At 45.2% G+C, this 72,089-nt stretch overlaps 1 pseudogene; it reads right to left on the reverse strand.

The window, feature by feature from the left end:
- Positions 1-12,339: 12,339 nt before the first annotated feature.
- LOC123999854 lies at positions 12,340-55,379 on the reverse strand (annotated as a pseudogene).
- Between the last annotated feature and the right edge of the window lie 16,710 nt (positions 55,380-72,089).

Here is a 72,089-nt window from a genome sequence, read left to right on the forward strand (position 1 = left end):
GGAGCAATTTCCAAACATCTGAAGGTACCACGTTCATCTGTACAAACAATATTTCGCAAGTATAACACCATGGGACCACGCAGTTGTCGTACCGCTCAGCAAGGAGACGCATTCTGTCTCCTAGATATGAACGTACTTCGGTGCGAAAAGTGCAAATCAATTACAGAACAACAGCAAAGGACCTTGTGAAGATGCTGGTAGAAACAGGTACCAATATATATATATATACACAGTTAAACGAGTTCTATATCGACATAACCTGAAAGGCAGCACAGCAAGGAAGAAGCCACTGCTCCAACACAGCCATAAAAAAGCCAGACTACGGTTTGCAACTGCACATGGGGACAAAGACTGTACTGTACTGAAGCACGGGGGTGGCAGCATCATGTTGTGGGGGTGCTTTGCTGCAGGAGGGACTGGTGCACTTCACAAAATAGATGGCATCACGAGGGAAGAAAATGATGTGGATATATTGAAGCAACATCTCAAGACATCAGTTGTGGCAAAGTTGTGGCAAAATGGCTTAAGGACAACAAAGTCAAGGTATTGGAGTGGCCATCACAAAGCTCTGACCTCAATTCTATAGATATTTTGTGGGCAGAACTGAAAAAGCATGTGCGAGCAAGGAGGCCTACAAACCTGACACAGTTACACCAGCTCTGTCAGGAGGAATGGGCCAAAATTCACCCAACTTATTGTGGGAAGCTTGTGGAAGGCTACCCGAAATCTTTGACCCAAGTTAAATTATTTAAAGGCAATGCTACCAAATACTATTTGAGTGTATGTAAACTTCTTATCCACTGGGAATGTGATGAAATAAATCAAAGCAGAAATAAATAAATAATTCTCTCTAATATTATTCTGACATTTCACATTCTTAAAATAAAGTGTTGATCCTAACTGACCTAAAACAGGAACTGTTTACTAGGATTAGATGTCAGGATTTGCGAGAAAAAAACTGAGTGTAAATGTATTTGGCTAAGGTGTATGTAATCTTCCGACTTCAACTGTACGTATGAGATGAGTAGTGAAAAATGTATCAATATTATTAAAGTGACAAGTTTTCCATTATTAAAGTGGGCAGTGATTTCAAGTCTATGTGTATAGGACAGCAGCCTCTAAGGTGCTAGTGATGGCTATTTAACAGTCTGATGGCCTTGAGATAGGAGCTGTTTTTCAGTCTCTCAGTCCCAGCTTTGATGCACCTGTACTGACCTCTCCTTCTGGATGATAGCGGGGTGAACAGTCAGTGGCCTGGTTGTTGTCCTTGATGATATGTTTGGCCTTCTTGTGGCATTGGATGCTGTAGGTGTCCTGGAGGGCAGGAGGGCCCCCGGTGATGCATTGGGCAGACCGCACCACCTTTTGGAGAGCCCTGCGGTTATGGGCGGTGCAGTTACCATGCGGTGATACAGCCGACAGGATGCTCTCAATTGTGCAGCTGGGTTTTAGGGTTTTAGGTGCCAAGCCAAAATTCTTCAGCCTCTTGAGGTTGAAGAGGCGCTGTTCCGCCTTCTTCAAAACACTGTCTGTGTGGGTGGGCCATTTTAGATCTTCTGTGATGTGGAAGTTGAAGCTTTCCACCTTCTCCACTGCAGTCCCTGTAGGCTGTCTCGTCATTGTTGGTAATCAGACCTACTACTGTTGTGTCGTCTGCAATCTTGATGATTAAGTTGGAGGCGTGCATGGCCACTCAGTCATGGGTGAACAGGGAGTACAGGAGGGGGCTGAGCACACACCCTTGTGGGGCCCCTGTGTTGAGGATCAGCGAAGTGGAGGTGTTGTTTCCTACCTTCACCACCTGGGGGCTGCCCGTCAGGAAAACCAGGACCCAGTTGCACAGGGCGGGGTTCAGACCCAGGGTCCTGAGCTTAATGATGAGTTTTGAGGGTACTATGGTGTTGAATGCTGAGCTATAGTCAATGAACAGAATATAGAATGATAGATGATTTTGAATGATATTTGATTTAGAATGATAGGTGATTCAGAATTATATTTTAAATCAAATCAAAATCAAATCAAATTTTATTTGTCACATACACATGGTTAGCAGATGTTAATGTGAGTGTAGCGACTAGTTCCGACAATGCAGTAATAACCAACAAGTAATCTAACTAACAATTCCAAAACTACTGTCTTATACACAGTGTAAGGGGATAAAGAATATGTACATAAAGATATATGAATGAGTGATGGTACAGAGCAGCATAGGCAAGATACAGTAGATGGCATCGAGTACAGTATATACATATGAGATGAGTATGTAAACAAAGTGGCATAGTTAAAGTGGCTAGTGATACATGTATTACATAAGGATGCAGTAGATGATATAGAGTACAGTATATACGTATGCATATGAGATGATTAATGTAGGGTATGTAACATTATATAAGGTAGCATTGTTTAAAGTGGCTAGTGATATATTTTACATCATTTCCCATCAATTCCCATTATTAAAGTGGCTGGAGTTGAGTCAGTGTCAGTGTCAGTGTGTTGGCAGCAGCCACTCAAGTGGTGGCTGTTTAACAGTCTGATGGCCTTGAGATAGAAGCTGTTTTTCAGTCTCTTGGTCCCAGCTTTGATGCACCTGTACTGACCTCCGCCTTCTGGATGATAGCGGGGTGAACAGGCAGTGGCTCGGGTGGTTATTGTCCTTGATGATCTTTTTGGCCTTCCTGTAACATAGGGTGGTGTAGGTGTCCTGGAGGGCAGGTAGTTTGCACCCGGTGATGCGTTGTGCAGACCTCACTACCCTCTGGAGAGCCTTACGGTTGTGGGCGGAGCAGTTGCCGTACCAGGCGGTGATACAGCCCGCCAGGATGCTCTCGATTGTGCATCTGTAGAAGTTTGTGAGTGCTTTTGGTGACAAGCCGAATTTCTTCAGCCTCCTGAGGTTGAAGAGGCACTGCTGCGCCTTCTTCACGATGCTGTCTGTGTGAGTGGACCAATTCAGTTTGTCTGTGATGTGTATGCCGAGGAACTTAAAACTTGCTACCCTCTCCACTACTGTTCCATCGATGTGGATAGGGGGGTGTTCCCTCTGCTGTTTTCTGAAGTCCACAATCATCTCCTTAGTTTTGTTGATGTTGAGTGTGAGGTTATTTTCCTGACACCACACTCCGAGGGCCCTCACCTCCTCCCTGTAGGCCGTCTCGTCGTTGTTGGTAATCAAGCCTACCACTGTTGTGTCGTCCGCAAACTTGATGATTGAGTTGGAGGCGTGCGTGAACAGGGAGTACAGGATAGGGCTCAGAAGGCACCCTTGTGGGGCCCCAGTGTTGAGGATCAGCGGGGTGGAGATGTTATTTGAATCAGATTCTATCACCATGACTTTGAGATACACAGCAGCACTTTTGTTGCTTCCTCTGAAACGGACAACTTTATTTCTAGCATTTCAAAATATACTTTAAAGGGCTTTATGCTTTCAAAGCTGTTAACCAGGGTTTCTGGGGGGGCATGTTCTCTGTGTATCGAAGCTGTTAACCAGGGTTTCTGGGGGGACAGAGCGCCGACAGAGATGGCCGCCTCGCGTCGCGTTCCTAGGAAACTATGCAGTTTTTATTTTTGTACGTGTTATTTCTTACATTAGTACCCCAGTTCATCTTAGGTTTCATTACATACAGTCGAGAGGAACTACTGAATATAAGATCAGCGTCAACTCACCATCAGTACGACCAAGAATATGTTTTTCGCGACGCGGATCCTGTGTTCTGCCTTTCAAACAGGACATCGGAATGGATCGCATGCAGCGACCGCCAAAAAACGACTCCGAAAAAGAGGGAAACGAGGCGGTCTTCTGGTCAGACTCCGGAGACGGGCACACCGTGCACCACTCCCTAGCATTCTTCTTGCCAATGTCCAGTCTCTTGACAACAAGGTTGATGAAATCCGAGCAAGGGTAGCATTCCAGAGGGACATCAGAGACTGTAACATTCTGTGCTTCACGGAAACATGGCTCACTGGATAGACACTATCCGAAGCGGTGCAGCCAACGGGTCAATCACAGCCGTATATACCCCCCCCCAAGCAGACACATCGATGGCTCTGAACGAACTTTATTTAACTCTTTGCAAACTGGAAACCATTTATCCGGAGGCTGCATTCATTGTTGCTGGGGATTTTAACAAGGCTAATCTGAAAACAAGACTCCCTAAATTTTATCAGCATATCGATTGCGCAACCAGGGGTGGAAAAACCTTGGATCATTGTTACTCTAACTTCCACGACGCATATAAGGCCCTGCCCCGCCCCCCTTTCGGAAAAGCTGACCACGACTCCATTTTGTTGATCCCTGCCTACAGACAGAAACTAAAACAAGAGGCTCCCACGCTGATCCGACCAAGCTGACTCCACACTCCAAGACTGCTTCCACCACGTGGACTGGGATATGTTTCGTATTGCGTCAGATAACAATATTGACGAATACGCTGATTCGGTGTGCGAGTTCATTAGAACGTGCGTTGGGGCAGCAGGGTAGCCTAGTGGTTAGAGCGTTGGACTAGCAACCAAAAGGTTGCAAGTTCATATCCCCGAGCTGAGAAGGTATCTGTCGTCCTGCCCCTGAACAGGCAGTTAACCCACTGTTCCTAGGCCGTCATTGAAAATAAGAATTGGTTCTTAACTGACTTGCCTGGTTAAATAAAGGTAAAATAAAATAAAAAAGATGTCGTTCCCATAGTAACAATTAAAACATTCCCTAACCAGAAACCGTGGATTGATGGCAGCATTCGCGTGAAACTGAAAGTGCGAACCACTGCTTTTAATCAGGGCAAGGTGTCTGGTAACATGACCGAATACAAACAGTGCAGCTATTCCCTCTGCAAGGCTATCAAACAAGCTAAGCGTCAGTACAGAGACAAAGTAGAATCTCAATTCAATGGCTCAGACACAAGAGGCATGTGGCAGGGTCTACAGTCAATCACAGACTACAAGAAGAAATCCAGCCCAGTCACGGACCAGGATGTCTTGCTCCCAGGCAGATTAAATCACTTTTTTGCCCGCTTCGAGGACAATACAGTGTCCCTGACACGGCATGCAACGAAAACATGCGGTCTCTCCTTCACTGCAGCCGAGGTGAGTAAGACATTTAAACGTGTTAACCCTCGCTAGGCTGCAGGCCCAGACGGCATCCCCAGCCGCACCCTCAGAGCATGCGCAGACCAGCTGGCCGGTGTGTTTACGGACATATTCAATCAATCCCTATACCAGTCTGCTGTTCCCACATGCTTCAAGAGAGCCACCATTGTTCCTGTTCCCAAGAAAGCTAAGGTAACTGAGCTAAATGACTACCGCCCCGTAGCACTCACTTCCGTCATCATGAAGTGCTTTGAGAGACTAGTCAAGGACCATATCACCTCCACCCTACCTGACACCCTAGACCCACTCCAATTTGCTTACCTCCCAAATAGGTCCACAAACGATGCAATCTCAACCACACTGCACACTGCCCTAACCCATCTGGACAAGAGGAATACCTATGTGAGAATGCTGTTCATCGACTACAGCTCGGCATTCAACACCATAGTACCCTCCAAGCTCGTCATCAAGCTCGAGACCCTGGGTCTCGACCCCGCCCTGTGCAACTGGGTACTGGACTTCCTGACGGGCCGCCCCAGGTGGTGAGGGTAGGCAACAACATCTCCTCCCCGCTGATCCTCAACACTGGGGCCCCACAAGGGTGCGTTCTGTGCCCTCTCCTGTACTCCCTGTTCACCCACGACTGCGTGGCCACGCACGCCTCCAACTCAATCATCAAGTTTGCGGACGACACAACAGTGGTAGGCTTGATTACCAACAACGACGAGACGGCCTACAGGGAGGAGGTGAGGGCCCTCGGAGTATGGTGTCAGGAAAATAACCTCACACTCAACGTCAACAAAACTAAGGAGATGATTTTGGACTTCAGGAAACAGCAGAGGGAATACCCCCCTATCCACATCGATGGAACAGTAGTGGAGAGGGTAGCAAGTTTTAAGTTCCTCGGCATACACATCACAGACAAACTGAATTGGTCCACTCACACAGATAGCATTGTGAAGAAGACGCAGCAGCACCTCTTCAACCTCAGGAGGCTGAAGAAATTCGGCTTGTCACCAAAAGCACTCACAAACTTCTACAGATGCACAATCGAGAGCATCCTGGCGGGCTGTATCACCGCCTGGTACGGCAACTGCTCCGCCCTCAACCGTAAGGCTCTCCAGAGGGTAGTGAGGACTGCACAACGCATCACCGGGGGCAAACTACCTGCCCTCCAGGACACCTACACCACCCGTTGTTACAGGAAGGCCATAAAGATCATCAAGGACATCAACCACCCGAACCACTGCCTGTTCACCCCGCTATCATCCAGAAGGCGAGGTCAGTACAGGTGCATCAAAGCTGGGACCGAGAGACTGAAAAACAGCTTCTATCTCAAGGCCATCAGACTGTTAAACAGCCACCACTAACATTGAGTGGCTGCTGCCAACACAGTGACACTGACTTCAACTCCAGCCACTTTAATAATGGGAATTGATGGGAAATGATGTAAATATATCACTAGCCACTTTAAACAATGCTACCTTATATAATGTTACTTACCCTACATTATTCATCTCATATGCATACGTATATACTGTACTCTATATCATCGACTGCATCCTTATGTAATACATGTATCACTAGCCACTTTAACTATGCCACTTTGTTTACATACTCATCTCATATGTATATACTGTACTCGATACCATCTACTGTATCTTGCCTATGCTGCTCTGTACCATCACTCATTCATATATCCTTATGTACATATTCTTTATCCCCTTACACTGTGTATAAGACAGTAGTTTTAGAATTGTTAGTTAGATTACTTGTTGGTTATTACTGCATTGTTGGAACTAGAAGCACAAGCATTTCGCTACACTCGCATTAACATCTGCTAACCATGTGTATGTGACAAATACATTTTGATTTGATTTGACATGTTCTCTGTGTATCGAAGCAGTTAACCAGGGTTTCTGGGGGGACATGTTCTCGGTGTATCGAAACTGTTAACCATTGTTTCTGGGGGGGACATGTTCTTTGTACCACACATGGATTTATATGTGAATCCATGTGTACGTCCTGTGTTATTCTCATCCGTGACCCCCTCCCGCCAATACCCAGCCAAGCATGTTGTGACACAGTGGACGACCGTTGTCTTGTTCACTAAGCTGCTGCTGGACAGTACGGTAGAGACAGGGTGTGTGTGTGTGTGTGTGTGTGTGTGTGTGTGTGTGTGTGTGTGTGTGTGTGTGTGTGTGTGTGTGTGTGTGTGTGTGTGTGTGTGTGCGTGCGTGCGTGCGTGCGTGCGTGCGTGCGTGCGTGCGTGCGTGCGTGCGTGCGTGCGTGCGTGCGTGCGTGCGTGTGTGTGTGTGTGTTAAGGCTGTGGTATGTTGGGGTGTAATCTCCAGGTCCCCTCCTGTCCCAGAGGATCTATTCCCCTGTCCCTTATCATTAGGCACACATCCCATCACATCAGCCCAACACAGCGTAGCATTAGAGCAGAGCAGCGTGTCAGAGTGCAGAGCACACAATCACACAGCCCTGGCCCTAGCCCAATGTTTCAGCCCTCAACAGGCCCGCCTACGTTTAAACCCTCCACAGGCCCTGCCTACGTTGAAGCCCTCCACAGACCCTGCCTATGTTGAAGCCCTCCACAGGCCCTGCCTATGTTGAAGCCCTCCACAGGCCCTGCCTACGTTGAAGCCCTCCACAGGCCCTGCCTATGTTGAAGCCCTCCACAGGCCCTGCCTATGTTGAAGCCCTCCACAGGCCCTGTCTACGTTGAAGCCCTCCACAGGCCCTGCCTACGTTGAAGCCCTCCACAGGCCCTGCCTACGTTGAAGCCCTCCACAGGCCCTGCCTACATTGAAGCCCTCCACAGGCCCTGCCTATGTTGAAGCCCTCCATAGGCCCTGCCTACATTGAAGCCTTCCACAGGCCCTGCCTACGTTGAAGCCCTCCACAGGCCCTGCCTACGTTGAAGCCCTCCACAGGCCCTGCCTACGTTGAAGCCCTCCACAGGCCCTGCCTACACTGCAGCCCTCCACAGGCCCTGCCTACGTTGAAGCCCTCCACAGGCCCTGCCTATGTTGAAGCCCTCCACAGGCCCTGCCTATGTTGAAGCCCTCCACAGGCCCTGCCTACGTTGAAGCCCTCCACAGGCCCTGCCTACGTTGAAGCCCTCCACAGGCCCTGCCTACGTTGAAGCCCTCCACAGGCCCTGCCTACACTGCAGCCCTCCACAGGCCCTGCCTACGTTGAAGCCCTCCACAGGCCCTGCCTACACTGCAGCCCTCCACAGGCCCTGCCTACACTGCAGCCCTCCACAGGCCCTGCCTACACTGCAGCCCTCCACAGGCCCTGCCTACACTGCAGTCCTCCACAGGCCCTGCCTACGTTGAAGCCCTCCATAGCCCCTGCCTACGTTGAAGCCCTCCACAGGCCCTGCCTATGTTGAAGCCCTCCACAGGCCCTGCCTACGTTGAAGCCCTCCACAGACCCTGCCTACGTTGAAGCCCTCCATAGGCCCTGCCTATACTAGAAGGGAGGAAGAGAAGTGAGCGAGGGGATGAAAGACTCAGCATGAAGTACTGACAGGAAGAGAGACAGGAAGAGAAGAGAGAGGTGCGAAAGAGATGGTGTGAAATAACGATTTGGAATGGAGCAGGCTAAGGAGGGTCTTGGCTAGGCTGGGTCCATGGGTTAGACGCTAGGCCCGTAGACTTTTACTGCGGTTGAGCTAGTGTCCAGGCTTGGGCCTGGGTTAGACAAGCCTCCAGACAAGCTCGTTTGTGGAACAGAGCCGGGGCTTCCTGCGAGGGAAGGAAGCAAAGGAACAGACTCACTGGACCCAAATGGTTTTGACATTGAGACGTGAATGAACGGGTGTAAGTGTTTTGTGACCTCATCAGAGTCTATCTTAGACCTCTTTTTTAAATGCGGTTTTCATTAAAGAAAGAGACTACTGGTGGGTCGGAGCTTTCGGCCAGTAACCAAAATGTTGCTGGATCGAATCCCGAATCCGACAAGGTAAAAATCTGTCATTCTGCCCCTGTTTCCTGGGCGCCGATGACGTGGATGTTGATTAAGGCAGCATCCCCCTCACCACTTTGATTCAGAGGGGTTGGGTTAAATGTGGAAGACACATTTCATTTGAATACATTCATTCATTTCTACAACTAACTAGGTATCCCCTCCCTTTCCCTATTTCCCTACTAAAATCCATTAGCTGATGTGTCCATGTAACTGCTGAATTGTTGGGAGCACTTCCTGTCTTTATTTTTCTACATTAAAGAAAAATACATTCTAAAATATTTAGCATGGACTAGTTATTTTGAAGAAAGGAGTCAGGTTTAGTTTAGTATCATTAAGAACAGTCTCAGGTTCTCTGAGCCCACAGTTCTTAAGGATGGATTAAGAACTGTCTTTAAACACTCTGGGCCAATTGCAACCATGGATGAGCCACCAGTTTTTTTCCAGCTGATCTCTCGTTAAACATTCAATACGCGCTGAAACCACCTGCACTGCTGATCTCAATTGCAACCAACATTGGCCAGCAATTTACCACAATCTAACTCAGATGTTGAGGTTATCTTTATTCTTGATGGCAGCCAACATTTTTCAAGACTATCTCGTCCCTCTGGTTGGTATTATCCTTGGAACAACCCCTTACAATAAAATATTGCAGTCAGAGTGCAGTATAACTGCAGTTAGAGTGGTGTATAACTGCAATATCGTGTGCTGCAAATACTGTATTCTTATCAGCAGACTCAACAGCCTTGGTTTCTCAAGTGACTGCCTCACCTGGTTCACTAACTACTTCTTAGACAGAGTTCAGTGTGTCAGAGGGCCTGTTGTCCGGACATCCGGCAGTCTCTATGGGGGTGTCACAGGGATCAATTCTCAGACCGACTCTTTTCTCTGTATATACTGTATATCCAAGATCACTGACATCTGGCCCTTCTTTGGACACTGTGTTAACAAACCGACAAATGAGCTTCAACGCCCAAACAACACTCCTTCCGTGGCCTCCAACTGTTCTTAAATGCTAGTAAAACTAAATGCATGCTCTTAAACCGATTGCTGCCCGCACCCGCCCGCCCGACTAGCATCATTACTCTGGACGGTTCTGACTTAGAATATGTGGACAACTATAAATATCTAGGTGTCTGACTAGACTGTAAACTCTCCTTCCAGACTCACATTAAACATCTCCAATCCAAAGTTAAATCTAGAATTGGCATCCTATTTTGCAACAATGCCTGCTCTCATGCTGCCAAACATACCCTTGTAAAACTGACTATCCTACCGATCCTTGACTTCAGCGATGTCATTTACAAATTAGTCTCCAACACTCAGCAAATTGAATGCAGTCTATCACAGTGTAATTTGTTCTGTTACCAAAGCCCCATATACTACCCACCACTGCGACCTGTATGCTCTCGTTGGCTGGTCATATTCGTTGCCGAACCCACTGGCTCCAGGTCATCTATAAGTCTTTGCAAGGTATAGCTCCGCCTTATCTCAGCTCACTGGTCACCATGGCAATACCCACCCATAGTACATGCTCCTGCAGGTATATTTCACTGGTCATCCCCAAAGCCAACACCTCCTTTCCTTCCAGTTCTCTGCTGCCAATGACTGGAACGAAATGCCAAAGTCACTGAAGTTTGGAGACTTATATCTCCCTCTGCTGCTTACCGATCACTGCAGCTGTACACAGCCCATCTGTAAATAGCCCATCCAACCAACTATCTACCTCGTCCCCATATTTGTTTTTGTTTTTCTGTTATTTTGCACACCAGTATTTCTACTTGCAGATCCTCACCTGCACATATTTCACTCCAGTGTAAACTGCTAAATTGTAATTACTTTGCCACTATAGGCCTATTTATTGCCTTACCTCCTTATTTCATCTGCACACACTGTATATAGATTTTTCTATTGTGTTATTGACTGTATGTTTGTTTCTTCCATGTGTAACTCTGAGTTGTTGTTTTTGTTGCACTGCTTTGCTTTATCTTGGTCAGGTCGCAGTTGTAAATGAGAACTTGTTCTCAACTGGCCTACCTGGTTAAATAGAGGTGAAATTAAAACAATTAAGTCCAAAATAACTGTTTTTTGCTGCAGTGGTTTTGCTGTGTAACTGCAGTTACAGTACAATATAAATGCAGTTTATTCTGTAATTACTGCGCCAAAATATCACAGTCAACTGCAGTTACTGCACTTTTACTGCAATTTCAAAACTGCAATCTTTTTTTGTAAGGGAACTTAGTCCTATTTTATGAGCAGACTAAGGGCGACGTTATCTATTTGGAAAAAAAAAGTATTTCCTCGTTTACTGTGGCAATTTACCCAACACGTTGTATGAATGGAAAACCAATGTTTTAATGGTGTTGCTCACTTGTATTTTTTTATATAACATTTTCCAATGTGGTCATTTCTTATCAAGATTGAGGCAAAAATATCCCTGGACAGTCCATATTTGAAATGTTTAACTAAATCAAGTAAAACGAGTTTTAAAGTGTATGTATACTTCCGACTTCAACTGTATGTGCTGATGTAAAAAGGACTTTACAAAATACTATTTATTTTATTTAACCTTTATTTAACTAGGCAAATCAGTTAAGAATACATTCTAATTTACAATGATGGCCTACCAAAAGGCAAAAGGCCTCCTGCGGGGACGGGGGCCTGGGATTAAAAATAATAATAATAATAAATACAATATAATATAGGACAAAATACACATCACAACAAGAGAGACAACATAGCAAGGCAGCAACACATGACAACACATTTGATTGATTGATCAGCCTTACGGTTTTCAATGCTCCTGATGGGTTGATATTTGGGGGGCGAGAGTAGAGAACCTAGACCAGCTGTCTGGTATCGTAGTCACTTGACACGGTAACAACAGCAGATCAATTAATCTGATGGTTTATCCTTGTAGGTTTTTCCTAGCAATCAAGCTTCGGGGGTGAATGTAATCTTCTGTTAGTAGCATTGTAAGACATCCATCGCTAACCTGCAGGAGGTTAAGTGCTCTCTCTCTCTCTCTCTCAGGTCAATGCTGACTTTTTAAAGATTGAGAAGTTTACTCTGGGGGGAATCGGAGTGGTATCCGAGGCTAAGGCATACCTCAAGTTGCACTTTGACCCCTCAAACAACTGTGTGAAGGACATTTACCCTGCCGACCACCTTATCCTAGAGAGATATACACGGTTATGAAAACGTCACGCCAGGGTAAGCCTACACAAAACACAGCCCTTATTTGAATTATTTCTAAAATCCCCCATGGGAAAAATCTATGGTGGAAAAACGATTGGAACCATTTCCCTGTTTGACCGCTAGGTTTAATGGGTATTATGACTCTTACTGTGGCACTCTATATGTGAGCATGTTATATGATCCCATTGGTTTCATTTAGCTGTTGTGTTCATATTAGTGTTGTATACTGCGCTATGTTAATTGTAGAACTGAATACCCAGTATTTTCTTCTTGCTGAATTGGAGTCAATGATAATTAATTAACGAAATATAATTACTTGCCTGTATAAAACAAAAGGTCGAACTGCTTGCCTGTGAATTCTTCAATACACTTTATTGATTCATTTCAAATGCAATGCAGGAATTCTTTCTTTGGGACAGACAATATTGATATTTGTTAAGCATGGGACTAGAACTAGGCTTAATCTGTCTCTGGGAAACTGGTCCTATATGTCCAAATCAATTGAGTGGCAGGTTTAGAAGACTTTAACATGTATCATTGATATGCAGTTCTTGATGTCAATGATTAACATACAGCTTAAAATGATAAACCACGACGACCAGTAAAATCAAGCTTCATATTTATCCACCAGTATCTTCACCCAACAATGTGACAATGTTTTCACATTCATTGGACAAAACATATCTGGTGAGAGATGTTGGAGTATGTTGTCGTAATTCACTGTGTAATAATACTGCAATGTGATGATGACAGAGCTGATATCATGCTAGTCCTTGTGTTGTTGATGTGGTGGAGGTGAAGTAGATCACCAGAGAGAGCATCAGACCTCCTCCCCCCTGTCAGGCTGCACCACGGTGGGCTCACTGCTCTGGGAGGGCAGCTTGCCCCCCTCACACGGGTAGCGGGGCCTCTGGAGCTGTGATGTCACAACAGGAAGCTCCTGCCTTTCCCAGTCGCCCTGGCACAAAAAAAACACAGAAGCAGTCAGACAAGGTGTGTGTGTGTGTGTGTGTGTGTGTGTGTGTGTGTGTGTGTGTGTGTGTGTGTGTGTGTGTGTGTGTGTGTGTGTGTGTGTGTGTGTGTGTGTGTGTGTGTGTGTGTGTGTGTGTGTGTGTGTGTGTGTGTGTGTGTGTGTGTGTGTGTGTGTGTGTGTGTGATTATCACTGTACTGTGAAGACCTTAAATGTGCTGTGAACTTTTGACTCGTTTTTTGTGATGGTTAAGCGCACATTTGAACTGTTAAACTGTGTGTTTGATCATGTGTGATGGAATGTGTTTCTGTGCAGTGTTTCTCTATGAGAATATGCTCTATACGGTAGAGTTAGTCTCCAGTCACCAGGTCTCTATACGGTAGAGTTAGTCTCCAGTCACCAGGTCTCTATACGGTAGAGTTAGTCTCCAGTCACCAGGTCTCTATACGGTAGAGTTAGTCTCCAGTCACCAGGTCTCTATACGGTAGAGTTAGTCTCCAGTCACCAGGTCTCTATACGGTAGAGTTAGTCTCTAACCATACTCTACTGTACTGTCCTGAATTATGCATAACTATACTCTACTGTACTATACATAACTATACTCTACTGTAAAATACATAACTATACTCTACTGTACTGTCCTGAAATATACATAGCTATACTCTACTGTACTATACATAACTATACTCTACTGTACTATACATAACAATTACTCTACTGTACTATACATAACTATACTCTACTGTACTATGCATAACTATACTCTACTGTACTATACATAACAATTACTCTACTGTACTATACATAACTATACATACCTATACTCTACTGTACTATACATAACTATACATAACTATACTCTACTGTACTATACATAACTATACTCTACTGTACTGTCCTGTACTATATATATCTATACTATACTATCCTATACATAACTGTACTCTACTGTCCTGTGCTATTCTATAACTGTACTATACTATCCTGTACATAACTGTAATCTACTGTCCTGTGCTATAATATAACTGTACTATACTATCCTGTACATAACTGTAATCTACTGTCCTGTGCTATACTATAACTGTACTATACTATCCTGTACTCCAACTGTACTCTACAGTCCTGTACTATAACTGTACTCTACTGTCCTGTACCATAACTCCCCTCTATTGTCATTTACTATATTTTAAATATACTCTACTATACTCTACTGCTGTCACGCCTTGGTCATTGTATCTTGTGTTTTTGTTATATGTTTGGGTAGGCCAGGGTGTGACATGGGTTTATATGTTGTTATTTCGTATTGGGTTTGTATTAATTGGGAGTGTGTATTATTAGGGGTGTGTCTAGTTAGGCTTGGCTGCCTGAGGCGATTCCTAATTGGAGTCAGCTGGTTCTAGTTGTCTCGGATTGGGAACCGTATTTAGGTAGCCTGAGTGCGCGTTGTATTTCGTGGGTGATTGTACCTGTCTTAGTGTTAGTCACCAGATAGGCTGTATTAGTTTCATTCGTTTGTTGTTTTCTTCTTCCGTTATTTCATGTACCGTATTAGCTTCATTAAAAGTCATGAGTAACCTACACGCTGCATTTCGGTCTGACTTTCTACAAACAACAGACGAAGATCATTACAACTGCACTGTCATGTACGATACTATAACTATACCGTACTGTCTTGTAATATACTACACCTGCACATTCTACTGTCCTGTACTATACTATAACTGTACTCTACTGTACTCTACTGCCCTGTACTATACAATCAAATCTGAAGCCATATAATTGTATGAAATTGATTAGAATCATAAAACTATAATCAATTACGTGTGTAGTGTTAGTCAGTAAAATTATAATAAATCATGTGTGTAGTTTTAGTCATGATGTGTGTAGTTTAACTCAGAATTAGGGTAAAACAATATAACTGTAACAATGTCTATTATAGTATCTAAAAAACAGACTGTCTGAGCAAGTTTCGGTGCCGACCTTGGCTGGGGCCACTGAGAGTACTTCCCAGGCTCTCCCTATCTCTTTGGGAGGACAGGGAGTGATTCTCACGGACTCCCCTAATCTTTATCGGCTGGGTAGCAGGACAGTGTGTGCGTAGGATGCCTAATGTTTTTTTGTGAAAGTATGTGAGTAAGAAGCCAGTATAAAATGAATGGTTTTGTACAACTAACCAGCTCTCTCGTGAATAAACCTTATTGACTATTTTAGCTGGGCCTCCGTCTGTTTCATTTCCACCAGTATTTTACAAATCCTGGTTAGTAGACTGAGTAGTTAATTGAATTGGTTTATGAATATCGAGAACATAATTCTCATAACAGGAATACAGCTCATTCAATGCTGTCTTAGTGCCAGCCTCTGACTGTGATGGTATGTAAACAGCTACGAAAAATACAGATGAAAACTCTCTAGGTGGATAGTGTGGTCTACAGCTTATCATGAGATACTCTACCTCAGGCGAGCAATAGCTTGTGACTTCCTTAGATATCGTGCACCAGCTGTTATTTACAACAATACATAGTCCACCGCCCCTTGTCTTACCAGAAGCTGCTGTTCTATCCTGCCAGTACATCGTATAACCAGCCAGCTGTATGTTGATAGTGTCGTCGTTCAGCCACGACTCCGTGAAGCTGAAGATATTTCAGTTTTTAATGTTTAATGTTGGTAATTTAATCTTCCGTGTAGGTCATCTATTTTATTCTCCAAAGATTGCACGTTTGCTATCAGAATGGAAGGAAGTGGGGGTTTATTCGATCACCTACAAATTCTCATAAGGCCTTTTTCTCCGCCTCCTCTTTACGCAAATCACAGGGATCTGGGCATGTTCCTGAGAAAGCAGTTTATCATTCGCATCGGGCTCCTCAGACTCATGAAAAGAAAAAAGGATTCTGACAGTCCGTGGTGAGTAATCACAGTCCTGATGTCCAGAAGTTATTTTTGGGTCATAAAAGCTGGTTGCGGCAACATTATGTACAAAATAAGTACAAAAATAAGTTACAAACAACGCAAATAAACAAATAAAAAATGCAATCGGTTGGAGACCCTTAAAACGACTGCCTTCTTTCTCCGGAACCATATTTAGAATATTTACTATAACTGTACTCTACTGTCCTGTCCTATACTATAACTGTACTCTACTGTCCTGTACTATACTCACAGGGAAGAGCTTGGCAGAGGACTGGTTACAGGCCATGGAGATGGGAGCGGTGTTGTAGAGAGAGTTGAGCACCTCTCCACTGAAGGAGTCCCAGGACAAAGAGGAGAACTGGTCCGTCACACTGGTCTGACCACAGCTACACACATCACCACCCTGGAACCTGAGAGGAGGAGAGGGGAGGGGGAGGGGAGGGATGAAGGTGAGGTAGGGGGGGAAAAAGAGGGAAAGAGGGGGAGGATGAGAGGACAGTGAAGGAGGGTGAAGTAGGGAGAGAGGGGGAATAAGAGGGGGAGGAGGAGAGGACAGTGAAGGAGGGTGAGATAGGGGGAGGGAGGAGGGTGCACGGGGAGGATCAGAGGACAGTGAGGGAGAGAGGGAGGATTGGTAGGGGGAGGAGGGAGCAGGGGGAGGATGAGAGGACAGTGAAGGAGGGAGGGAGGGAGGGAGGGACGGAGGGAGGGAGGGAGGGAGGGAGGGAGGGAGGGAGGGAGGGAGGGAGGGAGGGAGGGAGGGAGGGAGGGAGGGAGGGAGGGAGGGAGGGAGGGAGGGAGGGAGGGAGGGAGGGAGGGAGGGAGGGCAGTGAAGGAGGATTGGTAGGGGAAGGAGGGAGCAGGGGGAGGATGAGAGGACAGTGAAGGAGGATTGGTAGGGGAAGGAGGGAGGGAGCAGGGGGAGGATGAGAGGACAGTGAAGAGGGATTGGTAGGGGGAAGGAGGGAGCAGGGGGAGGATGAGAGGACAGTGAAGGAGGATTGGTAGGGGGAAGGAGGGAGCAGGGGGAGGATGAGAGGACAGTGAAGGAGGGTGAGGGAGGATGAGACATTGAATGGCCAAGCATGGTCATGGTCATGCTCATGTTAGTACTCCCTCATAGACAGAGCTTGTTGTAAAAACAAATACGGAGTATACGGAGAACCAGGTTTATGTGAATAAATATGGAGTGGGATGTAGATCATCTATGAAAGAACTGAAATCTATCAAATACCATTACCTGCATCCTTTCTAATCCCCTTTTATATTACGCCTTCAGAAAGTATTCAGACCCATTCACTTTTTCCACATTTTGTTACGTTACAGCCTTTTTCTAAAATGGATTAAATACAAAATACTCAGCAATCTACACACAATACCCCATAATGACAAAGCAAAAACAGGTTTTTAGATTTTCTGCAAATCTATTAAAAATTAAAAACAGAAATGTACATAAGTATTCAGACCCTTTGCTATGAGACTCAAAATTGAGCTCAAGTGCATCCTCTTTCCATTGATCATCCTTGAGATGTTTCCACAACTTGATTGGAGTCCACCTGTGGTAATTCAATTGATTGGAGATGATTTGGAAAGGCTCACACCTGTCCATATAAGGTCCCACAGTTGACAGTGCATGTCAGAACAAAAACCAAGCCATGAGGTCAAGTGAATTGTCCGTAGAGCTCCAAGACAGGATTGTGGGAAGGGTACCAAAACATTTCTGCAGCATAGAAGGTCCCCAAGCACACAGTGGCCTTCATCATTCTTAAATGGAAGAAGTTTGGAACCACCAAGACTCTTCCTAAAGCTGGCCGCCTGGCCAAACTGAGAAATCAGGGGAGAAGCGACATTGGTCGGGGAGGTGACCAAGAACCTGATGGTCACTCTGTCAGAGCTCTAGAGTTCCTCTGTGGGATGGGAGAACATTCCAGAAGAAAAGCCATCTCTGCAGCACTTGACCAATCAGGCCTTTATGGTAATGTGGCCAGACGGAAGCCACTCCTCCGTAAACGGCACATGACAGCCCGCTTGGAGTTTTCCAAAAGGCACCTAAAGACTATCAGACCATGAGAAACAAGATTCTCTGGTCTGATGAAACCAAGATTTAACTCTTTGGTATGAATGCCAAGCATCACATCTGAAGGAAACCTGGAACCATCCCTACGGTGAAGCATGGTGGTGGCAGCATCATGCTATGATGCTATGGGGATGTTTTTCAGGGGCAGGGACACTAGTCAGGATCGAGGGAAAGATGAACGGAGCAAATTACAGAGAGATCCTTGATGAAAACCTGCTTCAGAGCTCGGTTCACGTTCCAACAGGACAACGACCCTAAGCACACAGCCAAGACAATGCAGGAGTGTCTTCGGGACAAGTCTATGAATGTCCTTGAGTTGCCCAGCCAGAGCTTGGACTTGAAACCGAGAGAACATCTCTGAAAAGACCTGAAAATAGTAGTGCAGCAACACTCCCCATCCAACCTGACAGAGCTTGAGAGGATCATTAGAGAAGATTTGGAGAAAATCCACAAATACAGGTGTGCCAAGCTTGTACATCATACCCAAGAAGACTCTAGGCTGTAATCACTGCCAAATGTGCTTCAACAAAGTACTGAGTAAAGGGTCTGAATACTTATGTAAATGTGATATTTCAGTTTTTTATTTATTAATTAGCAAAAAAAATATACAACTGTTTTTACTTTGTCATTCTGGGGTATTGTGTGCAGATTGATGGGGGGGGGATGTATTCAATTTCAGAATTAGGCTGTAACCTAACAAAATGTGGAAAAAGTCAAGGGGTCTGAATACTTTCCGAATGCGCTGTATGCACTGAGTGTACAAAACATTAAAAACTATTTTCTTGACATAGACTGACCAGGTGAACCCAGGTGAAAGCTATGATCTATTGTTGATGTAAATTTTTAAATCCACCAATCAGTGAAGATGAAAGGGAGGAGACATGTTAAAGAAGCATTTTCATGCCTTGAGACAAATCGAGACGTAGATTCAGAGGACGAATGGGCAAGACAAAAGATTTAAGTGCCTTTGAACAGGGTATGGTAGTCACTGCCAGTCGCACTGGTTTGAGTGTGTCAAGAACTGCAACGCTGCTGGGGTTTTCAATCTCAACAGTGTCCCGTGTTTCAAGAATGATTCACTACCCAAAGGATATCCAGCCAATGGCAGGCCAGTGGTCGAAAATGGGTTATTAATGAGAACAAAGGAGGCTGACACATTGTGCAGAGCAATAGAAGGGCTACAGTTAGTCAACTGACAGTCCAACATTGGTGCCCAGAGAGCCATAAAATAATGCAAACTTGTTGTACCTTGACATGAATGGGGTAATGGCAGCCGGCGACCGTTTAGAGTTCCACATCTTTCAGGAAAAAACAAGAAACTGTGGTTGCAGTGGGCTATGGAACATAAACACTGGAGAATTGGAAAAACATTGGCTGGTCCGATGAATCCCACTTCCTGCTGTTTCACGCTTAACTAGAGTATGGACAAAACCCAGAGTACATGCATCCATCATGCCACAACATTGCAGGCTGGTACCCAGGGTTGGGGAGTAACGGACCACATGTAAGGGATTACCAAAAAAACGGTAACTGTAATCCGTTACATTACCAGCAACATTTATTTGATCAGATTAGAGATACCTTTGAAGAACTAGTCTGAGATATGGCTTTTTCTTTGCAGCATCCAATGTTGACAGTGGCCTTCATCAAACACATTGAGGCTGGTGTTTTGCAGGTAGTATTTAATGAAGCTGCCAGTTGAGGACTTGTGAGGTGTCTTGTTTCTCTAACTAGACACTCTAATGTACTTGTCCTCTTGCGCAGTTGTGCACCGGGCCCTCCCACTCTTCTATTCTGGTTAGAGCCAGTTTGTGCTGTTCTGTGAAGGGAGTAGTACACAGCGATGTATGAGATCTTCAGTTTCTTGGCAATTTCTCGCATGGAATATCCTTCATATCTCAGAACAAGAATAGACTGATAAGTTTCAGAAGAAAGTTATTTGTTTCTTGCCATTTTGAGCCTGTAATCGAACCCACAAATGCTGATGCTCCAGATACTCAACTAGTCTAAAGAAGGCCAGTTGTATTTCTTCTGTAATTAGAACAACAGTTTCCAGCTGTGCTAACATAATTGGTAAAGGGTTTTCTAATGATCAGTTAGCCTTTTAATATTATAAACTTGGATTAGCTAACACAACGTGCCATTGGAACACAGAAGAGGTTTCTGATAATGGACCTCTGTACACCTATGTAGATATTCCATAAGAAATCAGACTTTTCCAGCTACAATAGTCATTTACAACATTAACAATGTCTTCACTTGTATTTCAGATCAATTTGATGTTATTTAATTGGACAAAAACATTTGCTTTTCTTCCAAAAACCAGGTCTAAGTGACCCTAAACTTTTGAACGGTATCCACTGATTCTTGAAGAATATAACTTAAATGCCTCATGAGCTTAGTTCAATTGACACATTCCATGAGAACCCAAAATATAAACTTGTTTATATGCAATGTTTATAAGTATTGTAAATGTAAACAAACACTGTATAGCCTCATAACATGGTTAAAACAATAATGTTGATATCATGGATGGCCAGTCCTTGCTTCCATAGCTCTGTCTATTAACCTCAGAGTTGTTACATTTCTTCAGGCCCATCCCTCAGCTTTTTACCAAAATAGAGGCGGGTCAACTGTTTTGTTATTGTTTCATCTGTGAATTTGCACTTTAAACAGCTGCATATTATCAATATATCAAAGTGTCACCAACAAAAAGGTAAACAATAGGCCTTTAGCAAATGCAGAATATGGCATTCATTTATCACATGTAAATAGCAGTTTTCAGTAGTGCTCAAAGCATGCCATTCCATGAGCGCAAAATCATAAACAACAGAGTAGGGCTGGCTAATATGTCCTTAGTTTAGGGGTCATGCTCAGGTAAAACAGTTTGGCTAATCTATACTTCCATATTTCCAAGTCCTATTCTTGAATATCAAGGGTTATAAAAGTAGGCCGTCATTGTAAATAAGAATTTGTTGTTAACTGACTTGCCTAGTTAAATAGATAAATATAAATAAAATGCATTTATTGGAATGACTAAACTTCTGATAGACTTTGGTTTTTAATGTAAAGATATAATTTAATCATATTATTATGTGTGGTAGAAAGTGATTAGAAGAAGCCTACATAACCAAACCATAAAGTAAAAGTTGAAATCCACGTATGGCCAGCTATGTAAACTTTAACATTGATTTATCCTGCGATAGATGTCATTCAATTGGGAAACTGCTTTTTTTGTCTTCTTCTAATGCCTCTTAAGATGAAGAGGAAAGTCATCTAAAAGTAACGGAATGTAATCAGATTATGTTACTGAGTTTGGTTAATCCAAAAGTTACGCCACCGATTACAATTTTGGACGGTTAACTAGTACCTGTAACAGATTACATTTAGAAAGTAACCTACCTAATCCTGCTGGTACCAGGTGGTGGTGTGGGGTGTGTTTTCATGGCGCACATTGGGCTCCGTGATAAAAGTGGAGCAACATTTCAAAGCCACAGGATACATCATTGTCAATCAGGTGCATCCCTTCATGGCAGCAGTGTACCCATCTACAAAAATATTTTTTTTCAGCAGGATAATGGTCCTTGACACAAGGTTAGGATTGTCCAGGAATGGATTCATAAACATGACACTGAATTCAGCTTACTGCAGTGGCCTTCCCAGTCACCAGATCTCAATCCAACTGAGCATCTGTGGGATGAGATGGAATGAGCTGTTCGGAGTAGAAATCCACTACCAGCCATCTTGACACAACTGTGGGAAGCATTGGAGTCAACATGGGCCAACGTCCCTATGGAATGCTTTCGACACCTTGTAGACTCCATGCCCCAATGACTTGGTGGAAAACATTACAATTCAACATAAATTCAGTAAGTATTCACACCCCTTGACTTCTTCCACATGTTGGTTGTATTACAGCCTGAATTTAAAATGGATAAAATGTAGATTGTGTGTCACTGGTCTACACACAATAAACCTTATTTCAAAGTGGAATTTTGAAATAAGTTTTCATTTTTAGAAATGAACTACAAATAACTGAGCACGAAACTGAAATATCTTGATTCAATAAGTATTCAACCCCTTTTTTAGGGCAAGCCTATTTAAGTTCAGGAGTAAAAATTCACTCATTATTTGTGCAATAATAGTGTTTAACATGATTTTTACCTCATCTCTGTACCCCAAATACAATTATGTGTAAGATCCGTCAGTCGAGAAGTGAATAAAATATAAAAATACGCATCCTTTTGGCAATAAGGCACTAAAGTAAAACTGCAAAAAATGTAGCAAAGAAATTAACTTTATGTCCTGAATACAAAGTGTGGTGGTGGCTGCATCATGCTATGGGTATGCTTTTCATCGGACAAGGACAAGCAAGTTTTAAAAGGTAAAAAATAAATGTAATAGGGCCAAGCACAGGCAAAATCACAGACACTGGGAGACAAATTTACCTTTCCGCAGGACATTAAGCTAAACCACAAGACAAACTATAAACTGGAGTTGCTTGCCAAGATGACGTTAAATGTTCCTGAGTGGCCTAGTTACAGTTTTGACATAAATCAGCCTGAAAATCTATGGCAAGACTTGAAAATGGCTGTCTAGCAATGATCAACAACCAATTTGACAGAGCTTGAACATTTTTGAAAGAATAATGTGCAAATATTGTACAATCCAAATGAGAGACTTACCCAGAAAGACTCACAGCTCTTAGAGACTTACCCAGAAAGACTCACAGCTCTTAGAGACTTACCCAGAAAGACTCACAGCTCTTAGAGACTTACCCAGAAAGACTCACAACTCTTAGAGACTTACCCAGAAAGACTCACAGCTCTTAGAGACTTACCCAGAAAGACTCACAGCTCTTAGAGACTTACCCAGAAAGACTCACAGCTCTTAGAGACTTACCCAGAAAGACTCACAGCTGTAATCACTGCCAAAGCTGATTCCAACGTATATTGACTTAAGGGTGTGAATACTTATGTAAATGAGATATTTCTGCATTTCATTTTCAATACAATGTCTAAAACCATGTTTTAACTTTTTCATTATGGGGTATTGTGTGTAGATGGGTGAGATGTTTTGTATCACAACAACATGTGGAATAAGTGAATACAGATCCTTCAGAAGTATTCAGACCTCTTGACGTTTCCACATTTTCTTACATTACAGCCTTATTCTAAAAGTGTTTTATTTTAAATGCTCATCAATCTACCTACACACAATACCGCATAATGCCAAAGCAAAAACAGGTTTTATAAATGTTTGCTAATTTATTAAAAATGAAAAAATGAAATATAACATTTACATAACTATTCAGACCCTTTACTCAGTACTTTGTTGAAGCAGCCTTGAACAGCGATTACAGCCGTAAGTCTTCTTGGGTGTGACGCTACAAGCTTGGCACACCTGTATTTGGGGAGTTTCTCCCATTCTTCTCTGCAGATCCTCTCAAGATTTGTCAGGTTGGATGGGTGCGCATTGCTGCACAGCTATTTTCAGGTCTCAATTAAATAAGTAAATAAGGTTATGTTTTTATGTGTAATAATTTTGCCAAAATTTCTAAAAACTGTTTTAGCTTTGTCATTATTGGGTATTGAGTGTAGATTGGTGAGGATACATTTTTTAAAATCCATTTTAGAAAAAGGCTATAACGTAACAAAATTTGGAAAAGGTCAAGGGGTCTGAATACTTTCTGAAGGGACTGTATATAGTTTATATCCTAATCGTACTGGATTCCAATTATATTGGCTAATCAACCAATCACTCTAATCTTAATTCCAACCCTCAGATGTCTACAGACTAACCCATTTGACCCATTTACTCTTTCCTTTTGCAATACATCCCTCTATTTTACTGTGATGTCTTACGAGGGTCACGCACCTCTCTATTCCGTACCATTTCTATTGAGATTTCCCTGAAAATACATACTTTACCTAAGAGTATAATCATATTTCCTTTTGATTGTGGATTTTCAGATCTCCTAACAATACTGTTTGTAGGTCCATCTGAACACAGACATTATGACTTCATAACCACCGAAGGGCAGTACCAAGAGAAATGATCCATTTATTCTGTTTCCTCGTGGCAGTCTGCACTGTCTGACTGTTCAATGCCCCATGTATAGATGTTTTTCTTGTTTTGTGACGATACTTTATTAATTTTGTATAAATTGAAAAGTACAGATTGATGCGTACAGGGTAGCCTAGTGGTTAGAGTGTAGAGGGGGCAGGGTAGCCTAGTGGTTAGAGTGTAGAGGGGGCAGGGTAGCCTAGTGGTTAGAGTGTAGAGGGGGCAGGGTAGCCTAGTGGTTAGAGTGTAGAGGCGGCAGGGTAGCCTAGTGGTTAGAGTGTAGAGGTGGCAGGGTAGCCTAGTGGTTAGAGTGTAGAGGGGGCAGGGTAGCCTAGTGGTTAGAGTGTAGAGGCGGCAGGGTAGCCTAGTGGTTAGAGTGTAGAGGGGGCAGGGTAGCCTAGTGGTTAGAGTGTAGAGGCGGCAGGGTAGCCTAGTGGTTAGAGTGTAGAGGGGGCAGGGTAGCCTAGTGGTTAGAGTGTAGAGGCGGCAGGGTAGCCTAGTGGTTAGAGTGTAGAGGGGGCAGGGTAGCCTAGTGGTTAGAGTGTAGAGGGGGCAGGGTAGCCTAGTGGTTAGAGTGTAGAGGCGGCAGGGTAGCCTAGTGGTTAGAGCGTTGGACTAGCAACTGGAACGTTGCAAGTTCAAACCCCCGAGCTGACAAGGTACAAATCTGTCATTCTGCCCCTGAACAGGCAGTTAGCCCACTGTTCCTAGGTCGTCATTGAAAATAAGAATTTGTTCTTAACTGACTTGACTAGTTAAATAAAGGAGAAAAAAATGAACATTGCTGTCTTTGTTTATCAGTTCATAAACACGATGCCATGGTATTGGGACATCACAAATCTGTTCACAAACTCTTTGAGTTTCATGTGACATAGTGGTCACACCTCTTGACCTTGTGTTGGTGATTGTTTTATATAAGGAATGGAATGAGCAGTTTTCTTCTGCTGGTTCGTGTGAAGTCTGTGTGAGTGGATTTCATCTGCTGAACAATAACAGCTGTTTGATGAGGAGAATATTGATTGTTCTCCAGAGATTGATTTTCTAATGGCAGCTGAGTCAGCAGAAAACGGAAATGAAGATGCAGTGTGTGTTTGGTTAAAGATGACAGCTAGCTCTTCTTAATAAAGAGGATGGGTATTACCGAGAAATGAAGCTATCCTGTGCGTGTGTTACCTGCCGATGAAGCTACAGTACTGTGTGTGTGTGTGTGTGTGTGTGTGTGTGTGTGTGTGTGTGTGTGTGTGTGTGTGTGTGTGTGTGTGTGTGTGTGTGTGTGTGTGTGTGTGTGTGTGTGTGTGTGTGTGTGTGTGTGTGTGTGTGTGTGTGTGTGTGTGCCTGCCCACTCCCCCAAGTTGGTGTGCCCATCACAGGAGGTTGGTGGCACCTTAATTGGGGAGGATGGGCTCATGGCTGGAGCAGAATTAGTGGAATGGTATCAAAAACATCAGGGAATCGTATCAAACACATGCCATTTCATTCACTCCGTTCCAGACATTATTATGAGCTGTCATTCCCTTCACCAGCCTTCTGTGGTGCTCATGTACTGTATATTACCTGTTGATGAAGCTGAAGTACTTCTGCAGGTATCCAGGGTCAATGTTACTCTTACAGAGTTCTAGTTGAGTTCTGGGGTAGTAGTGTACATAGTTCACACACATCTCCTCCATGATCCCAAAGCCTCCCTGGATTAAAAATGAGGAGAGAGAGACAGAGCAAATGATAGGAGAGAGGGGAAACAGAGGGAGAGAGGAGGGAGAGGGGAGAGGAGAGGAAGGGAGAGAGAGAGAGAGAGAGAGAGAGAGAGAGAGAGAGAGAGAGAGAGAGAGAGAGAGAGAGAGAGAGGGGGAGGAGTCAGGTTCCTGGGTTTAGCTCCATGCCTTCATCATAACCCCAGAAACAGCTAGCTCAGGCATCACTGAGGACAGTGTGTGAGTTTAAAAAAAAACATCCTTACCCCAGTATACTTCATCTGCTGTCTATCATTCCTTACCCCAGTATACTTCATCTGCTGACTATCATTCCTTACCCCAGTATACTTCAACTAGTGACTATTATTCCTTACCCCAGTATACTTCAACTAGTGACTATCATTCCTTACCCCAGTATACTTCAACTGCTGACTATCATTCCTTACCCCAGTATACTTCAACTAGTGACTATTATTCCTTACCCCAGTATACTTCAACTAGTGACTATCATTCCTTACCCCAGTATACTTCAACTGCTGACTTTCATTCCTTACCCCAGTATACTTCAACTAGTGACTATTATTCCTTACCCCAGTATACTTCATCTGCTGACTATTATTCCTTACCCCAGTATACTTCAACTAGTGACTATTATTCCTTACCCCAGTGTACTTCATCTGCTGACTATCATTCCTTACCCCAGTATACTTCATCTGCTGACTATCATTCCTTACCCCAGTATACTTCAACTAGTGACTATCATTCCTTACCCCAGTATATTTCAACTAGTGACTATCATTCCTTACCCCAGTATACTTAATCTGCTGACTATCATTCCTTACCCCAGTATACTTCAACTAGTGACTATTATTCCTTACCCCAGTATACTTCATCTGCTGACTATCATTCCTTACCCCAGTATACTTCAACTAGTGACTATCATTCCTTACCCCAGTATACTTCATCTGCTGACTATCATTCCTTACCCCAGTATACTTCAACTAGTGACTATTATTCCTTACCCCAGTGTACTTCATCTGCTGACTATCATTCCTTACCCCAGTATACTTCATCTGCTGACTATCATTCCTTACCCCAGTATACTTCAACTAGTGACTATCATTCCTTACCCCAGTATATTTCAACTAGTGACTATCATTCCTTACCCCAGTATACTTCATCTGCTGACTATCATTCGTTTATCATTCCTTACCCCAGTATATCATTCAACTAGTGACTATCACTACCCCATTATTCATCTGCTGACTATCACCCCAGTATACTTCAACTGCTGACTATCATTCCTTACCCCAGTATACTTCATCTAGTGACTATCATTCCTTACCCCAGTATACTTCATCTGCTGACTATCATTCCTTACCCCAGTATACTTCAACTAGTGACTATCATTCCTTACCCCAGTATACTTCATCTGCTGACTATCATTCCTTACCCCAGTATACTTCAACTGCTGACTATCTTTCATACTATACATTCCTTACCCCAGTATACTTCAACTAGTGACTATCATTCCTTACCCCAGTATTATTCAACTAGTGACTATACATTTCCTTACCCCAGTATACTTCAACTAGTGACTATATTCCTTACCCCAGGATACTTCAACTGCTGACTATCATTCCTTACCCCAGGATACTTCAACTGCTGACTATCCAGGAAAATAAAGGAAAAGCAGCTCTGGGTAAATCTGATAGATTTATTGACAGGACAAGAAAACAATCAGCTTACATTTCCGCATCAATCGTTTTCTTCAGAGCTTTGAGTAGAAAAAGGGTGGGAGGCACCTATATATCCTCCCAGGGGAGTGTCCCGCTCATTATGTCAATCAAACATGTCCATAATATCAATACTGTCAGTAGTCTCAACTACACAGGTTATTCAATCAAGAGTATGATCATCAGTCAAGATTCCTCTCATACATTCTAGACTCCTCCCATACATTCCAGACCCCTCCCGATACATATACATTCCAGACTCCTCCTATACATATACATTCCAGACTCCTCCTATACATTTCAGACCCCTCCCGATACATATACATTCCAGACTCCTCCCATACATTCCAGACCCCTCCCGATACATATACATTCCAGACTCCTCCCATACATTCCAGACCCCTCCCGATACATATACATTCCAGACCCCTCCCATACATTCCAGACCCCTCCCCATACATATACATTCCAGACCCCTCCCATACATTCCAGACCCCTCCCGATACATATACATTCCAGACCCCTCCCATATATTCCAGACCCTTCCCCACACATATACATTCCAGACTCCTCCCATACATTCCATACCCCTCCCCATACATATACATTCCAGACCCCTCCCATACATTCCAGACCCTTCCCCATATATATACATTCCAGACCCCTCCCCATACATTCCAGACTCCTCCATATACATTCCAGACTCCTCCCTATACATTCCAGACTCCTCCTTATACATTCCAGACTCCTCCCATACATTCCAGACTCCTCCTATACATTCCAGACCCCTCTCCATACATATACATTCCAGACTCCTCCTATACATTCCAGACCCCTCCCCATACATATACATTCCAGAATCCTCCTATACATTCCAGACCCATCCCCATACATACATTCCAGACTCCTCCTATACATTCCAGACCCCTCCCCATACATATACATTCCAGACTCCTCCTATACATTCCAGACCCATCCCCATACATATACATTCCAGACTCCTCCTATACATTCCAGACCCCTCCCCATACATATACATTCCAGACCCCTCCCCATACATATACATTCCAGACCCCTCCCCATACATATACATTCCAGACCCCTCCTATACATTCCAGACCCCTCCCCATACATATACATTCCAGACCCTCCCCATTCCAGACATATACATTCCAGACTCCTCCTATACATTCCAGACCCCTCCCCACACATATACATTCCAGACTCCTCCCTATACATTCCAGACTCCCCCATATACATTCCAGACTCCTCCTATACATTCCAGACCCCTCCCCATACATATACATTCCAGACTCCTCCTATACATTCCAGACCCCTCCCCATACATATACATTCCAGACTCCTCCTATACATTCCAGACCCCTCCCCATACATATACATTCCAGACTCCTCCTATACATTTCAGACCCATCCCTATACATATACATTCCAGACTCCTCAACATACATATGCATTCCAGACTCCTTCCTATACATTCCAGACTCCTCCCATACATTCCAGACCCCTCCCAATCATTCCAGACCCCTCCCAATCACAGACCCTCCCCATACATATGCATTCCAGACTCCTCCCATACATTCCAGACTCCTCCCCATAATACATTCCAGACTCCTCCCAACACATATATTTCCAGACCCCTCCCATACATATACATTCCAGACCCCTCCCCACACATATACATTCCAGACTCCTCCTATACATTCCAGACCCCTCCCCATACATATACATTTCAGACCCCTCCCCATACATATACATTCCAGACCCCTCCCATACATTCCAGACCCCTCCCCACACATATACATTCCAGACCCCTCCCCATATACATTCCAGACCCCTCCCCATACATTACATTCCAGACCCCTCCCCATACATATACATTCCAGACTCCTCCCTATACATTCCAGACCCCTCCCCACACATATACATTTCAGACTCCTCCCATACCAGACCCCTCCCCATACATATACATTCCAGACCCCTCCTATACATTCCAGACCCTCCCCACACATATACATTTCAGACTCCTCCTATACATTCCAGACCCCTCCCCATACATATACATTCCAGACTCCTCCTATACATTCCAGACCCATCCCCATACATATACATTCCAGACCCCTCCCCATACATATACATTCCAGACCCCTCCCCATACATATACATTCCAGACTCCCCTACCTATACATTCCAGACCCTCCCCATACATATACATTCCAGACCCCTCCCCATACATATACATTCCAGACCCCTCCCCATACATATACATTCCAGACTCCTCCTATACATTCCAGACCCATCCCCATACATATACATTCCAGACTCCTCCCATACATTCCAGACCCCTCCCCATACATATACATTCCAGACTCCCCATACATATACATTCCAGACCCCTCCCCATACATATACATTTCAGACTCCTCCCTATACATTCCAGACCCCTCCCCATACATATACATTCCAGACTCCTCCTATACATTCCAGACCCTCCCCACACATATACATTCCAGACTCCTCCTATACATTCCAGACCCCTCCCCATACATATACATTCCAGACTCCTCCTATACATTCCAGACCCCTCCCATACATACATTCCAGACCCCTCCCCATACATATACATTCCAGACTCCTCCCATACATTCCAGACCCCTCCCCCATATACATTCCAGACTCCTCCTATACATTCCAGACCCCTCCCCACACATATACATTCCAGACTCCTATACATTCCAGACCCCTCCCCCACATATACATTCCAGACTCCTCCTATACATTCCAGACCCCTCCCCACACATATACATTCCAGACTCCTCCTATACATTTCAGACCCATCCCCACACATATACATTCCAGACTCCTCCTATACATTCCAGACCCCTCCCCATACATATACATTCCAGACTCCTCCTATACATTTCAGACCCCTCCCCATACATATACATTCCAGACTCCTACTATACATTTCCAGACCCTCCCTATACATATACATTCCAGACTCCTCAACATACATATACATTCCAGACTCCTCCTATACATTCCAGACCCCTCCCCCATACATATACATTCCAGACTCCTCCTATACATTCCAGACTCCTCAACATACATATGCATTCCAGACTCCTTCCTATACATTCCAGACTCCTGACATACATTCCAGACCCCTCCTAATCATTCCAGACTCCTGACATACATTCCAGACCCCTCCTAATCATTCCAGACTCCTCAACATAGATATGCATTCCAGACTCCTCCCATACATTCCAGACTCCTCCTAATCATTCCAGACTCCTCAACATACATATACATTCCAGACTCCTCCCATACATTCCAGACTCCTCCTAATCATTCCAGACTCCTCAACATACATATACATTCCAGACTCCTCCCAACACATATATATTCCAGACTCCTCCCATACATTCCAGACCCCTCCCCACACATATACATTTCAGACTCCTCCTATACATTCCAGACCCCTCCCCATACCTATACATTCCAGACTCCTCCCATACATATAAATTCAAGACTCTTTCCTATACATTCCAGACTCCTCCCATACATTCCAGACCCCTCCCCACACATATAAATTCCAGACTCCTCCCATACATTCCAGACCCCTCCCCATACATATACATTCCAGACCCCTCCCATACATTCCAGACCCCTCCCCATACATATACATTCCAGACTCCTCCCATGCATTCCAGACCCCCCATACATATACATTCCAGACTCCTCCCATGCATTCCAGACCCCTCCCCATACATATACATTCCAGACCCCTCCCATACATTCCAGACCCCTCCCCATACATATACATTCCAGACCCCTCCCATACATTCCAGACCCCTCCCCATACATATACATTCCAGACCCCTCCCCATACATATACATATATATTAAGCATCTCGAATCAAAATTAAATCTAGAATCGGCTTCCTATTTCACAACAAACCCTTCTTCACTCATGCAGCCAAACTGACCATCCTACCGATCCTCGACTTTGGCGATGTCATCTATAAAATAGCCTCCAACACTCTACTCAACAAATTGGATGCAGTTTATCACAGTGCCATCCGTTTGTCACCAAAGCCCCACCACTGCGACCTGTACGCTCTCATTGGCTGGCCACCGCTTCATACTCGTCGCCAAACCCACTGGCTTCAGGTCATCTACAAGTCTCTGCTAGGTAAAGCCCCGCCTTATCTCAGCTCACTGGTCACCATAGCAGCACCCACCCGTAGCACGCGCTCCAGCAGGTGTATTTCACTGGTCACCCCCAAAGCCAATTCCTCCTTTGGCGGTCTCCTTCCAGGTCTCTGCTGCCAATGACTGGAACAAATTGTAAAAATTGCTGAAGCTGTGACTCTTACCTCCCTCAATAGCTTTAAGCACCAGCTGTCAGAGCAGCTCACATATCACTGCACCTGTAGATAGCTCATCTGTAAATAGCCCATCCAATCTACCTCATCCCCATAATGTATTTATTTATTTATTTTGCTCCTTTGCACCCCAGTATCTCTACTTACACATTCATCCTCTGTACATCCATCCATTCCAGTGTTTAATTGCAATATTGTAATTACTTCACCACCATGGCCTATTTATTGCCTTACCTCTCTTATCCTACCTCATTTGTACATGCTGTATATAGATTTTTCTACTGTATTATTGATTGTATGTTTTTTTGTTCCATGTGTAACTCTGTGTTGTTGTATGTGTCGAACTGCTTTGCTTTATCTTGGCCAGGTCGCAGTTGCAAATGAGAACTTGTTATCAACTAGCCTACCTGGTTAAATAAAGTTTTTATTTTATTTTTATATTCCAGACTCCTCCCCATATATTCCAGACTCCTCCCCATACATTCCAGACCCCTCCCATATATTCCAGACTCCTCCCCATACATTCCAGTCTCCTCCCCATACATATACATTTCAGACTCCTCCACATACATCCCACTTGAATAGCAAAAGACAGATATCAACTAAGGAAAAAGGTATTTACCAAAACAGACAGTTGTTCATTCAGACCTTGTGGCTCAATGCAATCTGATTGCAGACGATCCAAAGTATCTCTCTCTGTAACAATCTCTCACTATATTGCAACCTCTGGAGGAAAGAGAAACTTTCTCAATTGCCCAGAATTTCCTCCTTGCCCTTATCGTAACCCCAGAAACACTGAGGACAGTGTGTGAGTATGTGTGTTTATATTTGTGCATGTGTCTGTTCGTGCAATTGTACATGCGTGAGAGTGAGTGTGTGTGTCCACTTCTGTCCACTGCTCTCAGCATCAGTGGAGAGGAGGAGAGAGCATCATCATCATCATCATCATCCAGCCCAGAGCCTCCTTCTCACTGTGTCTGACCCCAGATTACTGAGATCTGGGCAGGGCAGTAGAGCCGCTCTGAGCCCTGTCTGTATGTGGCATGAGGATATACCCACATTAAACACATTAAGCTGGTTGGCTAAAGTTACTGGATAGATGCTTCGAACACAGCCACTGCCCTGAAGAGCATCGAAACCGTTATGTATCATTATGTATCATGGGTAGATCGTGATTAACTGACTTACTATTCTACAAATAGTATTGAGTTATTTATGAAGGTGATTTTGTAGATCAGTCAGTCTAGACTCGCCTTCAAGTGCATGTGTGCATGTTTGCGGTCTGCATAACCATTTGCTACATTTCATGGCTGCACTTGTAGTGAAAACCAAACATACTCACCACTGTAGGCTGGCTCCTGTCCTCTGTGTTGTATGTGCACTTTGTCAAGAGGACGTCCCCCTGTTGGGGACACACACACTCAAATCAGGCAATGTTCTGCCAATGTTTTACACGTATCTTCCTAGAGGGTAACATTAAGTTACCATGGTTTACAGAATATTTGCATTGTTCCTCTTTATTTTTAAACAGGCAACTCTGCATCTCTGTTGTTCTGCAGCAGAGCAGAGACAGACTGTAGCTGTAGTAGTACTGTGTATCATCTCTGTTGTTCTGCAGCAGAGCAGACAGACTGTAGCTGTAGTAGTACTGTGTATCATCTCTGTTGTTCTGCAGCAGAGCAGACAGACTGTAGCTGTAGTAGTACTGTGTATCATCTCTGTTGTTCTGCAGCAGAGCAGACAGACTGTAGCTGTAGTAGTACTGTGTATCATCTCTGTTGTTCTGCAGCAGAGCAGAGACAGACTGTAGCTGTAGTAGTACTGTGTATCATCTCTGTTGTTCTGCAGCAGAGCAGAGCAGACTGTAGCTGTCGTAGTACTGTGTATCATCTCTGTTGTTCTGCAGCAGAGCAGAGACAGACTGCAGCTGTAGTAGTACTGTGTATCATCTCTGTTGTTCTGCAGCAGAGCAGAGACAGACTGTAGCTGTAGTAGTACTGTGTATCATCTCTGTTGTTCTGCAGCAGAGCAGAGACAGACTGCAGCTGTAGTAGTACTGTGTATCATCTCTGTTGTTCTGCAGCAGAGCAGAGACAGACTGTAGCTGTAGTAGTACTGTGTATCATCTCTGTTGTTCTGCAGCAGAGCAGAGACAGACTGTAGCTGTAGTAGTACTGTGTATCATCTCTGTTGTTCTGCAGCAGAGCAGAGACAGACTTCAGCTGTAGTAGTACTGTGTATCATCTCTGTTGTTCTGCAGCAGAGCAGAGACAGACTGTAGCTGTAGTAGTACTGTATATTGTATCATCTCTGTTGTTCTGCAGCAGAGCAGAGACAGACTGTAGCTGTAGTAGTACTGTGTATCATCTCTGTTGATCTGCAGCAGAGCAGAGACAGACTGAAGCTGTAGTAGTACTGTGTATCATCTCTGTTGATCTGCAGCAGAGCAGAGACAGACTGTAGCTGTAGTAGTACTGTGTATCATCTCTGTTGTTCTGCAGCAGAGCAGACAGACTGAAGCTGTAGTAGTACTGTGTATCATCTCTGTTGTTCTGCAGCAGAGCAGACAGACTGTAGCTGTAGTAGTACTGTGTATCATCTCTGTTGTTCTGCAGCAGAGCAGACAGACTGTAGCTGTAGTAGTACTGTGTATCATCTCTGTTGTTCTGCAGCAGAGCAGAGACAGACTGAAGCTGTAGTAGTACTGTGTATCATCTCTGTTGTTCTGCAGCAGAGCAGAGACAGACTGTAGCTGTAGTAGTACTGTGTATCATCTCTGTTGTTCTGCAGCAGAGCAGAGACAGACTGTAGCTGTAGTAGTATTGTATCATCTCTGTTGTTCTGCAGCAGAGCAGAGACAGACTTCAGCTGTAGTAGTATGTGTATCATCTCTGTTGTTCTGCAGCAGAGCAGAGACAGACTGTAGCTGTAGGAGTATATTGTATCATCTCTGTTGATCTGCAGCAGAGCAGAGACAGACTGTAGCTGTAGTAGTACTATTGTATCATCTCTGTTGTTCTGCAGCAGAGCAGAGACAGACTGTAGCTGTAGGAGTATATTGTATCATCTCTGTTGATCTGCAGCAGAGCAGAGACAGACTGTAGCTGTAGTAGTACTGTGTATCATCTCTGTTGTTCTGCAGCAGAGCAGAGACAGACTGAAGCTGTAGTAGTACTGTGTATCATCTCTGTTGATCTGCAGCAGAGCAGAGACAGACTGTAGCTGTAGTAGTACTGTGTATCATCTCTGTTGTTCTGCAGCAGAGCAGAGACAGACTGTAGCTGTAGTAGTACTGTGTATCATCTCTGTTGTTCTGCAGCAGAGCAGAGACAGACTGTAGCTGTAGTAGTACTGTGTATCATCTCTGTTGTTCTGCAGCAGAGCAGAGACAGACTGTAGCTGTAGTAGTACTGTGTATCATCTCTGTTGTTCTGCAGCAGAGCAGAGACAGACTGTAGCTGTAGTAGTACTGTGTATCATCTCTGTTGATCTGCAGCAGAGCAAGACAGACTGTAGCTGTAGTAGTACTTATTCATCTCTGTTGATCTGCAGCAGAGCAGAGACAGACTGAAGCTGTAGTAGTCTTCCTCATCATCTCTGTTATCTGCAGGAGCAGAGACAACTTCTCATAGTAGTACTGTGTATCATCTCTGTTGTTCTGCAGCAGAGCAAGAAAACTTAGCTGTAGTAGTACTGTGTATCATCTCTGTTGATCTGCAGCAGAGCAGAGACAGACTGTAGCTGTAGGAGTATATTGTATCATCTCTGTTGATCTGCAGCAGAGCAGAGACAACTGTAGCTGTACAACCCAGTTATTGTATCATCTCTGTTGATCTGCAGCAGAACAGACTGTAGCTGTAGGAGTATATTGTATCATCTCTGTTGTTCTGGCAGCAGAGCAGAGACAGACTGTAGCTCTCTTTGTATCATCTTGTTGATCTGCAGCACAATGATCAGACTGTGAGCTGTTTTGATGTTGAGTAATTGTATCATCTCTGTTGATCTGCAGCAGAGCAGAGACAGACTGTAGCTGTAGGAGTATATTGTATCATCTCTGTTGATCTGCAGCAGAGCAGAGACAGACTGTAGCTGTAGTAGTACTGTGTATCATCTCTGTTGTTCTGCAGCAGAGCAGAGACAGACTGTAGCTGTAGGAGTATATTGTATCATCTTTGTTGATCTGCAGCAGAGCAGAGACAGACTGTAGCTGTAGTAGTACTGTGTATCATCTCTGTTGTTCTCGTCTTGTTTCACCCTCAGTCATCTTCTCTTCCTTCTTTCTCTCACTGAAAGTCCCCGTTCCCTTTACTGAATCTTATTCCAGAGACAAAACCCACCGTACTGTCAGTTAGAGTATCTTATTCCACCTGCTGAGACAGCTGTGAAAGTAGAAAGAGGATGCATACTGAGCACTGTCACCATCTTCCTCAGCATTCTGATTATCTGCAGGAGGAGACAACAACATTCTCATCAGTTGAAGGATTTCAAAACACAATGATCCAGTGAAAAACATGAGCCAAGAAAAGTTAGTAGAGGTGCTGACTACGATCAGTTAAAAAGGCTATAAAACAATAATAATAAAGAGATTGGCACTCACTCTATACAATATAAAGTCTCAGAATTGGTCAGTTGGTAAAACATGAACAACCCACCTTCATCCTGAAGAAGTCACTGTGATGCTGAAACATTGGTGGTGTTTTACCCAATAAATTACTGGCAGTTGTATATAGGAGTGTAACTCTCTTTATTTATTTTTATAAAACACAATGATCTGGCAGTGATTTCTTGTTTTGATGTTGAGAAAGGATTGTCTTGTATCAGACTTCAGAAGATATGAAGCTGGTTACAAGGAAGAATGTTGTACAGGCAGGAGGTTAGAAGACTGACGAGGAAAATAGTATGAATACTGATACAAAGGGAGTTCAAGAGAAAGGATATGAATACTTATTTTTATTGCTAGGTATTAACACTGTTGGAGTTAGAAAAGGATTTGAATACTGATCATCTACAAATAAAATGGTTTATGTCCCTCGAGGTTGCATCTAGACTATTTAGAGAAAGGATATGAATACAGGTCAGTTAGAGAAAGGATATGAATACTGATCAGTTAGAGAAAGGATATGAATACTGATCAGTTAGAGAAAGGATATGAATACTGATCAGTTAGAGAAAGGATATGAATACTGATCAGTTAGAGAAAGGATATGAATACAGATCAGTCGGAGAAAGGATATGAATACTGATCAGTTAGAGAAAGGATATGAATACTGATCAGTTAGAGAAAGGATATGAATACAGATCAGTTAGAGAAAGGATATGAATACTGATCAGTTAGAGAAAGGATATGAATACTGATCAGTTAGAGAAAGGATATGAATACTGATCAGTTAGAGAAAGGATATGAATACTGATCAGTTAGAGAAAGGATATGAATACTGATCAGTTAGAGAAAGGATATGAATACTGATCAGTTAGAGAAAGGATATGAATACTGATCAGTTAGAGAAAGGATATGAATACTGATCAGTTAGAGAAAGGATATGAATACTGATCAGTTAGAGAAAGGATATGAATACTGATCAGTTAGAGAAAGGATATGAATACTGATCAGTCGGAGAAAGGATATGAATACTGATCAGTTAGAGAAAGGATATGAATACTGATCAGTTAGAGAAAGGATATGAATACTGATCAGTTAGAGAAAGGATATGAATACAGATCAGTTAGAGAAAGGATATGAATACTGATCAGTTAGAGAAAGGATATGAATACAGGTCAAGGGAGAGTTGTGTTGTTCTGCAGCAGCAAACCAGATGTGTGTGTCTTGCCTCACTGAACCTTGGAGAGTTTGTGGTATCTTGAGAGAGCGAGAGAGAGAGAGCTCTGTGTGTGCGTGTGTGTTTGTTGGTGCATGCAGTATGTACCCAGAGGGGTTACCTGATAGTGGGTGCTGAAATGCTTATCCTCCTGTACCACCTTCACCTCTCTTCCACCCCTCACCAGGACCGTCCTCACCCTCTCCCCGCCAAGTGAGTGTGCAGCTGGGACGCAAAGATGTTGATCCCCCTTGGAGGAAGGGCCTGGTGGAGGTCATGAGAGGAATTGGACACGTTAAGAAAGGTCCATTTGTCACGTTCTGACCATAGTTCTGTTATTTTATTCTTTGTTTTAGTATGGTCAGGGTATGAGTTGGGGTGGGCAGTCTATGTTTTTTTTCTATGTTGGTTTTTGGGTTCGGCCTAGTATGGTTCTCAATCAGAGGCAGGTGTCGTTAGTTGTCTCTGATTGAGAATCATACTTAGGTAGCCTGGGTTTCACTTTTGGTTTGTGGGTGTTTGTTTCCGTGTGAGTGTTTGGGCCACATGGTACTGTTTCGGCTTTGTATATTCACGTCATCTTTTATTGTTTTGATTCAGTGTTCAGTGCTTTCTTTTATTAAAATCATCATGAACACTTCCCACGCTGCGCTTTGGTCCGATCCTTCTACCACCGACAACAACCCTTACAGAAACACCCACCACCAAGAAAGGACCAAGCAGCGTGGTAACAGACAGCAGCAGCAGGAGAGACAGCAATACCTGGAGAACTGGACTTGGTAGGAAATATTAGACGGCAAGGGACCATGGGCACAGCCGGGAGAATATCGCCGCCCCAAGGCAGAGCTGGAGGCAGCGAAAGCCGAGGGGCGGCATTATGAGGAGCTAGCTCAGCAGCACGGCTGGAAGCCCGAGAGGCAGCCCCAAAAATGTCTTGGAGAAGGCACACGGGGAGTGTGGTGAAGCCAGGTAGGAGACCTGCGCCAACTTCCGGGCTTACCGGAGAGAGAGAGGGACCGGGCAGGCACCGTGTTATGCGGTGGAGCGCACGGTGTCCCGGTGCGTGTGCATAGCCCGGTACGGTACGTTCCAGCTCCCCATATCGGCCGGGCTAGAGTGTGCATCGAGCCAGGTGCCATGAAGCCGGCTCTACGCATCTGGTCTCCAGTGCATCTCCTCGGGCCGAGGTACATGGCATCAGCCTTACGCATGATGTCCCCGGTTTGCCAGCGCAGCCTAGTGCGGGCTATTCCACCTCGCTGCACTGGCCTGGCTACGGGGAGCATTCAACCAGGTAAGGTTGGACAGGCTCGGTGCTCAAGAGCTCCAGTGCGCCTTCACGGTCCGGTCTATCCGGTGCCACCTCCACACACCAGCCCTCCGGTGGCAGCCCCCCGCACCAGGCTGTCTCTCCGTCTTCTTCCTACAGGTGCTCCCGCCTGTCCAGCGCTACCAGAGCCTTCCTCCTGCCCAGCGCTGCCAGAGTCTCCCGTCTGTCCTGAGCCGCCAGAGTCTCCCGTCTGTCCTGAGCCGCCAGAGTCTCCCGTCTGTCCTGAGCCGCCAGAGTCTCCCGTCTGTCCTGAGCCTCCAGAGTCTCCCGTCTGTCCTGAGCCTCCAGAGTCTCCCGTCTGTCCTCATCCGCCAGAGTCTCCCGTCTGTCCTGATCCGCCAGAGTCTCCCGTCTGTCCTGAGCCACCAGAGTCTCCCGTTTGTCCTGAGCCGCCAGAGCCACCAGTCTGTCCTGAGCCGCCAGAGCCGCCAGTCTGTCCTGAGCCGCCAGAGCCGCCAGTCAGCCAGGAGCCGCCAAAGCCACCAGTCAGCCAGGAGCCGCCAGAGCCGCCAGCCAGCCAGGAGCCGCCAGAGCCGTCAGCCAGCCAGGAGCCGCCAGAGCCGTCAGTCAGCCAGGCGATGCCAGAATCGCCCTTCACTCTGGAGCTGCCGGAGTCTCCCGCCTGTTCGGCGCTGCCGGAGCTTCCCGCCTGTCCGGCGCTTCCGGAGTCTCCCGCCTGTCCATGGCTGCCGGAATCTCCCATCCATTTGGGACCCATGGCTAGGGTGGGCAATCTATGTTTGTTTTTCTATGTTGGTTTTTATGTTCGGCCTAGTATGGTTCTCAATCAGAGGCAGGTGTCATTAATTGTCTCTGATTGAGAATCATATTTAGGTAGCCTGGGTTTCACTTTTGGTTTGTGGGTGTTTGTTTCCATGTGAGTGTTTGGGCCACACGGTACTGTTTCGGTTTTGTAAATTCACGTCATCGTTTATTGTTTTGATTCAGTGTTCAGTGCTTTCTTTTATTAAAATCATCATGAACACTTTTTCCACCGACAACAACCCTTACACCATTATGATATACTAACTCCTGTCAGTTCCATTTGTACTGAGATACTGTACTGTAGTTCTGGCCATGTAAGTAGAAATAGTATCTGATTACAATAAGACAAGGAGGTCATGACAAGTATCACAATGCATTACAACCACATCTTAATGCATTTACCTCTGGGTTTTGAGTAAAATGTTACCAGCTACCAAAATGTTCCATTGTTATAGAAGGTCCAGGAGTGGTTTCAGTCCTGTATCTACAGTAGACATCCCGGAGGGATATTGTAGCCTACCAACAGTCTGTGTACACGTTTTCTAAGGATTTATGTTAGAAGGATATTGTACCAACAGTCTGTGTGCACGTTTTCTGAGGATTTATGTTAGAAAGATATTGTACCAACAGTCTGTGTACACGTTTTCTAAGGATTTATGTTAGAAAGATATTGTACTAACAGTTTGTGTACACTTGGACGTGCAGAATCCTGTGAGATGGAAGTTCTGTTCTCTGGGTGGTATGGCCATAACCGGGTGTAGACCAGCCCAAGCTCCATGATGCCCGCGTCGTACCTCCTTAAGCTGGGGGTGTGGTAGAGACGCACCCCAGAGTTGTCCTTACGACCTGCATGGGGACACAGCATAACCAGAACCTGTCAGAGAGGAGGGGAGACAGGAAGGAGGAGAGGTAGAGGGAGGGGAAGGGACTGAAGGGAGGTAAGTGGGGGAAAAGGGGTAGAGGGGGAAGGAAGGGGGAAGGGAGATAGAAGGGGTGTAGGGGAGGGAGGAAGAGGAGTAGTGGGGGAGGAGATAAAATATGAGAGAAGGATGGGGATTCGGAAGAAGGGGGTAGAGGGAGTGACGGATGACGTAGGGAGGGAGAGATGAAGACGGGTGTTGAGTAGAAGGAAGATGGAAGAAGCAGGGGAGATATTGGGAACTATAGAGCAGAGCTAATCAACTGGTACTTCTGGTTTTCATTCTCTGCCTCCAATCAGGGAACACCTGGTGGGTGGACTGTTGACAATCAGTGACAGTAATTGATCAATTTACCACCAGGTAGAAAATAAAGCTACATTGCTAAAGGGTGGTAATTTAATAACCTAGCTCTAAGGTTCTTAGGGGTAGAATAGTATATAACTTTGTGATGGGTAGGTCGTTTTTACCTGATATGAGGAGTGGGTTGTGGTAGTGCACCTCTAGTCGAAGAAACCTGGAAGACGCTGGTCCTCTAGAGGCAGCCCTGCATCAGTTGGGTAGTAGAAAGACTACACATGCACACACACACAGATGCATTATTTTTAACATTAAACATCACGTTATTTTTATCATTTAACATCACATTATTTTAACATTGAACATCACGTTATTTTTATCATTTAACATGTATATTTTTAATCATTGAACATTTTTTATCATTTAACATGTATATTTTTAATCATTGAACATCACGTTATTTTTATCATATTTTTATATTTTAATTTGAACATCACGTTATTTTTATCATTTAACATGTATATTTTTTAATCATTGAACATCAACGTTATTTTTATCATTTAACATCTATATTTTTTAATCATTGAACATCACGTTAATATTTATGTATATTTTTTTAATCATTGAACATATTATTTTTGGGACATGTGAATCATCCACCATAAAAGGAGTAGTTTCAGCAGGAAGGAAATAGCTCTTATTGATCCAGAGAAGACTAAAACAGCACCGAGTCTGTTTGTCTCTATTTCTATCTTCTATATTCATCACTATACATGGTATATGTTCCCCTAACGTGTTCTGAGGATCTGTTCATAAAAGAGATAGACGATTAAACAAAAATACTTTTGGAGATAAAAACTTATTTTCATATCAATCTTATTAACATTCCGGAGAGGAGAGGAGAGCTTGTGAATCTTTTCTCTCCCGGCCTGCAGCATCCCTAGGACTATTTTACATAACTGGTCTTTCTCTTCCTCATCCTCCTCCTCCTCCTCCACACTCTCCCCTATCTCTCTCTTCCCTCTCTCTTTCTTTTTCTCGCCTTCCTCCTCTTCTTTCGCCTCCTTCTTTTATAATGCCATATTTCCCTTTAGATGTGAGTGGGATCCAGAATGTGCTAAAACTGAACAGGCCTGTATATTTCCTAGCTAATCTCATCTCTCCAGCTCTGCTTCTACCCTCGCCACTCAGCAGAACACATGATTTCTGTTTTGTTTTCGCCGTCTGCTAATCCAATGGGAGGGCTCAGAGGCTTGGCACTAGGCACCAGTTCTCTGGCTGTGATGTGATTCTTATCCAGTAAGATGTGTCTTCCTCTGCCTCACACATCCCAGAGAATCACCACCACCTACATGAACACACACACACACAGATTCACACAGACACACATACACACACACTCTCACACACACACACACACACACACACACACACACACACACACACACACACACACACACACACACACACACACACACACACACACACACACACACACACACACACACACACACACACACACACACACACACACACACACATAAGAGAGATTCACACACAGATTCACACACTCTCACACACACACACACACACACACACACACACACACACACACACACACACTCACTCACTCACTCACTCACTCACTCACTCACTCACTCACACACACGCACACGCACACGCACACGCACACGCACACACACACACTCACTCACTCACTCACTCACTCACTCACTCACTCACTCACACACACACACACACACACACACACACACACACACACACACACACCAATGCACAGAGGCACATACAAACACACACACACACGCTCCTCTACTCACCACCACGCACCAGCTCCTCTAGAGACTGCTTCCCTGCTCTCATCAAAACATACTTCTATTGAACCAGACATGACATTATTCAGAGATAGGTATTTTCCTAGTAACATCCTCTGATGCTTTAATGGTTTCTCTGAGTTGTTTCCTCAGTTTGTCTCTGTTTCTGTGGATCTCTAGTCTCTCAGACTTTACCACCCTGCCTCTCTACTACTGTGACTTACCTGGTTGACACGTCTGTGCTTAATATGGAAAGAATTGAACAGCAGGCTCTTACTGTTCAGGATTTTACTATGTTAACCAATTATGCCCTCAAAGTGTCAGTGTACCTATAGTGCCTTCAGACAGTATTCACACCCCTTGACTTTTCCACATTTGTTGTGTTACAGCCTACACACAATACCCCATAATATTAAAGCTGGAATGTCTTGAGTCAATAACTATTCAACTCCTTTGTTATAACAAGCCTACATACATTCAGGAGTAAGTTAAAGTCACATAATAAGTTGCATGGACTCACTCTCTGTGCAATAATAGTGTTTAACATGCTTTTAAATGACTACCTCATCTCTTTACCCCACACATTTAATTATCTATAAGGTCCCTCAATCAGAAGTGAATTTCAAACACAGATTCAACCACAAAGACCAGGAGGTTTTCCAATGCCTCGCAAAGAAGGGTACTGATTGGTAGATGGGTAAAATAAAATAAAAAGCAGACATTGAATATCCCTTTGAGCACGGTGAAGGTATTAATTACACTTTGGATGGTGTATCAATATACCCAGTCACTACAAGAATACAGGTGTCCTTCCTAACTCAGTAGCCGGAGAGGAAGGAAACCGCTCAGGGCGCCTGTATCTGTGTAGTGACTGTGTACATTGATACAATATCCAAAGTGTAATTAATAACTTCACCGTGCTCAAAGGGATATTCAATGTCTGCATTTTTAAAATATTTTTAATATTTTACCCATCCAATAGGTGCCCTTCTTTGCGAGGCATTGGAAAACCTCCCTGGTCTTTGTGGTTGAAACTGTGTTTGAAATTTTAGCATTACTGAGGGACCTTACAGATAATTGTATGTGTGGGGTACAGATGAGGTAGTCATGAAAAAATAATGTGAAACACTATTATTGTCCATGCAACTTATTATGTGACTTGTTGCACATTTTTACTCCAGAACATTTTTAAGCTTGCCATAACAAAGGTGTTGAATACTTATTGACCCAAGACATTTCAGCTTTTCATTTTTAATTAATTTGTAAACATTTCTCAGAACATCATTCCAGGGGCGGCAGGGTAGCCTAGTGGTTAGAGCGTTGGACTAGTAACTGAAAGGTTGCAAGTTCAAATCCCCGAGCTGACAAGGTACAAATCTGTTGTTCTGCCCCTGAACAGGCAGTTAACCCACTGTTCCTAGGCTGTCATTGAAAATAAGAATCTGTTCTTAACTGACTTGCCTAGTAAAAAATGTTTAAAGTTTGACATTATAGAGTATTGTGTTTAGGCCAGAGACAACAAAACAATCTACATTTAATATTTTTAAATTCAGGCAGTTTTTTAAAATTCAGGTTGTAACACAACAAAATGTAGAAAAGGTCAAGGGTTTGAATACTTTCTGAAGGCACTGTAAGCACTTGAACAAAAAGGAATACTATTTGAACCCAGTGCTGGTGTCTGTGTGTGTATTACCTTCGCCCCCCATAGCCCAGGCCGCCAGAACATGGCGACAGTAGTTGAGGCTGGCGGGCTTCATCTGGGAGTCACAGGACCCGCTGTACTGTGGGACTGTACTCATCTCAGGAGAACACTCAAACACTTCCATGTGGTGCACTATGGCCTCGTTACCAGGGGGTTACCACCGACTCATACTGGGGTGGGGGTGATGAAGAGAGATGAGGAGGAGGAGGGGAGGGGGGGGAGGGAGGAGGAGGAGGAGGAGGAGGAGGAGGAGGAGGAGGAGGAGGAGGAGGAGGAGGGGAGGGAGGAGGAGGAGGAGGGAGGAGGAGGAGGAGGAGGAGGAGGGAGGAGGAGGAGGAGGAGGAGGAGGAGGAAGAGGTGGAGATTGATTGGTATTGACTCTACTGTTGAGATTTTCAAACTCATTGCTATGCCCAAGAGTTGGGTAGGGCTAAGCAATAAGGATGGGAGGGATATTGTCATATTGATTACATTCATATCCATATCCATATTCACTTATCCAAGTCTATTCGAATGCCTAGGGGCCAGGGTTTGATGGAATTGGACTCGATGGTTCCATCCATAGAAATATAATTACTGAGAATAATCCTAATAGAATTACTAAATGTCATTCTAATTTTATGGAATAACTAAATGTAATTCTAATTCTATGGAATAACTAAATGCCATTCTAATTCTATGGAATAACTAAATGTCATTCTAATTCTATGGAATAACTAAATGTCATTCTAATTCTATGGAATAACTAAATGTCATTCTAATTCTATGGAATAACTAAATGTCATTCTAATTCTATGGAATTACTCAATGTCATTCTAATTCTATGGAATAACTAAATGTCATTCTAATTCTATGGAATAACGAAATGTCATTCTAATTCTATGGAATAATGAAATGTCATTCTAATTCTATGGAATAACGAAATGTCATTCTAATTCTGGTTCCATTATTGAAAGGACTAGGTTTAGCGGTTTACCATGACAATGTGGTTCTTGGGCATGTTGGGTGGCAGTTGGAAGATGTGGCACCAGTAGGTGGTCTCCTGGGTGGGGATGGTGATGTCGGGGTCCGGACCTCCAGGGTTTGTACGTCTCGGGGCAGGGAGGGGTGGGGTGTCTGGGCGCAGCAGGAGGGCCCTCTGCACTCCCGTCTCAATCTGGGACAGGTTGAGCTGCTGCAGCGGCGGATTGGCTGATCAACACTCCGTAGATCAGGTGAACAGTACCCTCCTGCCAATCAGAATCAAGCACAGTCTTTATTATTCCTCTCTTTACCTCTTTTCACCTACTATACTGTTCTCTTTTCACCTGCTCTGTTCTCTCTCTTTTCTTTTCACCTGCTATACTGTTCTCTCTCTGTCTCTCTCTTTTCACCTACTATACTGTTCTCTCTCTGTCTCTCTCTTTTCACCTACTATACTGTTCTCTCTCTGTCTCTCTCTGTCTCTCTCTTTTCACCTACTATACTGTTCTCTCTCTGTCTCTCTCTTTTCACCTGCTATTACTGTTCTCTCTCTGTCTCTCTCTGTCTTTCTCTCTCTCTGTCTTTCTCTGTCTCTCGTCTCTCTATCTGTCTCTCTCTCTGTCTCTCTCTCTGTCTCTCTCTTTTCACCTGCTATTACCTGCTATACTGTTCTCCCTCTGTCTTTATTTATCTCTCCTCTCTCTGTCTCTCTCTGTCTCTCTTCTCTCTCTCTCTGTCTCTTTCTCTGTATCTCTCTCTGTCTCTCTATCTGTCTCTCTCTCTGTCTCTCTCTCTGTCTCTCTCTGTCTCTCTCTCTCTCTCTCTCTCTCTCTGTCTCTCTCTTTTCACCTGCTATACTGTTCTCCCTCTGTCTCTCTCTCTGGCTCTCTCCCTGTCTTTCCCTCTCTTTCTCTCTCTCTCTCCCTCTCTCCCTCTTTCTCTTTCTCTCTCTCTCTCTCTCTCTCTCTCTCTGTCTCTCTCTCTCTCTCTCTCCTCTCTTCTCTCTCTCTCTCCCTCTCTCCTATCTTTATTTATCTCTCTCTCCCTATCTTTATTTATCTCCCTCTCTCCCTCTCTCTCTCTCTCCTTCTCTTCTTTAGTCACCTCTCTCCTCTCTTTATTTATCTCTTCTCCTCTCTCTCTCTCTCTCTCTCCCTCTCTCTCTCTTTCTCTCTCTCTCTGTCTCTCTCTCTCTCTCTCTCTCTCTCTCTCTCTCCCTCTCCTCTCTCTCTCTCTCTCTCTTTCTCTCTCTCCCTATCTTTATTTATCTCTCTCCCTATCTTTATTTATCTCTCTCTCCCTATCTTTCTTTCTCTCTCTCCTCTTTATTTATCTCCCCCTCTCTCTATCTTCTCTTTCCCCTTCTCTTTTTCTCTCTTCTCTATCTTTATTTATCTCTCTCTCTCTCTCTCTCTGTCTCTCTCTTCTCTCTCTCTCCTCTCTCTCTCTCCTCTCTCTCTCTTCTCTCTCTCTCTCTCCCCTATCTTTATTTATCTCTCTCTCCCTATCTTTATTTATCTCTCTCTCCCTATCTTTATTTATCTCTCCTCTCTCCCTTTCTTTTTTATCTCTCTCTCTATCTTTATTTATCTCTCTCTCCCCTATCTTTATTTATCTATCTCTCTTTCCCCCCTCTTTCTTTTTCCTCTCTCTATCTTTATTTATCTTTATTTATCTCCCTCTCTCCCTATCTCTCTCTCCCCTCTTTATTTATCTCTCTCTCCTATCTTTATTTATCTCTCTCTCCCTATCTTTATTTATCTCTCTCTCCCTATCTTTATTTATCTCTCTCTCCCTATCTTTATTTATCTCCCCCTCTCTCTCTCTCTTTCCCCCTCTTTCTTTTTCCTCTCTCTCTCTATCTCTCTCTCTGGCTTTATTTTCTCTCTCTCCCTATCTTTATTTATCTCTCTCTCCCTATCTTTATTTATCTCTCTCTCCCTATCTTTATCTCTCTCTCCCTATCTTTATTTATCTCTCCCCTATCTTTATTTATCTCTCTCTCCCTATCTTTATTTATCTCTCTCCCCTATCTTTATTTATCTCTCTCTCTATCTTTATTTATCTCTCTATTTCTTTCCCCCTCTTTCTTTTTCCATCTCTCTCTTAATTCAATTCAATTGAAGGAGTTTTCTTTGGCATGCTAAACATATGTTAACATTGCCAAAGCAAGTGAAGTAGATAATATACAAAAGTGAAATAAACAATAAACATGAACACTCACAGAAAAATTCTACTCACAGAAGTTCCAAAATAATAAAGACATTACAATTGTCATATTATGTATATATGGTGGTGTAACGATGTACAAATGGTTAAAATACAAAAGGGAAAATAAATAATCATAAATACGGGCTGTATTTACAATGGTGTTTGTTCATCACTGGTTGACCTTTTCTTGTGGCAACAGGTCACAAATCTTGCTGCTGTAATGGCACACTGTTGTATTTCACCCAGTAGATATGGGAGTTTATCAAAATCGGGTTTGTTTTTTAATTCTTTGTGAATCTGTGTAATCTGAGTGAAATATGTGTCTCTAATATGGTCATACATTGGGCAGGAGGTTAGGAAGTGCAGCTCAGTTTCCACCTCATTTTGAGGACAGTGTGCACATAGCCTGTCTTCTCTTGAGAGCCAGGTCTGCCCACGGCGGCCTCTCTTAATAGCAAGGCTAGGCTCACTGAGTCTGTACATAGTCAAAGCTTTCCTTAAGTTTGGGTCAGTCAGTGGTCAGGTTTTCTGCAACTGTGTACTCTCTGTTTAGGGCCAAATATCATTCTTGTTTGCATGTTTTTTTTGTTAAATATTTCCAATGTGTCAAGTAATTATATTTTTGTTTTGTCATGATTTGGTTGAGTCTAATTGTGTTGCAGTCCTGGGGCTCTGTGGGGAACCAGCTTGCTTATGGGACTCTTCTACAAGTTCATCTCTCTGTAGGTGATGGCTTTGTTATGGAAGGTTTGGGAATCGCTTCCTTTTAGGTGGTTGTAGAATTTAACGTCTCTTTTCTGGATTTTGATCATTAGCAGGTATTGGCCTAATTCTGCTCTGCATGCATTATTTGGTGTTCATGGAGGATATTTTTGCAGAATTCTGCATGCGGAGACTCAATTTGGTGTTTGTCCCATTTTGTGAATTCTTGGTTGGTGAGCGGACCCCAGACCTCACAACCATAAAGGGCAATGAATTCTATGACTGATTCAAGTATTTTTAGCCAAATCCTAATTGGTATGTCGAATATTTTGTTCCTTTTGATGGCATAGAATGCCCTTCTTGCCTTGTCTCTCAGATCGTTCACAGCTTTGTGGAAGTTACCTGTGACACTAATGTTTAGGCTGAGGTATGTATCGTTTTTTGTGTGCTCTAGGGCAACGGTGTCTAGATGGAATTTGTAATTGTGGTCCTGGCGACTGGACCTTTTTTGGAGCAGCATTATTTTGGTCTTACTGAGATTTACCGTCAGGGCCCAGGTCTGACAGAATCTGTGCAGAATATCTAGGTGCTGCTGTAGGCCCTCCTTGGTTGGTGACAGCACCAGATCATCAGCAAACAGTAGACATTTGACTTCAGATTCTAGTAGGGTGAGGCCGGGTGCTGCAGACTTTTCTAGTGCCCTTGCCAATTTGCTGATATATAAGTTGAAGAGGGTGGGGCTTAAGCTGCATCCCTGTCTCACCCCACGGCCCTGTGGGTCTTGTTTTTTGCCTATTTTAACTGCACACTTGTTGTTTGTGTACATGGATTTTATAATGTTATATGTTTTTCCCCAAACACCACTTTACATCAATTTCTACAGCAGACCCTCATGCCAAATTGAGTCAAAGGCTTTTTTGAAATGAATAATGCATTAAGAGGCGTCAGGTAGCCTAGTGGTTAGAGCATTGGACTAGTAACCGAAAGATTGCAAAATCAATTCCCCGAGCTGACAAGGTGAAAATCTGTCGTTCTGTCCCTGAACAAGGCAGTTAACCCACTGTTTCTAGGCCGTCATTGAAAATAAGAATTTGTTCTTAACTTGCTTGCCTAGTTAAATAAAGGTTAAAAAAAGACTTTGCCTTTGTTTGTTTGTCAATTAGGGTATGCAGGGTTAATACGTGATCTGTCGTACAATAATTTGGTAAAAAGCCAATTTGACATTTGCTCAGTATATTGTTTTCACTGAGGAAGTGTAGGAGTCAATGAAAATGTTAATGAAAATGCAGAGGATTCTCCCAAAGTAACTGTTGATGCATATCCCACGGTAGTTATTGGGGTCAAATTTGTCTCCACTTTTGTGGATTGGTGTAATCAGTCCTTAGTTCCACATATTGGGGAAGATGCCAGAGCTAAGGATGATGTTAAAGAGTTTTAGTATAGCCAATTGGAATTTGTGTCTGTATATTCGATCATTTCATTGAGGATACCATCAACACCACAGGCCTTTTTGGGTTGGAGGGTTTTATTTTTGTCCTGTAGCTCATTCAAGGTAATTGGAGAATCCAGTGTGTTCTGGTAGTCTTTAATAGTTGATTCTAAGATTTGTATTTGATCATGTATATGTTTTTGCTGTTCTTTGTTATAGAGCCAAAAATATTGGAGAAGTGGTTTATCCATACATCTCCAATTTGGCTAGATAATTCGTTGTGTTGTTGTTTGTTTAGTGTTTTCCAATTTTCCCCGAAGTGGTTAGAGACTATCGATTCTTCAATTACATTGAGCTGATTTCTGACGTGCTGTTCCTTCTTTTTCCATATTGTATTTCTGAATTGTTTTAGTGATTCACTCCCTCTCTCTCTTTCACCCTCTCCCCCTGTGTCTCTCTCTCTGTCTCTCACCTCTATGATGTAATCTCTGGGGTCGCAGGTGCTGAAGGGTCTCTTGAACAGCAGGGAGAATCCCTCAGGTGTCTGCCTGGTGTCCATCAGCTGGTAGTCCTGTTGGCTGTCCAGACTCACATGACCCTGACTGTCACTCCACGCATCCTGGAGTAACACACACAGAGAGAAACAAACACACACCCATAGGTCCGAATACACACACATGCACGCACACACACACAAAGACAGATACTAGATCAATTTTATGGACAGCAATCCACATGCTGGGCAATTGCAATTAAAGAACCCTAGAGATCTCCCAGCCAGCCAAGTATGTATTTCCATAAACATTCTGTGACATATAACCCTAACCCCCAACCCTATTATACAGCGATGCCGAGCAATGGCCAAGTGAGCGTGCAAGATGCAAGTCCCAGGAGCCAATGGTAACAACTGAATCTGTCTCCTCCAATCACATCGTCCGCATGTAAAATGCACCAAATAGAACCAGCCATCCAATACATGTTTGCTCCACCTTGCATGATTGCTTGAGGTTGGGGCAAAGTATAAAGACTCCAAAGTAGCCACACATTTATTAAAAAGCCCAAATTAACCAGGGATGCTCCATGTGTCAGAGTTAGTTGGGCTCTGTGCGCCTCAGACTCCATTTTGAAGCAGTTTCCGTGTGCTGTTGTGACCAAAGTGGTCCTAGGATTTTAACAGAAGTTCTGAGTTATCTCTCTATCCTGATCCCTCACCCCTCTCTCTCTCTCTCTCTCTCTCTCTCTCTCTCTCTCTCTCTCTCTCTCTCTCTCTCTCTCTCTCTCTCTCTCTCTCTCTCTCTCTCTCTCTCTCTCTCTCTCTCTCTCTCTCTCTCTCTCTCTCTCTCTCTCTCTCTCTCTCTCTCTCTCTCTCTCTCTCTCCATTCATCTCTCCCTTTTGGACCCACTCCCTTGTACAGGGATTGGAGGGGCCATTCAACACTCATTTGGAGAGAGGGCGCAAAAGGAAGCTAGGCAGTTTTTCACAGAGAATCAGGCAGGGAGTCAGGCAGACCAGGGACGGGTCCAGGCAGAGAGTCAGGCAGACCAGGGACGGGTCCAGGCAGAGAGTCAGGCAGACCAGGGAGGGGCAGACCAGGTCCAGGTCCAGAGAGTCAGGCAGACCAGGGACGGGTCCAGGCAGAGAGTCAGGCAGACCAGGGTCCAGGCAGGGTCAGGCAGACCAGGGACGGGTCCAGGCAGACCAGACCAGGGATAGGTCCAGGCAGGAGTCAGGCAGACCAGGGACGGGTCCAGGCAGAGAGTCAGGCAGACCAGGGACGGGTCCAGGCAGAGAGTCAGGCAGACCAGGGACGGGTCCAGGCAGAGAGTCAGGCAGGCCAGGGACGGGTCCAGGCAGAGAGTCAGGCAGACCAGGGATGGGTCCAGGCAGAGAGTCAGGCAGACCAGGGATGGGTCCAGGCAGAGAGTCAGGCAGACCAGGGACGGGTCCAGGCAGAGAATCAGGCAGAGTCAGGCAGACCAGGGACAGGTCCAGGCAGAGAGTCAGGCAGACCAGGGACGGGTCCAGGCAGAGAGTCAGGCAGGCCAGGGACGGGTCCAGGCAGAGAGTCAGGCAGACCAGGGATGGGTCCAGGCAGAGAGTCAGGCAGACCAGGGATGGGTCCAGGCAGAGAGTCAGGCAGACCAGGGATGGGTCCAGGCAGAGAATCAGGCAGACCGGGGACGGGTCCAGGCAGACCAGGGACAGGTCCAGGCAGAGAGTCAGGCAGACCAGGGACAGGTCCAGGCAGAGAATCAGGCAGACCAGGGACAGGTCCAGGCAGAGAGTCAGGCAGACCAGGGACGGGTCCAGGCAGAGAGTCAGGCAGACCAGGGACGGGTCCAGGCAGACCAGGGACGGGTCCAGGCAGAGAGTCAGGCAGACCAGGGACGGGTCCAGGCAGAGAGTCAGGCAGGCCAGGGACGGGTCCAGGCAGAGAGTCAGGCAGACCAGGGACGGGTCCAGGCATAGAGTCAGGCAGGCCAGGGACGGGTCCAGGCAGAGAGTCAGGCAGACCAGGGACGGGTCCAGGCATAGAATCAGGCAGACCAGGGACGGGTCCAGGCAGAGAGTCAGGCAGACCAGGGACGGGTCCAGGTAGAGGCAGGAGGAGTGAAAATGGATTTATAATGCATGTGTGCTGCCCCACAGCAGATTAGTACAGAGATAAATTTTTTTTCTGTGAGTGTTCATGTTTATTGTTTATTTCACTTTTGTATATTATCTACCTCACTTGCTTTGGCAATGTTAACACATGTTTCCCATGCCAATAAAGCCCCTTGAATTGAAGCCCCAGAGAGAGAGAGAGAGAGAATCTGTGAATGGCTAGCACACCGTTGTGACCTTCCTGCTCCCAACAGCCTTTCCCTAAGGCTGGGAAAGAGGATATATCATCCCACATAGACAGACATATGGCTTGGAAAGAGGATCTCATCCCACATAGACAGACATATGGCTGGGATCCTTCCTATTATAAGACTCCTGTCCTCACATGGAAAGTGAGATGTCCTTTTGAGAGCATTGCAAAATTTAGCAGACATTAAATGTTTATTTTGAGAAAAGTATATTTTCCCTTGGTGGGGGAAATCTTTTGGATGATCACAAGTTTCTACTAGTTTATTGAGTTTACAGCATTTCCAGATATTGGTTTTTACATGATGTCAACATTCAACATTCAATGTCTTTTGATAAGTTTGATATGCAACAAATGCCCATTTCAATGGCCTTATTTATTCTCTAGTTTAGGATGATGTGGACATATCCTGCCTGGCAGTCTACCATCAACAGAACCAGCTCTTACGTAAAGCAATATAACGGGTACCAGCCACAATGTGGCAGATTGGCGTGTTTCTTACTCAATCTTGTTCTGGGGCAGCTCTGCCTCGAGGGCAGAAACAAATGGGATTGGTTAAATTTAGGCAAGTAATCCTAATTGGTTAAGGTTAGGCGTTGTGCTTTCTTTCTTTCACGCAATCATTCACATTTGTTCTGCCCTGTAGGCAGCACTGCACTCTGAATCAGATTGAAGAAGGAAAACACCACTGAGCTACAGCATTATCCCTTCCACGTGGGAATGAAGCCCTCAACCTTGGTAAACATCACACTCTCTAATGAACCTGTCATTGGAAACACATTGAGCCACTGTCTCTCTTATACTAGCAGAAGCACCCCTTATTGAAAGCAACAGAACAGGACCCAAATGCTATTCCCTATATAGTACACTACCTCTGACCATAACCCTGGATTAAAATAGGTCACCTCATAGGAAATAGAATGTTATTTGGACGCAAACTAGGGCTAGTGCCCTTCCTTTCTCCAAACTAGGACTAGTGCCCTTCCTTTCTCCAAACTAGGACTAGTGCCCTTCCTTTCTCCAAACTAGGACTAGTACCCTTCCTTTCTCCAAACTAGGACTAGTGCTCTTCCTTTCTCCAAACTATGACTAGTGCTCTTCCTTTCTCCAAACTAGGACTAGTGCTCTTCCTTTCTCAAACTAGGACTAGTGCCCTTCCTTTCTCCAAACTAGGACTAGTACCCTTCCTTTCTCCAAACTAGGACTAGTGCCCTTCCTTTCTCCAAACTAGGACTAGTACCCTTCCTTTCTCCAAACTAGGACTAGTGCCCTTCCTTTCTCCAAACTAGGACTAGTACCCTTCCTTTCTCCAAACTAGGACTAGTGCTCTTCCTTTCTCCAAACTAGGACTAGTACCCTTCCTTTCTCCAAACTAGGACTAGTGCTCTTCCTTTCTCCAAACTAGGACTAGTACCCTTCCTTTCTCCAAACTAGGACTAGAGCTCTTCCTTTCTCCAAAGTAGGACTAGTACCCTTCCTTTCTCCAAACTAGGACTAGAGCTCTTCCTTTCTCCAAACTAGGACTAGTGTTCTTCCTTTCTCCAAACTAAGGCTAGTACCCTTCCTTTCTCCAAACTAGGACTAGTACCCTTCCTTTCTCCAAACTAAGGCTAGTACCCTTCCTTTCTCCAAAGTAGGACTAGTGCCCTTCCTTTCTCCAAACTAGGACTAGTGCCCTTCCTTTCTCCAAACTAGGACTAGTGCCCTTCCTTTCTCCAAAGTAGGACTGACTAGTCCTTACAATATGCCACTTCCTTACCCCAAAGAAGGACTGGTGGCCGTCGTCCCAGAGGACCACCAGGTCAGCGTTGGTGAGCTCCCGCGGTCGGACATTCCCAGGACCAGGCCATGTTTCATTTCGCTGCAGAGCACCTCCAGATACAGCTCCTGGAGGGGGTAGGAGATGTTCAAGAGAGATGGAGGTGTCCGCGGGGGTCCAAGGGCATGTGGTAGGGCAGCTGCACCGGGGTGGAGGTGGAGGTTGGGGTGGATCCTCCCCTGGAGGGGCTGGCAGCAGGATCTACCTGGTAGGAGGCTACCAGGATCACCACCAGGGTGGCTAAGACGGTCAGGTACATCAGAGTCACGTCCTGCAGCCTCAGGTCCTTGTTGAAGAGGCGCATACTGTGCAGAGACTATTGTGTGGGTTGGTGGGTTGGTTAGTCGGTTGGTCAGTTAGCCGGTGTCAGTTGGATGGTGAGTTGGTTAGTTGGTTGTTTGGTCTGTTAGTCTCAGTGTAACTCAGTTCTCACAAAGAGCAACTGAAGTGCCTCTCATTCTCTTGTCTACCAGTTGTTTTTTCACAGTAACGCTCTCTTCTCTTTCTCCTTATTTCTCCAGGTGGTTCCTCATGCCAATGTCTGGTTTGTGGGTTATCCGGTTTTTTCACAGTATCCTGTCTTCTCAGTTCCTCATCTTTTTCTAACTAGTCTCTTTTTCTCTCGATTGAATGCCATCGAACACCGTCTTCTTCTTTTTTCTGTTTCCTGTCTCTTCTTGGTTGGTGTCTCTCCTCTGGCCTGTGTCTCTCTCTGTCTCTCGACCTGTCTCATCCCTCTCACTCTCTTTCTAGTCTTTTAAAGGAAATCCCATGTGACCCCTGACTCTTTATCTGGTTTAACGACATTATGTTTGTTGACCAAAATTCAATTGTTTTCATTAAGCCCTCGGGTCAAGCACGGTTTTCGACATCTGCCAGTCCATAATTGATCCTAATGGACCATGGACATTATCAATGGCAATCCAGACAGACTAACTGAGTTTTATTGCCTATTCAATCTCCTCTGCTTTTGGTCTCATAGGCCAATTGGGGATGTATGGCTGGATTTAAGGGAAGTCTGATGTTCAAACTCTGACCTTGGTTGCTATCTGTCTGATCAGGCAGAAGACCAGCCACAACGTGTACGTGAGCCATTCTAGCACCACATCACCTGACCAGTCAAAACTCTGGGACCTTTCACCATGACAACTGCTTTGAGATTATGAAAATTTTGTTATTTTAGTTTGTCGTGACATGATATCAAAACAGACTCTCACGTTCTTCTGCAAATTATGCTTTCATTGATTTTACTGTCTGATCAACAACAAATTGCACTGACAGAAAGGCCTATAATAACGGAAACAGAAATATTCATAATTAATGAGAACATTTTTATGAATATGCCAATTTTAGTCCTTGTAGAGTAATTATTTTAATCTGGAGTAAGACACACACACATTTTGCTATTTGTCCTTGTTGCTGAAAGCTGGTATCATGCTATCGATCTCACCAGGTGTTGGTTTTCAAGGAACAATCCTCCTTCACCTAGCTTTCACCAGTCTTCACCTGGCTTTCACCTGGCTTACACCTGGCTTTCACCAGTCTTCACCTGGCTTTCAAATGGCTTTCACCAGTCTTCACCTGGCTTTCACCTGGCTTTCACCTGGCTTTCACCTGACTTTCACCTGGGTTTCACCTGGCTTTCACCAGTCTTCACCTGGCTTTCACCTGGCTTTCAACTGACTTTCACCTGGCTTTCACCTGGCTTTCACCTGACTTTCACCTGGCTTTCACCATTCTTCACCTGGCTTTCAACTGACTTTCACCTGGCTTTCACCTGGCTTTCACCTGACTTCACCTGACTTTCACCTGACTTTCACCTGGCTTTCACCTGGCTTTCACCTGACTTCACCTGACTTTCACCTGACTTTCACCTGGCTTTCAACTGGCTTTCACATGGCTTTCGCCTGACTTTCACCTGACTTTTACCTGACTTTCACCTGACTTTCACCTGGCTTTCAACTGGCTTTCACATGGCTTTCACCAGTCTTCACCTGGCTTTCAACTGGCTTTCACATGGCTTTCGCCTGACTTTCACCTGACTTTTACCTGACTTTCACCTGACTTTCAACTGGCTTTCACCTGACTTTCACCTGTCTTCACCTGGCTTTCACCTGGCTTTCACATGGCTTTCAACTGGCTTTCACCTGACTTTCAACTGGCTTTCACCTGGCTTTTACCTGGCTTTCAACTGGCTTTCACCTGGCTTTCACCTGGCTTTCACCAGTCTTCACCTGGCTTTCACCAGTCTTCACCTGGCTTTCACCTGACTTTCAACTGGCTTTCACCTGGCTTTCACGTGGCTTTCACCAGTCTTCACCTGGCTTTCACCTGGCTTTCACCTGACTTTCACCTGGCTTTCAACTGGCTTTCACCTGACTTTCACCTGGCTTTCAACTGGTTTTCACCTGACTTTCACCTGGCTTTCACCAGTTTCAACTGGTTTTCACCTGACTTTCACCTGACTTTCACCTGGCTTTCACCTGACTTTCATGACTTTCACCTGGCTTTCAACTGGCTTTCACCTGACTTTCACCTGGCTTTCAACTGGTTTTCACCTGACTTTCACCTGGCTTTCACCAGTCTTCAACTGGCTTTCACCTGACTTTCACCTGGCTTTCAACTGGCTTTCACCTGACTTTCACCTGGCTTTCAACTGGTTTTCACCTGACATTCACCTGGCTTTCAACTGGCTTTCAACTGACTTTCACCTGGCTTTCAACTGGTTTTCACCTGACTTTCACCAGTCTTCCCCTGGCTTTCAACTGGCTTTCACCTGGCTTTCACCTGGCTTTCACCTGTTTTTTCACCAGGCTTTCAACTGGCTTTCACCTGGCTTTCACCTGGCTTTCGCCTGGCTTTTCAGGAGGCTAATTCAAACAAGAGGCACAATGTCTCTGAAGTAAAAGAACATTAACCCTCACTATTGTCCTGCCCTCCTCTTTGTGTGTGCGTGTGCGTGTGCGTGTGCGTGTGCGTGTGTGTCAGATAAACCACCATTAATCCCCACCATTACCCACCCCTCCAGGGTTAGAGGAAGATACAATCAGAAGGCTGTCAATAGCGTTGTGTTTTTCTCAATGAAGATACATGGACACCTTCTTGTTTACCGAAAAGGTCAGCAGGGGATGGAGGGAGAGAGAGAGTGAGGGAGGGGTTAAGAGTAGCAGAGAGAGGCAGCATGGGTAATGTAATGATGGGCTGTGCCCTGAAGCCATGGGGCTGCTGTGTCTTATAGCCTGAGAGACATGACAATGCGCCAGGCAGGCCACACGTAGCTGGATGAGACTACAGGCTGCTTCTACTAGCTCCAGTTCCTTCCTTCCGCCACTGATACAGTAGCGACACAAAAGAAGGATGTGAACTAGAGAAAAGAGAGAGAGGAACAGAGAGCGAGAAAGAGAGAGACAAACAGAGAGATTGAAAGAGTGAGAGAGCAAGAGAGAGAGAGAGAGAGAGAGAGAGAGAGAGAGAGAGAGAGAGAGAGAGAGAGAGAGAGAGAGAGAGAGAGAGAGAGAGAGAGAGAGAGAGAGAGAGAAAGGGAGACATGACTAGAGACTGGGACAGTGAGTTGAACTGGGCTGGAACAAGCCAGTCACTCCTCCTGGAACAAGCCAGTCACTTCTCCTGGAACAAGCCATTCACTCCTCCTAGAACATCCCAGCATACTGTACTGTGCTCGGCTAAGCCAGGACAGAACGGGGTGGGACATGACATGACAGGACAGGATGGGGTGGGACATGACAGGACAGGACGGGGTAGGATAGGACAGGACGGGGTGGGACATGACAGGACAGGACGGGGTGGGACATGACAGGACAAGACGGGACAGTCTGGACTAGGACAGTCTGGACTAGGACAGTGGGGCTGGGAGTCTAGACATGAACAGTGGGGGTGGGGTCGGGTCTAGGACAATCTGGACTAGGACAATAAGGGTGGAGGGTCTAGACATGGACATTTACATTTAAGTCATTTAGCAGACGCTCTTATCCAGAGCGACTTACAAATTGGTGCATTCACCTTATGACATCCAGTGGAACAGTCACTTTACAATAGTGCATCTAAATCTTAAAGGGGCGGGGGGGGGGGGGATACTTATCCTATCCTAGGTATTCCTTAAAGAGGTGGGGTTTCAGGTGTCTCCGGAAGGTGGTGATTGACTCCGCTGTCCTGGCGTCGTGAGGGAGTTTGTTCCACCATTGGGGGGCCAGAGCAGCGAACAGCTTTGACTGGGCTGAGCGGGAGCTGTACTTCCTCAGTGGTAGGGAGGCGAGCAGGCCAGAGGTGGATGAACGCAGTGCCCTTGTTTGGGTGTAGGGCCTGATCAGAGCCTGGAGGTACTGAGGTGCCGTTCCCCTCACAGCTCCGTAGGCAAGCACCATTGTCTTGTAGCGGATGCGAGCTTCAATTGGAAGCCAGTGGAGAGAACGGAGGAGCGGGGTGACATGAGAGAACTTGGGAAGGTTGAACACCAGACGGGCTGCGGCGTTCTGGATGAGTTGAAGGGGTTTAATGGCACAGGCAGGGAGCCCAGCCAACAGCGAGTTGCAGTAATCCAGACGGGAGATGACAAGTGCCTGGATTAGGACCTGCGCCGCTTCCTGTGTGAGGCAGGGTCGTACTCTGCGGATGTTGTAGAGCATGAACCTACAGGAACGGGCCACCGCCTTGATGTTGGTTGAGAACGACAGGGTGTTGTCCAGGATCACACCAAGGTTCTTAGCGCTCTGGGAGGAGGACACAATGGAGTTGTCAACCGTGATGGCGAGATCATGGAACGGGCAGTCCTTCCCCGGGAGGAAGAGCAGCTCCGTCTTGCCGAGGTTCAGCTTGAGGTGGTGATCCGTCATCCACACTGATATGTCTGCCAGACATGCAGAGATGCGATTCGCCACCTGGTCATCAGAAGGGGGAAAGGAGAAGATTAGTTGTGTGTCGTCTGCATAGCAATGATAGGAGAGACCATGTGAGGTTATGACAGAGCCAAGTGACTTGGTGTATAGCGAGAATAGGAGAGGGCCTAGAACAGAGCCCTGGGGGACACCAGTGGTGAGAGCGCGTGGTGAGGAGACAGATTCTCGCCACGCCACCTGGTAGGAGCGACCTGTCAGGTAGGACGCAATCCAAGCGTGGGCCGCGCCGGAGATGCCCAACTCGGAGATGGTGGAGAGGAGGATCTGATGGTTCACAGTATCGAAGGCAGCCGATAGATCTAGAAGGATGAGAGCAGAGGAGAGAGAGTTAGCTTTAGCAGTGCGGAGCGCCTCCGTGATACAGAAGAGAGCAGTCTCAGTTGAATGACTAGTCTTGAAACCTGACTGATTTGGATCAAGAAGGTCATTCAGAGAGAGATAGCGGGAGAGCTGGCCAAGGACGGCACGTTCAAGAGTTTTGGAGAGAAAAGAAAGAAGGGATACTGGTCTGTAATTGTTGACATCGGAGGGATCGAGTGTGGACAGTGAGGGACAGTCTGGACATGGACAGTGAGGGTGGGGGGGATGGACTAGGACAGCGGGGTGGGTGGTCTAGACATGGCAGCGGGGTGGGGGTCTAGACATGGCAGCGGGGTGGGGGTCTAGACATGGCAGCGGGGTGGGGGTCTAGACATGGCAGCGGGGTGGGGGTCTAGACATGGCAGCGGGGGTGGGTGGTCTAGACATGGCAGCAGGGGTGGGGGTCTAGACATGGCAGCGGGGGTGGGGGTCTAGACATGGATAGTGAGGGTGGGGGCTGGACTAGGACAGTGAGGGTGGGGGCTGGACTAGGACAGTGGGGGTGGGGGTCTAGACTAGGACAGTGAGGGTGGGGAGCTGGACTAGGACAGTGGGGGTGGGGGACTGTAGTAGGACAGTGTGGGTGGGGAGCTGGACTAGGACAGTGAGGGACTGTAGTAGGACAATGAGGGTGGGAGTCTGGACTAGGACAGTGGGGGTGGGGAGCTGGACTAGGACAGTCAGGGGTGGGGGTGGGGAGCTGGACTAGGACAGTGGGGTGGGGAGCTGGACTAGGACAGTGGGGGTGGGGGACTGTAGTAGGACAGTGGGTTGGGGGGCTGGACTAGGACAGTGGGGATGGGGAGCTGGACTAGGACAGTGGGGGTGGGGGCTGGACTAGGACAGTGAGGGTGGAGAGCTGGACTAGGACAGTGGGGGTGGGGACTGTAGTAGGACAGTGGGGTGGGGGGCTGGACTAGGACAGTGGGGGACTGGAGTAGGACAGTGGGGGTCGGGGGGCTGGACTAGGACAGTGGGGGACTGTAGTAGGACAATGAGGGTGGGAGTCTGGACTAGGACAGTGGGGGTGGGGGTCTGGACTAGGACAGTGGGATTGGGGAGCTGGACTAGGACAGTGGGGGTGGTGGACTGTAGTAGGACAGTGAGGGTGGGGGCTGGACTAGGACAGTTTGGGTGGGGTGGGGGTGGGGAGCTGGACTAGGACAGTCAGGGTGGGGGTGGGGAGCTGGACTAGGACAATGGGGGTGGGGAGCTGGACAAGGACAGTGGGGGTGGGGAGCTGGACTAGGACAGTGGGGGTGGGGGACTGTAGTAGGACAGTGGGGGTGGGGGGCTGGACTAGGCCAGTGGGGGTGGGGGGCTGGACTAGGACAGTCGGGGTGGGAGCTGGACTAGAACAGTGGGGGTGGGGGTGGGGAGCTGGACTAGGACAGTGGGGGTGGGGGTCTAGACATGGACAGTGGGGGACTGTAGTAGGACAGTGGGGGTGGGGGTCTAGACATGGACAGTAAGGGTGGGGGGTCGGGACTAGAACAATCTGGCCTAGGACAGTGGGAGACTGTAGTAGGACAGTGGGGGTGGGGGCTGGACTAGGACAGTGGGGGGTGTGGGGGCTGGACTAGGACAGTGGGGGTGGGGAGCTGGACTAAAACAGTGGGGGTGGGGAGCTGGACTAGAACAGTGGGGGTGGGGAGCTGGACTAGAACAGTGGGGGTGGGGAACTGGACTAGGACAGTGGGGGTGGGGGTCTAGACATGGACAGTGGGGGACTGTAGTAGGACAGTGGGGGTGCCATTTTGGCAATTATTGTTGCATGAATTCTGTTGGTTGTCTGTCTGTGTGGGTTGTCTGTCTGTCTCTGTCTGTCTGTGTGGGTTGTCTGTCTGTCTCTGTCTGTCTGTGTGGGTTGTCTCTCTGTCTGTCTCTGTCTGTCTGTGTGGGTTGTCTCTCTGTCTGTCTCCGTCTGTGTGGGTTGTCTGTCTGTCTATCTCCGTCTGTCTGTCTGTCTGTCTGTCTGTCTGTCTGTCTGTCTGTCTGTCTGTCTGTCTGTCTGTCTGTCTGTCTGTCTGTCTGTCTGTCTGTCTGTCTGTCTGTCTGTCTGTCTGTCTGTCTGTCTGTCTGTCTGTCTGTCTGTCTGTCTGTCTGTCTGTCTGTCTGTCTGTCTGTCTGTCTGTCTGTCTGTCTGTCTGTCTGTCTGTCTGTCTGTGTAGGCTGTCTGTCTCTGCCTGTGTGGGAGGGCTGTCTGTCTCTGCCTGTGTGTGAGGGCTGTTTGTCTCTGTCTGTCTAGGAGGGCTGTATTGTCTCTGTCTGTCTAGGAGGGCAGTCTGTCTCTGTCTGTCTAGGAGGGCTGTTTGTCTCTGTCTGTCTAGGAGGGTTGTTTGTCTCTGTCTGTCTAGGAGGGCAGTCTGTCTCTGTCTGTCTGGGAGGGCTGTTTGTCTCTGTCTGTCTAGGAGGGCTGTTTGTCTCTGTCTGTCTAGGAGGGCTGTTTGTCTCTGTCTGTCTGGGAGGGCTGTTTGTCTCTGTCTGTCTGGGAGGGTTGTATTGTCTCTGTCTGTGTGTGAGGGCAGTCTGTCTCTGTCTGTCTGGGAGGGCTGTCTGTCTCTGTCTGTCTAGGAGGACTGTATCTCTGTCTGTCTGGGAGGACTGTATTGTCTCTGTCTGTCTGGGAGGGCTGTATTGTCTCTGTCTGTCTGGGAGGGCTGTTTGTCTCTGTCTGTCTAGGAGGGCTGTTTGTCTCTGTCTGTCTGGGAGGGCTGTATTGTCTCTGTCTGTCTAGGAGGGCTGTTTGTCTCTGTCTGTCTGGGAGGGCTGTATTGTCTCTGTCTGTCTAGGAGGGCTGTTTGTCTCTGTCTGTCTAGGAGGGTTGTATTGTCTCTGTCTGTCTAGGAGGACTGTATTGTCTCTGTCTGTCTAGGAGGGCAGTCTGTCTCTGTCTGTCTGGGAGGGCTGTTTGTCTCTGTCTGTCTAGGAGGACTGTATTGTCTCTGTCTGTCTGGGAGGGCTGTTTGTCTCTGTCTGTCTGGGAGGGCTGTTTGTCTCTGTCTGTCTAGGAGGGCTGTTTGTCTCTGTCTGTCTGGGAGGGCTGTATTGTCTCTGTCTGTCTAGGAGGGCTGTTTGTCTCTGTCTGTCTGGGAGGGCTGTAATTGTCTCTGTCTGTCTAGGAGGGCTGTTTGTCTCTGTCTGTCTAGGAGAAGGTTGTAAATACCAATTTTATGTCTCTACTTAAACTATTTGCACATCATTACAACACTGGATACATTATTTTTAACAATCTGTCTGTCTAGGAGGGCAGTCTGTCTCTGTCTGTCTGGGAGGCATTCATATCTTTGTCTCTGTCTGTTCAAATAACTCAGGATCATGAAATACCATAGGAACATTCTCTGTCACACACTGGGAGGGCTGTTTGTCTCTGTCTGTCTGGGAGGGCTGTTTGTTTCTCTGTCTGTCTAGGAGGACTGTAAATTGTCTCTGTCTGTCTGTATAAAATATGACTGTATTGTCTCATAGGTTTCTTTGAAAGCAGGAGGAGAACAGAATAAAATAACCTCACTTCTGTCTTCCTACATCTATGAATAATACAGATCTTCATCACTACATAGATGGACTAGGGCTTACTGGAGGAGAGAGGGCAAGAGGGAGAAAAATCACTGCAGTGAGATTTGTGACCTGTTCCCACCTGGCTTACTGTAAAAATCACTGCAGTGCAAACAGTGAAGAACATCACTGCACCTCACCTTGTAAAAATACCAATTTTATGTTTATTTATTTTCCTTTCATACTTAAACTATTTGCACATCATTACCAACACTGTAAAGATACATTATTTTTAACAATCACTTTGGCACTAATTTCAGAACCTTGTTGGTCATTTTTCAAAACTCTAGACACAAACTCAACACGGTCATCACTTGTAACACAGGCTGTCCAATGTTCAAAACATTGCATAGTGCATTCATATCTTTAAAGAAACCTTCCACTTGCAGAATCATTGGTTCAAATAACTCATTCATCATGAAATACCATAGGAACATTCATTTAGCTCACCCACACACAAGATACCGATGTTTCACTGTGTAGTTGTTCATCCAATCATTAAATATTGTAGTATAAAATATGTGATATATGTTTCATTATGCTACTGGCACGTAAATACATCACTGTAAAAGGACAAGTAAAGAGAATACTACAGACACAGTGAAATCATTGAACAAAATATGACATGTATTGATGAAACAACTAAAATCAAACATCAGCAGTTTCTTTGAATCACTGTAAAAATCAATGTTCCTCTAAAAAAAAAAAACAGATAAACTGTAAAACATCACTGCAGTGTTCCTCACCTGGCTTACTGTAAAACATCACTGCAGTGTTCCTCACCTGGCTTACTGTAAAACATCACTGCAGTGTTCCTCACCTGGCTTACTGTAAAACATCACTGCAGTGTTCCTCACCTGGCTTACTGTAAAACATCACTGCAGTGTTCCTCACCTGGCTTACTGTAAAACATCACTGCAGTGTTCCTCACCTGGCTTACTGTAAAACATCACTGCAGTGTTCCTCACCTGGCTTACTGTAAAACATCACTGCAGTGTTCCTCACCTGGCTTACTGTAAAACATCACTGCAGTGTTCCTCACCTGGCTTACTGTAAAACATCACTGCAGTGTTCCTCACCTGGCTTACTGTAAAAAACATCACTGCAGTGTTCCTCACCTGGCTTACTGTAAAACATCACTGCAGTGTTCCTCGCCTGGCTTACTGTAAAACATCACTGCAGTGTTCCTCGCCTGGCTTTGCAGTGTTCTCACCTGGCTTACTGTAAAACATCACTGCAGTGTTCCTCGCCTGGCTTACTGTAAAACATCACTGCAGTGTTCCTCACCTGGCTTACTGTAAAACATCACTGCAGTGTTCCTCGCCTGGCTTACTGTAAAACATCACTGCAGTGTTCCTCACCTGGCTTACTGTAAAACATCACTGCAGTGTTCCTCACCTGGCTTACTGTAAAACATCACTGCAGTGTTCCTCACCTGGCTTACTGTAAAACATCACTGCAGTGTTCTGTAAACTCGCCTGGCTTACTGTAAACAAAGTGCAGTGTTCCTCGCCTCACTGCAGTGTTCCTCGCCTGGCTTACTGTAAAACATCACTGCAGTGTTCCTAAACATCACTGCAGTGTTCCTCGCCTGGCTTACTGTAAAACATCACTGCACTGCTTACTGTAAAACATCACTGCAGTTCCTCACCTGGCTTACTGTAAAACATCACTGCAGTGTTCCTCGCCTGGCTTACTGTAAAACATCACTGCAGTGTTCCTCACCTGGCTTACTGTAAAACATCACTGCAGTGTTCCTCACCTGGCTTACTGTAAAACATCACTGCAGTGTTCCTCACCTGGCTTACTGTAAAACATCACTGCAGTGTTCCTCACCTGGCTTACTGTAAAACATCACTGCAGTGTTCCTCGCCTGGCTTACTGTAAAACATCACTGCAGTGTTCCTCACCTGGCTTACTGTAAAAACATCACTGCAGTGTTCCTCGCCCTGGTAAAACATCACTGCAGTGTTCCTGTACTGTAAAAAACATCACTGCAGTGTTCCTCACCTGGCTTACTGTAAAACATCACTGCAGTGTTCCTCGCCTGGCTTACTGTAAAACATCACTGCAGTGTTCCTCACCTGGCTTACTGTAAAACATCACTGCAGTGTTCCTCACCTGGCTTACTGTAAAACATCACTGCAGTGTTCCTCACCTGGCTTACTGTAAAACATCACTGCAGTGTTCCTCACCTGGCTTACTGTAAAACATCACTGCAGTGTTCCTCTGGCTTACTGTAAAACATCACTGCAGTGTTCCTCACCTGGCTTACTGTAAAACATCACTGCAGTGTTCCTCACCTGGCTTACTGTAAAACATCACTGCAGTGTTCCTCACCTGGCTTACTGTAAAACATCACTGCAGTGTTCCTCACCTGGCTTACTGTAAAACATCACTGCAGTGTTCCTCTGTAAAACCTGACTGTGTTCACTCACCTGGCTTACTGTAAAACATCACTGCAGTGTTCCTCACCTGGCTTACTGTAAAACATCACTGCAGTGTTCCTCACCTGGCTTACTGTAAAACATCACTGCAGTGTTCCTCACCTGGCTTACTGTAAAACATCAGTGTTCCTCACCTGGCTTACTGTAAAACATCACTGCAGTGTTCCTCACCTGGCTTACTGTAAAACATCACTGCAGTGTTCCTCACCTGGCTTACTGTAAAAAGCTAAACAAAAGATTGATTACTGTACTTCTATATTTCATCAACCCTGTCTGGTGGATTTGGCTACAGGTTCTCATCCACATCACAATGGATGTTTTCATTAGCCAAACCTCTTGGGAGGAATCTTCGGCAGGGTGAATCCAGGCCTGACACTGGTCTGCCGGGAAGTCATTGCATGTGTCATCCATGGCCTGGAGAAGGGCGACTTGTTCGTGAGGGCACCTATCATATACCTTCCACCTCCATGTGGAGAAAAATTCCTCAATCGGGTTAAGGAAAGGAGAATATGGGGGGTAAGCACAGGGTGGTAAATCGTGGATGGGCCTGAAACCTGCTTGCACCATTTGAGCATGGTGGAGCCTGACATTGTCCCACACAATGACATAGGTCACTCCATCAGCTCTACAGACCTGACTTATCAAGGAAGGTTACATTCGAACAGCGAATCATGTGGCTGCCTGCAACTCAATATATAAAGTATATAGAGTAGAGAGCTTTAGTTGTTGTTCGACCTAACATTAGAACAGGCAAGATGAGTAATCTAAGCAACTTTGACCATGGTATGATTGTTGATGCAACACATGGTGGTTCCAGCATCTCAGAAACAGCTGCCCTCCTGTGTTTTTTACGCATTACAGTCTCTAGAGTTTACAGAGAATGGTGCGATGAACAAAACACATTCAGTGAGCGGCAGTTCTGTGGGGAAAAACACCTTGTTAATGAGAGAGGTCAGAGGAGATCGTGGTGACAAAAGGGGGCTCTACCCAGTACTAGATAGGTGTACCTAATAAAGTGTCCGGTGAGTGTACAGTAATGTCAAATCTGAAAACATGGTCTGGAAAAGTGGAACATGGGACCGTAGAAACAGTGTCTGATAAAGAATGATGGTGAAATATTACATCCATGTTCCACGGTAATTGGTGTCAATGGATCTCATTATCCTGAAACCTTCATGACCTAAACATGGAATTTTGTTTGTCAGTTTCCATAAAACTATGCATTAAGAGTAATGCAACAGTTACTTTTTGAGCAGTTGTATCAATTGAGTTAGATCATTTTAATGAAATGAATAGACAGTCAATTCAGATGTAATGTGTGAATTGCATTTTGAAATGGTAATACTGTGATGTTAAGTTGTGTCATTTTGAACAGGTGATTTTAGTTCAATGAACAAATGATCTTAGCTTTATGTGTATTGTATCCAAGCAATTGGAAAAAGTGTTAGAGTTTTGAAAAATTAGCATTTTGATAATTGGTTGTGAGTTTTGTGGCTAGAGTTTTGAAAAATGGTATCAAGGTTCCGAAATGTGTGCCAAAGTGATTGTAAAAATCTGTAATATGACATTTGAAATGTCTTTATTCTTTTGGAACTTTTGTAAGTGTAATGCTCCAGTTTCAACTGTTCTGCCTGCGGCTACGGAACCCTGACTTGTTCACCTGGCCGTGCTGCTGCTCCAGTTTAAACTGTTCTGCCTGCGGCTACGGAACCCTGACCTGTTCACCTGGCCGTGCTGCTGCTCCAGTTTCAACTGTTCTTCCTGCGGCTATGGAACCCTGACCTGTTCACCTGACGTGCTACCTGTCCCAGAGCTGCTGTTGTCAACTCTCTAGAGACAGCAGGAGTGGAAGAGATACTCTCAATGATCGGCTATGAAAAGCCAACTGACATTTACTCCTGAGGTGCTGATCTGTTGCACCCTCTACAACCACTGTGATTATTATTATTTGACCCTGCTGGTCATCTATGAACATTTGAACATCTTGGCCATGTTCTGCTTTAATCTGCACCCGGCACAGCCAGAAGAGGACTGGCCACCCCTCATAGCCTGGTTCCTCTCTAGGTTTCTTTCTAGGTTCCAGCCTTTATAGGGAGTTTTTCCTAGCCACCGTGCTACTACACCTGCATTACTTGCTGTTTGGGGTTTTACGCTGGGTTTCTGTACAGCACTTTGTGACATCAGCTGATGTAAGAAGGGCTTGAAACTGGAGCAGCAGCAGGGCCAGGTGGACTGGGGACAGCAAGGAGTCATGAAGACAGGTAGTCCTGAGGCATGGTCCTAGGGCTCAGGTCCTCAGAGAGAGAGAAAGAAAGAAAGAGAAAAGGAGAGAGAGAAAGAGAGAGAATTAGAGAGAGCATACTTAAATTCACACAGGACACCGGATAAGACAGGAGAAATACTCCAGATATAACAGAATGACCCTAGCCCCCCAACACAAACTATTGCAGCATAAATACTGGAGGCTGAGATAGGACAACACTGGCCCCATTGCAGGGCCAAACAGGCTGAATATAAACGGAGCTGTGGAACGGCACCTCAGTACCTCCAGGCTCTGATCAGGCCCTACACCCAAACAAGGGCACTGCGTTCATCCACCTCTGGCCTGCTCGCCTCCCTACCACTGAGGAAGTACAGGCTCAGCCCAGTCAAAACTGTTCGCTGCCCTGGCCCCCAATGGTGGAACAAACTCCCTCACGACGCCAGGACAGCGGAGTCAATCACCACCTTCCGGAGACACCTGAAACCCCACCTCTTTAAGGAATACCTAGGATAGGTTAAGTAATCCCTCTCACCCCACCCCCCCTAAGTTTTAGATGCACTATTGTTAAGTGACTGTCCCACTGGATGTCATAAGGTGAATGCACCAATTTGTAAGTCGCTCTGGATAAGAGCGTCTGCTAAATGACTTAAATGTAAATGTAAATGTAACCCCACACACTTTGCCAAAACACAGCCACCACACCACTAGAGGGATATCTTCAACCACCAACTTACCATCCTGAGACAAGGCCGAGTATAGCCCACAAAGATCTCCGCCACGGCACAACCCAAGGTGGGGCGCCTACCTTGACAGGAAGATCACGTCAGTGACTCAACCCACTCAAGTGACGCACCCCTCCCAGGAACGGTATGGAAGAGCACCAGTAAGCCAGTGACTCAATCCCTGTAATAGGGTTAGAGGCAGAGAATCCCAGCGGAGAGAGGGAATCCAGCCAGGCAGAGACAGCAAGGGTGGTTTGTTGCTCCAGTGCTTTTCCGTCCACCTTCACACTCCTGGGCCAGACTACACCCAGTCATAGAACCTACTGAAGAGATGAGTCTTCAGTAAAGGCTTAAAGGTTGAGACCGAGTCTGCATCTCTCACATGGGTAGGCAGACCATTCGGGAAAGTAGAGCATTGCAGTAGTCTAACCTAGAAGTGACAAAAGCATGGATTAATTTTTCTGCATCATTTTTGGAGAGAAAGTTTCTGAATTTTGCAATGTTACGTAGATTGAAAAAAGCTGTCCTCGAAACAGTCTTGATATGTTTGTCAAAAGAGAGATCAGGGTCCAGAGTACGCCGAGGTCTTTCACAGTTTTATTTGAGACGACTGTACAACCACCAAGATGAATTGTCAGATCCAACAGAAGATATCTTTGTTTCTTGGGACCTAGAACTAGCATCTCTGTTTTGTCAGCATCCACTTCCTTATGTCTTCCTTATGTCTGAAACACAGGCTTCCAGAGGGCCATTTTGGGGCTTCACCATATTTCACTGAAATGTACAGCTGTGTGTCATCCGCATAGCAGTGAAAATTAACCTTATGTTTCTGAATGACATCACCAAGAGGTAAAATATATAGTGAAAACAATAGTGGTCCAATAACGGAACCTTGAGGAACACCGAAATTTACAGTTGATTTGTCAGAGAACAAACCATCACCATGTGGTGATCGATGGTACCCCTATGTCAAGAGAGAGGGTATTGGCCCAGGGAGGAAACTCAGAATACTAGACATTTAGGAAATTGAAACAACCTCTGTAAAGTCTGGGACAGTAAAGCTGCAGGGCATCCTCATGCAGTTCCTGCATGACTTTTACTGGATCAAAGAGACAGCACAGCAGATAAAACTCTCTCACTGTGACGATTCCCCCACCCTGAGTAAGTCCCCCCCAGCACTGAACACACCCAGGTCCCACCCAGGTCCACACAATACAGACAGGACAAACCCCCCCCAACACAACCCGGATGGCAGAATGTGTTGTTGGACAGATGTCTGAGTGAGCTGGCTGCTCTATGGACTGAGGTGAGAGAATTTAAAGAGGCACACATGGCACTGAATGATAAGGTGAGTAAGCTGAGGTGTGACAGTGTCATGACGTTGGCCTGGGGGTTGGTTTATGACAGTCATAAATACCTCTTCCCCCCTTTTCCTCTCTCTACCCTACTAAGGTTACATTTGCAAAACCCTTGGTTAACATAGAGATTCTGGGAACATCAGAAGGTGGGGTGAAATGAACTATATTCTGGTAATCCGAACAATTGAACATATGCAGTGGTACTTAATGAATATGACGTCAGTTCGGTTGTCATCTGAGACATTCTCATCCATGATAAGATGACATAAACTCTACAGTGGAAAGTCTACACATCAGAGTTATCAGATTCACATGGTGGAATTGTTGTTCAATTTAAATGTTTGAATTTGAAATTATTTGTGATGGGATGAAATGTTATTTTAGTTTCTAAAATGTGAGATTTGGATTTTCATAAGATAGGGCTGGTCAATCAATGGCCCTCCCCTGTGAAGGGACAAAGAAGACTGTAAAACACACCCTCCTCTTACTTCCTATATAGGCTCTTGACTACAACATAACTTCCTGTTCCGATGACGTGACATGACGTGACATGAGATGACGGTCCCATGTCAGAAGGGTTCAGAAAAAAACTACAGAACGATGTCAACATCAGCATGAGCTTTGGTTGCGAATGGTATGAACTTTGAACTCTTATTCACGACAGAAGTGATACCTCCTCGCCGTTGAGTTAGCGACTGCAGCTGCAAACGCAGGTTAGGAAGGAACAGACAGAGTATCCCATCTACCACACAACGGCGTTCTACCACACAACGACGTTACTACAACTTATTCAAGTGACCACCAGAGACATTCTTCAAAGGACTCGGTTTGGCAATACGGCCTTCCATCTATCACGAACCTACTGAAGCGCAGCTCAGAGTAAATATTTATTGCATTTTCCTTTTCCAAATGGGCGGTAATTTAGAATGCATAAGATACTGTATTTACGATAGCACAGCTTCTTCCCTTTGTTCCCCAGTTTCCCGCTCTTTCATTCAAACCCCGCCCCTTTTCCTTTGTGTAACAAGCTGTCATATATGTTCCACCCGCTAGGGACGTTTCCCTATGACATAAAGAATTCTCCAGGTATAATTAATTCTTTGTATATGTAATTCTGTGTGATTTGTTAGGTATTTAGTAAATAAATAATTAAACCAAATTTTGTATTGCTGATTCAACTTGTTAGCCATGATTCTTGCAGATAACCAAGAATTTACAACTTTCAGAATATGAGACTGAAGTAAGATGACGATTAATGTTGACTGCTATTAAAGTAAAATATTGCTAAATCTTTAAGAGTTTATTCGGAAGATAACAGCTCTATAAATATTATTTTGTGGTGCCCGACTCTCTAGTTAATTACATTTACCTGATTAGCTCAATCAGGTGATATTAATTATGGAGAAATTATTTTATAGAATAGCATGTCATAGCAATTAATCAGGCATAGCCAAAGACACAACAAACAGAGAGCAGGACACTCCCCCAGAGAAGCCAGCAGAGCAGCCCACCTCAGACCCAGACCACAACACCACGATGGGACAGACAACACAGGCCCCAAAAACCAAACAGACCCCACCCCCTAACAACCCCCCACTGCTACACCGCCCAAGCCCCATCCTGCGACCTAAGAGGTATGTATCAGATGCTCAACATTCTCTGCTCACACCTAGTGTAATGGTCCGGACCTAAACCACACAAAAACAACACTAGACACTATGGAACAC

The sequence above is a fragment of the Oncorhynchus gorbuscha genome, linkage group LG16 (genome assembly GCF_021184085.1).
Source record: "Oncorhynchus gorbuscha isolate QuinsamMale2020 ecotype Even-year linkage group LG16, OgorEven_v1.0, whole genome shotgun sequence".
NCBI lineage: Eukaryota > Metazoa > Chordata > Actinopteri > Salmoniformes > Salmonidae > Oncorhynchus > Oncorhynchus gorbuscha.